Raw genomic sequence first — 72,089 nt, 5'->3', positions numbered from 1 at the left:
GGGCGGGGCCCACATGTCAGTGACCCAGGGGGTCAAATCCTTGGTCAACTGGGTCAAATCGCCGGCATTTAGCCGCCGGCGACGACCAGACGCGGCGGAGGGTGTGGGTTGCGCACTCCGGCGACCAAAAGGGCGGCGGAGGGCATCTACGCGTAGCTGGAGGCGAGCCGCATCGATTGGTGGTGGTGGTTGGTCTCGAGGTTGCCGGAAACGACGTCGGTGACGAGCTTGGCGGCTGCCGGAGTTCACGCGAGCTCGAACTCGATGCTACGGTGCACGTGGAGGCACGGGGCTAGCTCCTACGAGGCCTACGAGGTGCGCTGAGTGCGTTGGGCACGGTGGTGATGCCGTTGCGTGGCCGGAGCCACGTCGGTGGCAAGCTCAGGCGGCGGCGCGTGCGAGTGTGCTCCGTGCAGTCGCTACGGTGGACAGAAGCGAGAATGGAGAGGGGGAGGAGAGGCAGAAGCTCACAACGGTCACGGCGAGCTAGGCAGCGGCGGCGACGAGCGCGCTCGGGTGCGCTGCGGGGAGGGAGCAGAGGAGGGGAGAGGAGGAGTGGATAGGCCAGAGGGGTCAGGGTGGCACCAAGGAGAAGCAACGCGGTGTCGCGCTGGCAAGGGAGGCAGGCAGGCGAGCTGGTGGTGTGGCGCTCTGCCCGTGCGCGCGCGTCGGCCACACGCATGGCCGACTGGCGCCAGGAGGACGACGGCGGTGGTGGGCTGGGCCGTACAGTGGGCCGCCAGGTAAGCCAGGTGGGTGAGGCCAGGTGAGTTTCCTGTCTTTTCTAATTTTGTTTCTATTTTTCTATTCTTTTCTCTGTTTTGATTTAGTAATAAAAGACCAAACCATTTGTAAAATGCTGAAAATATTTGTTGGCACTTTTGAAATTATTTCCAACAGCCCTCAACTAGTTTCACCATTATTAGAACATTTAAACTATTTATAGAACTTAAATGCCCCAATTCAAATACAATATGGATTAATTCAAAAATCCAGAATGTCCTAGAAATATGTGCACCATTTTTGGAAGAGGTTGTTAGCCAATTCGAAAATGATGAACTTTTCTGCAGGCCATTTTGGGTTCATTGAAAATATTTTTATTTGAACCTTGTTGAATTCATTTGGAGCTAGGGTTTGAACATCCCCAATTCAAATTCTTTTGTATTTAAACATGATGCATGGATGCTCACAGATGCAACTAATTACAAGCAATTCTAGGGTTGTGACAACTCACCCCCACTAAACAAGAATCTCGTCCCGAGATTCAAGCGCAGGGTAAAAAGGAAGAGGGGACTCGAACTATCACAAACTTCATGATCCAACTGCCCTTCCCGAAGATGTTGATCCATTGCATCTTGTTGGTCTTGACATCCTTGCTTTCGAGATCTTCATCCAACTATGACGACAGAAAGAAACTCTACATAAATCGATCTTCTCAAAGATCGAGCAACTCATGATCAACTCACGGAATGAGACGTTGAAACATCTCTTGAGCTGAGACACAAAACATACACCAAGAGGGATGGAAAATAACAGATGACGAAGGTTCAGATTAGTAGGCAACAATCCATGCTTAGAAGATGGTGCATGGTTTCAAAGTAGCAAGGAATAATTGCCATGACTCCATAACGGCACACCTTGGGGGAAGGCGACTCATAGAATTATCCCTTAGGTGGAAAAAAGAATTACTTTGGATACATAGATCATTGGAACTCTTCATACCAGCCTAAGGCAATTCATAATTGATCGTTTGACGGAGTTCAAAGAAATGGCATACTCAGTTCGGAAAGGGAACTACGGTTATAGAACAACTCGGCATACGGGAGGCACATTCTAATAGATACTGACGATATAACCTAGTGTCTGAGTGTGCTTTCAAGAACTTGATCATTTCCATACTCATCAAGGTCTTACCAACATCCGTGCCGAGGATCCTGGCAACACATCATACTACCATGACGAATAGTGAAGGGCGATGCAGATGCAAAGGAAGACAACACTTTCTCAGATTTATCCTTAGCGATGCCAAGGATCAATACTTGAATGATCAACCGAGAGACATTTAGCACTCCGCTTCTAATGTTCTCCTTGATGTACTAGATACCACAATCATACTTAAAGTATTAATGATAACCCACAAGTATAGGGGACCGCAATAGTTTTCGACGGCAGAGTATTCAACCCAAATTTATTTATTCGACACAAGGGGAGCCAATGAATATTCTCAAGTATTAGCAGTTGAGTTGTCAATTCAACCACACCTAGATAACTTCGTATCTGTAGCAAAGTATTTAGTAGCAAAGTAGTATGGAAGTAACGGTAACGGTAGCAAAAGTAATATTTTTGGGTTTCGTAGTGATTGTAACAGTAGCAACGGAAAAGTAAATAAGCGAAGAACAATATGTGAAAATCTCGTAGGCACTGGATCGGTGATGGAGAATTATGCCGGATGCGGTTCATCATGTAATAGTCATAACATAGGGTGACACAGAACTAGCTCCAATTCATCAATGTAATGTAGGCATGTATTCTGAATATAGTCATACACGCTTATGGAAAATAACTTGCATGCCATCTTTTGTCCTACCATCCCGTGGCAGCGGGGTCCTAATTGAAACTAAGGGATATTTAGGCCTCCTTTTAATAGAGTACCGGACCAAAGCATTAACACATAGTGAATACATGAACTCCTCAAACTACGGTCATCACCGGGAGTGGTCCGGATTATTGTCACTTCGGGGTTGCCGGATCATAACACATAGTAGGTGACTATAGACTTGCAAGATAGGATCAAGAACTCACATATATTCATGAAAACATAATAGGTTCAGATCTGAAATCATGGCACTCGTGCCCTAGTGACAAGCATTAAGCATAGCAAAGTCATAGCAACATCAATCTCAGAACATAGTGGATACTAGGGATCAAACCCTAACAAAACTAACTCGATTACATGATAAATCTCATCCAACCCATCACCGTGCAGCAAGCCTACGATGGAATCACTCACGCACGGCGGTGAGCATCATGAAATTGGTGATGGAGGATGGTTGATGATGACGATGGCGACGGATTCCCCTCTCCGGAGCCCCGAACGGACTCCAGATCAGCCCTCCCGACAGGTTTTAGGGCTTGGCGATGGCTCCGTATCGTAAAACGCGATGAATCCTTCTCTCTCATTTTTTCTCCCCGAACACGAATATATGGAGTTGGAGTTGAGGTCGGTGGAGCGTCAGGGGGCCCACGAGGCAGGGTGCGCTCCCAGGAGGGGCAGGCGCGCACCCCACCCTCGTGGACACGTGGAGGCCCCCCTGAAGTGGATTCTTCTTCCAGTATTTTTATTATTTTCCAAAGGTAAGTTCTGTGGAGTTTCAGGTCATTCTGAGAGCTTTTGTTTCTGCACATAAATAACACCATGGCAATTCTGCTGAAAACAGCGTCAGTCCAGGTTAGTTCCATTCAAATCATGCAAGTTAGAGTCCAAAACAAGGGCCAAAGTGTTTGGAAAAGTAGATACAACGGAGACGTATCAACTCCCCCAAGCTTAAACCTTTGCTTGTCCTCAAGCAATTCAGTTGATAAACTGAAAGTGATAAAGAAAAACTTTTACAAACTCTCTTTGCTCTTGTTGTTGTAAATATGTAAAGCCAGCATTCAAGTTTTCAGCAAAGATTATGACTAACCACATTCACAATAACTCTTAGGTCTCATGTTTACTCATATCAATGGCATAATCAACTAGCAAGCAATAATAATAAATCTCGGATGACAACACTTTCTCAAAACAATCATGATATGATATAATAAGATGGTATCTCGCTTTTTGAGACCGCAAAACATAAATTAATAGTAATGGATTGGAATGACAGCAGTGCTCTCCAGCTAGTGCTTTTAATAAGAGGGTGATGACTCAAGATAAAAGTAAATAGATAGGCCCTTCGCAGAGGGAAGCAGGGATTTGTAGAGGTGCCAGAGCTCGATTTTAAAGCAGAGATAAATAATATTTTGAGGGCATACTTTCATTGTCAACATAAAACCCAAGAGATGGCTATATCCTCCATGCTACACACATTATAGGCGGTTCCCAAATAGAATGGTAAAGTTTATACTCCCCCTCCACCAACAAGCATCAATCCAGGGCTTCCTCAAAACAACGAGTGCCTCCAACTAACAACAGTCCCAGGGGAAGTTTTGTTTGCAATTATTTTGATTTGATTTGCATAAAGCATGGGACTGGGCATCCCGGTGATTAGCCATTTTCTCATGAGTGAGGAGCGGAGTCAACTCCTCTTGAGAATAACCTGCCTAGCATGGAAGATACGGACAGCCCTAGTTGATACATGAGCTATTCAAGCATACAAAACAGAATTTCATTTGAAGGTTTAGAGTATGGCACATACAAATTTACTTGGAACGACAGGTAGATACCGCATATAGGAAGGTATAGTGGACTCATATGGAATAAATTTGGGGCTTAAGGGATTGGATGCACAAGCAGTATTCCCGCTTAGTACAAGTGAAGGCTAGCAAAAGACTGGGAAGCGACCAACTAGAGAGCGACAACAGTCATGAACATGCATTAAAATTAATAAACATTGAGTGCAAGCATGAGTAGGATATAATCCACCATGCACATAAATATCGTGAGGGCTATGTTGATTTGTTTCAACTACATGTATGAACATGTGCCAGGTCGAGTCACTTAAATCATCCAAAGGAGGATACCACCCCACTATACCACATCACAACCATTTTAATAGCATGTTGGCACACAAGGTAAACCATTATAACTCATAGCTAATCAAGCATGGCACGAGCAACTATAATCTCTAATCGTCATTGCAAACATGTTTATTCATAATAGGCTGAATCAGGAACGATGAACTAATCATATTTACAAAAACAAGAGAGGTCGAGTTCATACCAGCTTCTCTCATCTCAATCAGTCCATCATATATCGTCATAATTGCCTTTCACTTGCACGACCGAACGATGTGAATAATAATAAGAGTGCATGTGCATTGGACTAAGCTAGAATCTGCGAGCATTCAATAAACAGGAGAAGACAAGGCAATATGGGCTCTTGGTTTAATCAACAATAATGCATATAAGAGCCACTTCAACAATTTAATTATGGTCTTCTCCTATCCACCCCCAAAGAAAAGAAAAGAAATAAAACTATTTACACGGGAAAGCTCCCAACAAGCAAAAGAAGAACAGGAAATCTTTTTGGGTTTTCCTTTTAATTATTACTACTACAGCAAGAAAAGTAAACTAAGTAAAAGCTACAACTAATTTTTTTGGTTTTCTTTCTTAAGGTTTATTAAACACACAAGAAGAAAGCAAGAAAAAGGAAAATAAACTAGCATGGATATTACAGAGAAAGAGTATGAGCACCGACATCTAGCAATGAGTGCGTGGACATGAATGTAATGTCGGTGAGAAATACGTACTCCCCCAAGCTTAGGCTTTTGGCCTAAGTTGGTTTATTGCCATGAATGGCCTGGCGGATATCCAAAGTTATAACCGGGGTCGTACTGAGATGAAGAAGACTCTGATTGCTGCTGGTTGGCAATCATCTTCGGATCCCACTGGTAATTAGACTGTCATGGAGGTTCAAATTGTGGTTCCAGCTCCGGCTCTGTGGCTGATGTAGGGTTCCGGTAGGCGTGAATGACCGCCAGCGGAATGACATATGGACCTGCAGATAAATCAAACAAGGAAGGAGCAGGCATGGTAATAGTCTCAGGGTGATGTTTATCGAAGAACAATTTATATTTAAGCGTCCCTTCCCTATTCTTAACAATAAAGTCATGTGCTAGCATACTCTTATAATGTAAATAAACAGTGGGCAACAATTTTTCTTCTTTCTCATAGTGCCTAATAGGTATGTTATAATATGCAGCAAGGCATGAAGCATAGACACCTCCAAATATGGGGCCCTTTGTACGGTTCAGACTTAAGCGTTTGGCAATAATACCGCCCATACTAACAGTATTATCACAGAATAAACCATGGAACAAAATAATAATATCAGGAACACTAAGGTATCAATAGTTTCCGCAACCAATTAAGCAACGACTAGCAAATATTGCAAAATAGCATAAACCAAGAAAATGTATGCTAGTGATTCTTGCATCGGAAACCTTCCTAGTTTCCCCTACAGTAATAGAGTCAATAAACCCATCCACATCTTTATGATGTGGTTCCTCTAAACTACCCTCGAAAGGTATTTTGCAAACCTTGCAAAATTCATCTAGTGATATCTTCTTAACCACATCATATAAATGAAACTCTACTGAAGGAGGTGATTCCTTAGGATAATAGTAGCAGTTTTGCACAAAAGTATTGGTGAGTAAGAGATATTGTTCGCGTTGGTCGCGGAGGAAATCGGTGAGGCCTGCATTCTCAGCCAATTCATAAAAATCATCATAAATCCCGGCTGCTCTCAAGAAATCATTGGAAGGCCATCACACGGCCGAACCTCCGTGGTGCGAGGCAGATTATATTTGGGCCTCTCTGCTTCTTCATTTTTCTTTTCCTTCGAGCTCTGGCTGGATGAGCACCTCAAAAATCTCTTCATTATTTTCTGAAAAATTCTGAAATTTTTAGTAACTTCAAAAGAAAGTGAACCAAGCTCAACAAAATTGATAGCAACTACTCCTACAAGTGCCTAGAGCCCGTATCATGCATTAGAACTACTTGGAACCATATAAATTTGACATGCAAGCTCAAGAACATTGTCACCTAGGCAACACAAATTTGCAATGAATAAAGCACTAGAACAAAAACTAATTGGACCAATGGAGGAGTCACATACCAAGGAACAATCTCCCCAAGCAGTTTTGTGAGAGGTGCTTGAGTTGGATGGTGATTTTTTTGGTAGGAAGAAGAAGTGTGTGGGTGCAGGAATAAGTGGAGGGGAGCCACCATGGGCCCACGAGGCAGGGGGCGCACCCTGTAGGGGTGGGCGCCCCCTGGACCCTCGTGGCCAGGTGCTTGCTCCCCCTGCTGTGTTCTCAGTGCCAGATATTCTCAAATATTCCAGAAAAAATCATATTCCATTTTCGGGGTATTTTTATATTGCACGGATAATTCAGAAAACAGACAGGAAAATGCTATTTTTACTTTATTTCAACTAAATAACAGAAAGTAAAAGGAGGGTGCAGAAGGTTGTGCTTTCTAGTTTCATCCATCTCATGCTCATCAAAAGGAATCCACTAACAAGGTGGATCAGGTCTTGTTAACAAACTCATTCCGAATCGCATGGAACCGGAGAAATTTTGAATAACACTATGTTACCTCAACGGGGATATGCACATCCCCAATAATAACAATATCATATTTCTTCTTGACAGTAGGAAGGGGAAATTCAAAACCTCCAAAAATAATCGATAGAATTTTTCCAATAGAATTGATACTGTGGACTTGAGGTTGTTTCCTCGGAAAGTGTACCGTATGCTCATTACCATTAACATGAAAAGTGACATTGCCTTTGTTGCAATCTATAACAGCCCCTGCAGTATTCAAAAAAGGTCTTCCAAGAATAATAGACATACTATCGTCCTCGGGAATATCAAGAATAACAAAGTCCGTTAAAATAGTAACGTTTGCAACCACAACAGGCACATCCTCACAAATACCAACAGGTATAGCAGTTGATTTATCAGCCATTTGCAAAGATATTTCAGTAGGTGTCAACTTATTCAAATCAAGTCTACGATATAAAGAGAGAGGCATAACACTAACACCGGCTCCAAGACCACATAAAGCAATTTTAACATAGTTTCTTTTAATGGAGCATGGTATAGTGGGTACCCCTAGATCTCCTAGTTTCTTTGGTATTCCACCCTTAAAAGTATAATTAGCAAGCATGGTGGAAATTTTAGCTTCCGGTATCTTCTCTTATTAGTGACAATTTCTTTCATATACTTAGCATAAGGATTCATTTTGAGCATATCAGTCAAACGCATACGCAAAAAGATAGGTCTAATCATTTCAGCAAAGTGCTCAAAATCCGCATCATCCTTTTTCTTGGATGGTTTGGGACCAAAAGGCATGGGTTTCTGAACCCAAGGTTCTCTTTCTTTACCATGTTTCCTAGCAACAATGTCTCTCTTATCATAACGTTGATTCTTTGATTGTGGGTTATCAAGATCAACAGTAGGTTCAATTTCTACATCATTATCATTGCTAGGTTGAGCATCATCATGAATATTATCATTAACATTTTCACTTGGTTCATGTTCATTACCAGATTGTGTTTCAGCATCGGAAATAGAAATATCATTTGGATTCTCAGGTGTTTCAGCAATAGGTTCACTAGAAGCATGCAAAGTCCTATCATTTTTCTTTTTCTTCCTTTTAGAAGGACTAGGTGCATCAATATTATTTCTCTGAGAATCTTGCTCAACTCTCTTAGGGTGGCCTTCAGGATACAAAGGTTCCTGCGTCATTTTACCAGTTCTAGTAGCCACTCTAACAGCATAATCATTATTCTTACTTTTTAATTCATTGAGCAAATCATTTTGAGCTTTAAGTACTTGTTCTACTTGAGTGGTAACCATAGAAGCATGTTTACTAATGAGTTTAAGTTCACCTTTAACTCTAGACATATAATCACCCAAGTGTTCAAGCGTATAAGCATTTTGTTTTCATTGTCTACCAAAATAAGCATTAAAATCTTCTTGCTTAACCATAAAGTTATCAAATTCATACAAACATTGGCTGGCAAACTTAGTAGGAGGGATTTCAGCTTTATCATATCTATAGAGAGAATTTACCTTTACTACCTGTGTCGGGTTATCAAGACCATGTGTTTATTAAATAGGTGATGAATTAAAACCGTGTATTTCTTCAACAGGCGGTAAATTAAGACCATGTATTTCTTCAATAGGAGGTAAATTCTTAACATCTTCAGCTTTAATACCCTTTTCTTTCATAGATTTCTTTGCCTCTTGAATATCTTCAGGACTGAGAAATAGAACACCTCTCTTCTTTGGAGTTGGTTTAGGAATAGGCTCAGGAGTTGGCTCAGGAAGTGCCCAATTATTATCATTGGTCAACATATTATTCAATAGAATTTCAGCTTCATCCGGTGTTCTTTCCCTGAAAACAGAACCAGCACAACTATCCAGGTAATCTGTGGAAGCATCGGTTAGTCCATTATAAAAGATATCAAGTATTTCATTTTTCTTAAGAGGATGATCAGGCAAAGGATTAAGTAATTGGAGAAGCCTCCCCCAAGCTTGTGGGAGACTCTCTTCTTCAATTTGCACAAAATTATATATTTCCCTTAAAGCAGCTTGTTTCTTATGAGCAGGGAAATATTTAGCAGAGAAGTAATAAATCATATCCTGGGGACTACGCACACAACCAGGATCAAGAGAATTAAACCATATCTTAGCGTCACCCTTTAATGAGAACGGAAATATTTTAAGGATATAAAGGTAGCGAGTTCTCTCATCATTAGTGAACAGGGTGGCTATATCATTTAATTTAGTAAGATGTGCCACAACAGTTTCAGCTTCATAGCCATAAAAAGGATCAGATTCAACCAAAGTAATTATATCAGGATCAATAGAGAATTATAATCCTTATCAGTAACACATATAGGTGAAGTAGCAAAAGCAGGGTCAGGTTTCATTCTAGCATTAAGAGATTGCTGCTTCCATTTAGCTAATAACTTCTTAAGATCACTTCTATCATTGCAAGCTAAAATAGCTCTAGCAGATTCTTCATCCAGAACATAACCCTCAGGCACAACAGGTAATTCATATCTATTAGGGGGAGAGTCTTCATCATCACTATCTTCAATATTATCAGTTTCAATAATTTCATTCTCTCTAACCCTAGCAAGTTGTTCATCAAGAAATTCACCAAGTGGCACAGTAGTATCAAGCATAGAAGTAGTTTCATCATAAGTATCATGCATAGCAGAAGTGGCATCATCAATAACATGCGACATATCAGAATTAATAGCAGAAGCAGGTTTAGGTGTCGCAAGCTTACTCAAAACAGAAGGTTAATCAAGTGCAGAGCTAGATGGCAGTTCCTTACCTCCCCTCGTAGTTGAGGGATAAATTTTTGTTTTCGCGTCTTTCAAGTTCTTCATAGTGACCAGTAGATATAAATCCCAAGTGACTCAAAGAATAGAGCTATGCTCCCCGGCAACGGCGCCAGAAAATAGTCTTGATAACCCACAAGTATAGGGGATCGCAACAGTTTTCGAGGGTAGAGTATTCAACCCAAATTTATTGATTCAGCACAAGGGGAGCCAAAGAATATTCTCAAGTATTAGCAGTTGAGTTGTCAATTCAACCACACCTGGATAACTTAGTATCTACAGCAAAGTATTTAGTAGCAAAGTAGTATGGATGTAACGGCAATGGTAGCAAAAGTAATATTTTTGGGTTTTGTAGTGATTGTAACAGTAGCAACGGAAAAGTAAATAAGCGAAGAACAATATGTGAAAAGCTCGTAGGCATTGGATCGGTGATGGAGAATTATGCCGGATGCGGTTCTTCATGTAACAGTCATAACATAGGGTGACACAGAACTAGCTCCAATTCATCAATGTAATGTACGCATGTATTCCGAATATAGTCATACGTGCTTATGGAAAAGAACTTGCATGACATCTTTTGTCCTATCCTCCCGTGGGAGCGGGGTCCTAATGGAAACTAAGGGATATTAAGGCCTCCTTTTAATACAGTACTGGACCAAAGCATTAAGACATAGTGAATACATGAACTCCTCAAACTACGGTCATCACCGGGAGTGGTCCCGATTATTTTCACTTCTGGGTTGTCGGATCATAACACATAGTAGGTGACTATAGACTTGCAAGATAGGATCAAGAACTCACATATATTCATGAAAACATAATAGGTTCAGATCTGAAATCATGGCACTCGGGCCCTAGTGCCAAGCATTAAGCATAGCAAAGTCATAGCAACATTAATCTCAGAACATAGTGGATACTAGGGATCAAACCTTAACAAAACTAACTCGATTACATGATAAATCTCATCCAACCCATCACCGTCCAGCAAGCCTATGATGGAATTACTCATGCACGGCGGTGAGCATCATGAAATTGGTGATGGAGGATGGTTGATGATGACGATGGCGACGGATTCCCCTCTCCGGAGCCGCGAACGGACTCCAGATTAGCCCTCCCGAGAGGTTTTAGGGCTTGGCGGCGGCTCCATATCGTAAAATGCGATGAATCCTTCTCTCTCATTTTTTTATCCCCAAACATGAATATATGGAGTTGGAGTTGAGGTCGGTGGAGCGTCAGGGGGCCCATGAGGCAGGGGGGCGCGCCCCCACCCCCGTGGACAGGTGGAGGCCCCCTGACGTGGATTCTTCTTCCAGTACTTCTATTATTTTCCAGAAATAAGTTCCGCGGAGTTTCAGGTCATTCCGAGAACTTTTGTTTCTGCACATAAATAACACCATGGCAATTCTGCTGAAAACAGCGTCAGTCCGGGTTAGTTCAGATCATGCAAGTTAGAGTCCAAAACAAGGGCAAAAGTGTTTGTAAAAGTAGATACGACAGAGACGTATCAATTAACATGGCCATCAAATGTAGGTCGGATTTCGGGAGCACAAAATTCCATAAGGAACAACTTGTGGAATAGGTCAAACCAAATCCTCATGGAGAAGATGGTCAAATTGCTTAATCAAGAAGCTACAATAATAGATCTTCCGGCTAGGTGTGTCGGCCAACATCAACCTTGTCGGAACTTACACCATAGATCTTGGAAAAGTTCCAACCATCATATCTGCCTGAGATTCAGATCTGGTTGGTAACGGAATATTTCACAGAGCATGTCTGGAAAAGAAAGTTTGCAACACAAATAGACGAGACGACGTTGCGAGATTCTCGGGAATGAACTACGATAGCAAGCTCCAAAACACGAGCTGGTTCTGGGACATACATGTTAGCATGTTGTCCAAGACAAGAATGACCACATGGTAGTCTTATAATAAAACACTATCGAGTTCAGGTTAGGATCCATCATTAAGGATTTCAAAGTCTTTACGCGTGCTAGACTTCTTTTCCTTGAACAAGTCAATCAGTGGCTTGGTGTGCTAGGGAATACATATGGAGTGGAGGTAATTAATCTACCAAAACATAGAAAACTTTCGCACATGCATAACTGACTTGGGATGGTACTAGAGGAAACAAAAACAATCTTTCTGGAACTCAGGGCGGCAACTTACACCTAATGCACATGAATTCGAGGAAGTCACTTCTTCCATCCAAACATAAGCTTCATGAACGGAACACGAAGGCATGGATTACAAAGTTTCCAATACTAGGTTGATGTTCAACATGAATCATGGAGGAGACAAAATGCAGTTGATGGGCTCAACAGCAACTCATTAGAATTTTCCATATCACTGGAATTCCACCATTATGTGAACAATGTGATAGTATTGGTCAGACCAAAAGATGTAATGGTGTATGCATAACGTTGGTTCTAACCTGATTTGACGATAGCCCACACTCAAATCAAGGTTTGGACAAGACGATAGATTCAACAACCGATCACGAGGAACAATCGATGAAGATATCATCTCTCTTCAACACACACACACACAAGGATATCCCATAGAACGAACTAAGTTAGGCAAGCGTTTATCTTCCAACTCTCCAAGTTGTTGTTTAGCATAACCAACTAGATCAGGGGTATCCAACACAGATTCTTGGAGAATTGCTGGTTTAGGGAAAAACCAACATGATCACGAACTCAACATAGCGGTCAGGGAACAACCTGGTAATACTTCCGAGAAGATATTCGGAACATCACGAACCACCGATATGTTATTAAGCTCGAGAACAATCTTGCTTTTCTGGGCAAGACGACATGATCAAAAGAGTGAGGGATTGACACAATCCTAACTCATTGATCCAAGAGTGCACCCGAAATAAGGACTAGGTAGCACGATCAATCTTAGGTTGATGATTCAATAACCAGCATGCTAAGAGTGAGAGTATTGTCCATTAATTACCAAGCAACGAGGTTGCTAGGAGTATTGATTTCACTAATCACAGTTCACTTGTCGGCACTCCAGTTACAACAACACGGGACCGAGGAATGAATAATGATGGCGAGAAGTATCACTGGGTCAAGAATTCATAAGAGGTGGTGCAATTCTCATGACATTCTTGACATAAAGATGGTAATACTCCAAGGTAGAATAGAGCAAAAGCTGGATTTGCATTTTGATCCACGGAATACAACTACTTTGACCCAATCCTCGAAGTGGACAAGGTACTGGATTTTGTTTCTCCTAGTCATTCCAGAATAGAATGGCTTGACAGGCCACAAGAATATGAGGTATCAATGAGCATGAATGCATGTGTAAGTGCATCTAGTGCCCCTTAGTGATTTTGGTGTATTGAAGACTTATAGGTTAAGGGACTAATGCATTTGTGAGTGTGCACAAGTCTATAAGTCTATGAGGAGTTTGATATTTACAGAGAAAGTCGACCCCTAAAAATTAAGTTCTTCGACTAAAGACTTCGGATTTCTGAAGACTTTCTGAAGACTTTGAAAGTGAAGAAATTGGTGTGACCTTGAAGACTTGGTATTCATTTGAGGAACATGAAGCATGAAGACTTTTGTTTTCATAGTTTCATTTTCTCTTTCTTGAGTCATAGGAAACACCGTACTGTTAAAGGGGGTCGAGGAAATACAAAGGAAAATTTCCATGTGATGCTCAACTCAAAATCTTACACCTATCAATCCCTTCGAGTGAAGCCATTGGAAATCTCATACAGTTCAGTCATATTCTTCAGTGACAGAGACGACGTTCTTCTGGTCTCTGAGGAATTTGTTCTGACTGAGGAGTTAGGAATTCGCCAGTGCGGATTGCCTACACAGCGAGGAACAGGATAGCCCTGAGGAATTTGAACCTCAAATTTCCGACCGTTGCTGTGCTATGCGCCAGTTGTCCCAAAATATCTACCCACCTAACGGTCATATGATTGAAGGGCATTTATGTCTTATCATGCCGGGCTGCTCCCTAGGCTATAAATAGCCGCCCCCTATAACCACTAGCTGGTTGGCTGCTCCGAGAGAAACTGACACTTGTCATTTGAGAGCATCCCATCCTCCGAGGACTTTGAGCGAAAATCATCAAGTGAGGAAAACCCCAAACCCAAACACCTACAAACCCAAAGTGATTGAGCATCACTGAAGAGATTGATCCTGCGTGGATCCGACGCTTGTTACCTTTGAGGACCGTGCTTCTTCCAGACGGTTAGGCGTCATGGTCTAGAGCATCCAAGAGGAAATTGTGGATCGCCGAGTGACCGAGTTTGTGAAGGTTCGGAAGTCACCTGAAGACTTACCACGAGTGATTGGACGAGGTCTATGTGACCTTAGTTCAAGGAGAATACGGTGAGGACTGTGTGTCCGGGACTGGGTGTCCTCAGGTTTAAATACCTAGCCGCTCCAACCAAACGTATAACTGAGACACCAGTTGGAACTGGTCTACCAAATCATTGTCTTCACCAAGCCAACTGGTTCTATTTCCTCAACTCTTTCATTTCCTCATTACTGTGTTGTGCACTTGTTCATATTTGTGTTTGAAGACTTTGACTGAAGACTTACTCAATTTCCTCAGTTCAATTTCTTCGGTCTGTTTGTCTTCATCCTGTGTTATCCTGTGTTTATGCTTCCTGTACTCTGTGCTTGTCTTCATTTCATCATGATGACTATGCTTGTGTTCTGCTATGCATACTTTTGAGTACTTATTCCGCTGCAAGTAGTACTTCGCTAAGGAATTTCCTCACCCACAAATTCCTCAGTGAAGAATTCATAAAAATCGCCTATTCACCCCCCTCTAGTCGATATAACGCACTTTCAATTGGTATCAGTGCGAGGTACTCCCTTTTTCTTTGTGATTTTGGTTTAACCGCCTGGAGTTTTAGTCGTGTCCTACCTTCGATGGGACGGACTACCCCAACTGGAAGAATAAGATGCGACTGCATCTTGAGGCAATTGATAACGATCTCTGGTATGTGGTGGAAAAGGTTGTTCCCTCTGTCTCACCCTCACTAAACGCTGTCGATGTGAAGAGATTCAAGAAACTCGATTCTCAAGCGAAGAATATCATATGTGGCCATCTGAGCAAAGGACAGTATGGAAGAGTGAGTGCTTTGGAAACTGCTAAGCTTATGTGGGATAGGCTGTCCAAAGTAAATGAAGGAGTCTCAACACAGCGTGACTCTCAAGTTGATGTTCTTCGCAATCTCTTCAACCGCTTCAAATAACTCGACAATGAAAATGTTCAACAAACCTTCGATCGCCTCACTGACATCTCAAATGAGCTTCAAGCACTTGGTGCCACTGACATCACCGACCACGAGGTGGTGAAGAAACTGCTGATATCGCTTGACTCCTCATTTGATACTCTGGCATTGATGATACAAGAGCGGGATGATTACAAGTCACTTGATCCCGCTGATATCCTCGAGAGGCTAAATACTCATGAGTTCCAGCTTGCTGAAAAGAGAGATCTCTATGGTTCGAGCTATGGCAGATCACGTGCACTGAAGGCCAAGGCAGTTTCTGAGTCTGAAGATGAAGACTCTGACAGCAGCCTTGGTGATCCTGAAGAACTGAGCCATGATCTAACACTGCTCGTGAAGAAATTCCTGAAGTTCTCAAGACGTGGTCGCTTTGGAAGACCCTCAAGGAGCAATGATTCCTCATCCAGTGGCTACAAGAAGAGGCATTGTCACAAATGCAAGAAACCAGGACACTACATCCAAGATTGTCCTCAGTGGGAAGAGGAATCAAAGAAGAAGAAATACAAGGATTACAGTTCTGATGATGCGAAGAAAAAGAAGAAATCCTCAAAATCTTCATCATCAAAATCCTCCCAGTCTTCATCTCACAAGAGGAGTAGCTCCAAGAAAGCTCGGGCATTCATTGGCAAGGAAATGGACTCTGAGGCTGAATCTGAAGAAAATGAGGAAGAGGAGGCATATGAGGATTCCGAATCCGGTATGGCGAGCCTAGCCCTCGCTACTGCATTTGTCAGAAAGTCTATCTTCAACACTGAAGAAAATGACCTCACCAACAAGGCTATTGAAGGCAATGATGACTACGCTCCCACCTATTGCTTCTTGGCAAAGGGTGCCAAGGTACTCAAATATTCCTCATCTGAATCAAGCGAAAATGAATCTGATGAAAACCTTAAGCCCAGCTATTCTAAACTTGCTAAGATTGCTGTGAAACAACAAAGGGCCCTTGAAAAGGTTCAAAACATGCTAGAAAAAAGTGATGATATGTTGGGTGAAGAAATGGATCGCACTAAAACCTTGACAGAAAATCTTCAGAGACTTCAGACTAGGTTTGACAACCTTCAAGGTAATCATAACACTCACTTATCTGATCATGAGAAGCTTTCTTATGAATTTCTTCAAAGAAAGCAAGATCTTGAGAAGCTAAGAGTAAGTTATGAAGATCTTCAGAAGGTGCGCGATTCATTACTTGCTCAACAACCTCCATGTTTGAAATGCATTGAACGTGAATCTGCTAATTCTTCACATGAATGTTCAAATGCTTCTAATGCTACAAAATCCTCAATTGTCTCTGCTCTCATTAATTCCTCATCTGAGGACATTGCTAGTATCACTAACGATGCAGGGCTGAAGGAATTGTACATGACAGGAATGTACAAAAGCCTCAAAGGGCATCAGACTCTTTGTGATGTGCTTAAAAAGCAGATCCTCAACAGGAACCCTAGGAAAGAGGGTATTGCCTTTGAGAGGAAACTCAATGCTGATGGTACATATTGGAAGCCTGAGCAGTACCCCAAATCCTCATGGGTTGCTGCAAAGGGACCTCCAGTTGATCCATCTAATTTATCTGGCTTTACATATGAATCTTCTCATTCTTCTAATGAGTCATTTGACTCCAACTACAAACTGTTTAAAACTCAGAATGGTGAAGTATTTGCTAGATATGTTTGCACTAACTGCAGGAATGGTTCCCCTATGAAGAAAATCTGGGTTCCCAAAAGGTGCCTTGAAAGACTTCAGGTGAATGTCCTCATGACACCACCTGTGAAGAATAGGAACCCCAGATCAAAATCTTCATATGGACCAAATTCTTCGTATGGATCCAAGTCCTCATACGGACCAAATTCCTCACATGGATCATATTCCTCAGGAGGATCAAAGTCCTCATATGAACATCATCGTGCTAACAACTCTGTTTCGCAGGGAAGAGCCAAGGGCTATGAATATGAGCATTATTCTTCTAATCATTATGTTCATATGTCCTCAAAGAATTTCTCTACTTATTCATATGCTTACCCTAACTTCGCTTATGTGAAACGAAACGGATTGGCTTCTATGCCACATTTCTCATATGGAGCTCATAGAGTGATGAACTCATTGCCACCCCTTCAGATGTGGGTGGTGAAGAAAAAGAACTAATCTCTTCTGCAGGGTTAGGTCTCCAGACGTACTTGAACGTCTGAAGAATTTGCTGGAGACCTGAAGAGTGCCTGAAAGGACGCAGGCTAATCATGAAGAAATGAACTTTCATTTATCACGTCCTCATACTGTTTTAACTATTGCATTGCTTGATGAAATTGATCTGATGAATTGATGTCATATTCTTCACTGATGAAGTATATGAAGTTCGTAAGCTGCACTAATTCGTCTGTAGGATGATCAACCCAAAGCCACTGAGTGGGTCCTCGATAGTGGATGTACAAATCACATGACTGGTGACAAGAATCTATTGATTGATGCTCCCTTATCACCATCGCATCTAAAGCATATCATCTTCGCTGACAAAGGCAAAAGTCAGGTATTGGGTCTAGGTAAGGTTGCGATCACAAAGGATCGACACATGGACAAAGTCGTGCTTGTCGAGTCCTTGGGATACAACCTCATGTCTGTCTCAATGCTTTGTGATCTTGATATGGTAGTTGTCTTTGGCAAGTATCGTTGTGTTGTGGTTATGGAAGCTGACAATTCCAAAGTCTTCGAAGGCTTTAGGAGAGGAGACTTGTATATTGTTGATTTCTCTACAGGACCGCAACCAGCCGTGTGCCTACTTGCAAAAGCTTCAGAAGGGTGGCTATGGAATCGACGACTTGGTCATGCAGGCATGAGGAATTTGCACACGCTTGCGAAGAAGAAGCATGTCATTGGCATTGATAATGTAAAATTCCTCAAGGATCACTTGTGTGGAGCTTGTGAAGCTAGAATGATGACCAAGGCTAAGCATCCAGCGAAGACTATCATGACTAGTACTCGACCATTCGAATTGCTTCACATGGACCTCTTTGGTCCTAACCATTACTCAGCCGTCACAAATGATGCATCTCTCTATGGGCTTGTTATTGTTGATGATTACTCTCGTTACACATGGGTACACATTGTTACTTACAAACATGAAGTGCAGGAAGTCTTCAAACGATTTTCCTCGAGGGCTTCAACCAACTTTGGTGTGAAGATCAAGCACATCAGAAGTGACAATGGAACTGAGTTCAAGAATTCTGGTCTTAATGACTATCTTGCTGAACTTGGTATTACTCATGAATTATCTGCTCCTTATACTCCTCAACAAAATGGCGTCGTGGAGCGCAAGAATAGAACTCATATTGAGATGGCTCGCACTATGCTTGATGAGTACAAGACGCCTCGTCACTTCTGGATTGAGGCAATTTATACTGCGTGCCACATCATCAACAGGGTATATCTTCACAAATTCTTCAAGAAGACTGCCTATGAACTCCTCACTGACAAGAAACCCAATGTGAGTTATTTCAAAGTCTTCGGTGCTAAATGTTGGATTAGAGATCCTCATCATAATGCTAAATTTGCACCGAAAGCACATGAAGGTTTTATGCTTGGTTACGGAAAGGGCTCGCACACCTACAGAGTCTTCAACACCGTTCTTCACAAGGTTGTTGAAACTGTAGATGTGCGGTTTGATAAAACTAATGGCTCGCAAAGAGAGCACCTACTCTCTGTGATAAATGAACCAGCACCTGAGGAAACTATCAAGTTCAAGGCTACTGAGGATGTCATTCCTACCGAAGAATCTGCTAAAGAATTCATTCCAGAACGTGAAGAACGTCGAGCTAATGCACCTGAAGAAATTGCTGAAGAAAATGGTGCTGAAGAAACTGTTGATCAAATTCCTCGACGACAAGCTACTCATCCTCGCGTTGCAAAAGAAGTGCAAGTTGAGAAGGTCATCGATGAAATTGAAGCACCAGGTCCTCTCACACGCTCAAAAGCTTCACATTTATCTAACTTTTGTGGGCACTATGCTTTTGTCTCTATCTCAGAGCCCACTAAGGTAGATGAAGCATTTCTGGAGCCTGAGTGGATTTAGGCCATGCAAGAAGAATTACATCAGTTCGAGCTCAACAACGTCTGGGAACTGCTCAATCGTCCAGATCCTCGCAAACACAATATCATTGGCACAAAGTGGATCTACCGCAACAAGCAAGATGAAAATGGCCTTGTGGTGAGGAATAAGGCACGACTAGTAGCTCAAGGCTACACACAGGTTGAAGGAATTGATTTCGATGAAACTTTTGTACTTGTTGCTAGACTTGAAGCTATTCGCATATTACTTGCTTATGGTAATCATCATGATATCACTTTATATCAAATGAATGTGAAAAGTGCATTCCTCAATGGTAAGCTTGAGGAAGAAGTATATGTTGCTCAACCCCTAGGTTTTGACGATCCTAAGCATCCTGACAAAGTCTTCAGACTAAATAAGGCCCTCTATGGCCTCAAGCAGGCCCCTCGGGCGTGGTATGATACTTTGAAGGAATTCCTCATGAAGAAAGGCTTCAAACCCGGTTCACTCGACCCTACTCTTTTCACTAAATCATATGATGATGAATTGTTTGTATGCCAAATATATGTTGATGATATCATCTTTGGCTGTACTGACCAACGTTATAGTGATGAATTTGCCTATATGATGAGTGAAGAATATCAAATGCTATGATGGGAGAGGTGAAATTCTTCTTAGGTCTTCAAATTCGTCAACAGCACAATGGCATATTCATATCTCAGGAGAAATACCTCAAGGATGTACTGAGGAAATTCGGCATGCAAGATTGCAAAGCCGTCAAAATTCCTATGCCCACAAATGGCCATCTGTGCACTGATGAAAATGGTATTGACTTCGATCAAAAGGTATACCGCTCCATGATTGGTTCCTTATTGTACTTATGTGCATCAAGGCCAGATATTATGCTTAGTGTTTGCATGTGTGCCCGATTTCAAGCTACACCGAAGGAATCACACCATAAGGCTGTGAAACATATTCTTCGATATCTAGCTCACACACCAACACTAGGATTATGGTACCCCAAGGGCTTGGCTTTTGATCTCGTTGGATATTCTGACTCTGACTATGCTGGTGATCGTGTGGATTGCAAGTCAACATCTGGTACATGTCATTTCCTCAGACGATCTTTGGTCTGTTGGTCCTCGAAGAAACAGAACTGCGTATCACTGTCTACTAGTGAAGCTGAGTACATTGCTGCTGGTTCTTACTGTGCTCAATTGCTGTGGATGAAGCAAACTCTCAAGGATTACGGCGTCAACGTGAAGAATGTGCCTCTCTTCTGTGACAATGAGAGTGCCATCAAGATTGCTCACAACCCAGTTCAGCACTCGAACACAAAGCACATTCAGATTCGTCATCATTTTCTTTGCGATCATGTGTTGAAGGGCGACATTTCTATTAAGCATGTGAAGACTGAAGAACAGCTAGCCGATATCTTCACAAAGCCCTTGGATGAGAGGAGATTTAGCAAGTTGCGGTGTGAGCTAAATATCTTAGAATCTTCGAATGTTCTTTGAAGAGGACACTCATCCTAACACTTATGCAAAATTGATGACTTAGATGTGCAACACATGAAGAAACGTTTTTCTTCAATCAATGAAGAATAACACTCTAAGTGTGAAGAAATTAATGAAGAATTTGATTCCTAGAACCCTACGACAATTGTACGCGGTGTCTGAAATCATCATTCTTATACGGTGGGTCACGCCATCACAAAAGTTGAAAATCATCAATTTGAGTTTTTCCTCAGTTTTTGAAATTCCTCAGTTGTTCATATTCTTCAGCTTTGCAAAATCTTCACTGTTTTCGTCGTTCTTCTTCGTTGGCTATATATATATATAAGTTTATGTCCTCTACAGCATTCACTTATGGCTAATTCTTCAAGTTGGTTTTTCTGCTAAGTGAATGTGATCGGACCCTTCCCCCTCTATGCTATACTCAACCCAATCTATTCACAAATTCTTCATGTGCGTTCTATTTGAAACTCGTTCAAAATCTTCACTGTGTCCTTGTCAGCTGAAGAATTTGCGAACGGAAATTTTAACTTATCTTGTCCAAATATTCGGCTTTGCCACTCAAACCGTTCCGCATCCCACGATAGACTTATCTATTCACCCACAATCTAACACGATCTCTACTTCTCAGTACATGGGTGACACATGTCAAGCGAATGAGAAGGGTCAGGGGCACGTTCGTCCAATTTCTTCGGGCGAACCGGTTTTCACCGTGGCTATAAATACCCCCTCTCCCCTTCCTCACTTCCTTTACTCCGCTCGACCTCTCTCCCGCTCGAGCTTCTCAAACCCTAGCGCCACCGCTACATCATCGTCGCCGGTGAGGAAGAGCTTCACTGCCTCGACCTCATCATCGCCGTACTCACGCCGGCCGCGGAAATCTTCACTCCGCCGCCGCCGTAGCCGTCTTCCTCCGCCGAGTTACGGCGTGGAAGATCTGCACAGACGAGCTTCACTTCTCCACATCCCAGTTCTTCGTGTTCTTCGTCCAGGGTAATTAAAAGTTACTTTTACTGCCCTCTTTGATTCAAATGTTTACTACAAAATCTTCAAAGGTGTTTTTTTAAATCCTCACACACTAAACACCTCACATGTCATCTGTTCTTGATTCGTTTCTCTAAGCAATAATTTTTCTTCAAGATTCCTCAATTGTGTGGATCTTCGATCTATACAACTCTGGAAAATAAGACAAAGAACGCTTAGTGAAATTCTTCAAGACTCATCAGGTCAAATTCCTCAAACTTGTTCTTCTTGAAAAACCTTCTGAGAACGCATATGACCTCTCCAAATTCCTCGCAACTATACTCTGTTGACAGGTACTCATGTCCGCTGCTGAATCACTAGGTTCTCATCAACTTAACTCATTTGCAGCGTTCCTTGAAGAAAAGTTGCATACTTCTTCAGAGAGTTCAATTGTTCAAATTCCTCAACTGAAGAAAATGGCTAATGAAAAGAAGCCACAGAAACGAGGAAAGAGGCCTGAGGTCAATACTGCCTTTGAAATCCTTGAGGACATTTCTGCTGGGTACTGCACACACCCTGAGGAAGATAAAAATCAGCGCAAAGTGCGCATTCAGAGGATAGAAAGGAGATGGGCAAAAGAGTGGAGGGAGTACAGGTATGTGACTCCAAAATACATGAAGAAATTCGCTGTTACTCCTCCATGCCCAAGACCACCATTGGCACCTGGCCAAGAAGCAGATCCCACTAGCATCAAGTGCGGTGAGGAATTTCCTGAAGAATGGGCCAAGCGCCAGGCCAAGTTGGCCAAACAGGCTAAAGATGCAGTGAAGAATTTCAACGAAGATTCCACTGCTGCTGCTGCTGAGGCCTCTGTAAGGCCGAAGAAATCCATGGCAAAGAAGCCTACACACAAGCCAAGTGCCTCTTCTTCAATGCCCTCACGGCCAATTTCCTCAGCTAAGCCCTCACGGCCAATTCCTCAAGCCGCTCCTGCTCCTCCCAAGTCCTCAGCTGCTCCGACAAAATCCTCAGCACTTGTGCATCTCGCCACGTGCCAAAGGACTACAGGCATCTCTACTGCCTCAGGAGCTTCAGCTAGTTCCTCAGCTGCACCAAACTCTTCAACAGGACCCTCACTACTGAAGACAAAGACCACTACTGGACGAGGCACTCGCCCAAGTCGTCAGAAGAAGCAGGTCGCCTTCCAAGTACCGTCTGAAGAAGATGAAGCCGATGATGAAGAACTTGTTGAAATCATCAGAGATAGGCAAGTCAGGGCCGCTAAAGCCAAGGGCACAAATGTGCCACTGCTTTTGGATCCAAAGTTGATCCTCGACTATATTGATCTCTGGCACAAGGACCCAAACACTCCTATGCCTGATTTCAAGTTGACACCTGGCCAAAGTCACATGCTGACCCATTTCATCAGTGAACAAAAATGGAAATATGAGAAGGCCAGGCAGCTCAAGAAAGCACAGTACAGGAAGGAGAAGTTCCTGAAGAACAACGTTGTCTCTATGACAACTGATGAACTTGTAAAGCTCTAGTCTGAAATCAAAGTCCTCAGCGATGATTTCAACGCTTACTATGCTGATTGGAAACAAGCCAAGGTCAGGTTCGTCAATCTAACAAAGACACTCACTTCAAGTGGCGCTGCCCCTGTGCATATTGAAGTCACTCCGGCTGAAGCATCTGCTCAGCAAATTGAAGAACATGCCAGCACCGCAGATGACAATCAAGCTGCTGAAGACAATGTGAGTTCCAAGGCCGATGACTGCATTCCAGCCACTGAAGAAATTCCCAGGGCACCCACTAGTGGTGCTCCTAAAGAAAATGAAGAAGTCAGGGCAACTGCATCAGTTGTGCCTGAAGAAAATCAACCTCATTCCTCTGCTCCTCCTGCGCCTACCCCAACTCCAATCCAGATGTGAAGAAGACCAAGGCTACAGAGCGTGCAGAAGTGAAGGAAAGGAAAGCATCAGCTTCTTCAGATTCTTCTGCTCCGAAGAAAATGAAGCCTATGACCAGCTCTTTTGCAAACCATATTGATGCTCGTCTGATCTCAACCATGCCATCAAAGGACCTTGTTCCTTTTGATGAAGAATATGTGATCCCTAGAGGATCTGATGAAGAAACTCCTTTTGCTACTAAGTCAGAGCAGATGGATGAAGAAATTGAAGTGGATGAAATCCCTTCAACCCCAGTTGTTTCCTCGCCTATGCCTCAGTTTACTGCCGAAGAGGTTGGCGTTGAAGAAATTGAAGATGAAGATGTGGACATTGGCTATAGCACACCTGTGATGAATGATGACTTTTGGGAAAGTCAGCACCCCAATTCTCCACTCTTCACTCCACTACAGCAAATTCCTCACTCCCCAGTCACTACAGTTCAAATGGGATCAGATGAAGCTCATGAAGACATTCCAGCCGCTAGTGCTGCAGAACATGAGAATGAAGAATTGAAGAACCAGGCTGCCCCTGATGAGGAACCAGAAATTCCTTAGCCTGAAGAACCTGAGATTGCGATTCCTGAGGTTGTGATGCAACTCACTGACACTCCTCTGCCCAAGCCAAAGGATCCATTCTCCAGGAAGAAAAAATTCAAGAATGATGCCTTCTTTGGCGAGCATATATTCTTCACTGATTACAACCCTTATGACTCTGCTCACATAAGGAAGAGGCATTTCTGGACTGCCAGCAAGGAAAATTTCTATTCCTCAGTGTTGTTCAACAAAGACAAAGTCTTCGATCATGAGCACATTCCTCACGTGGATATGGAATCTCTGACGTGCTTCGAGCCAGTCCTCAGTGTTCTTCACGATGCTGGATTGTTAAACTTCTGCACTGACATATGTGATTGGAACGAAGAACTAATTCTTCAATTTTATGCAACACTGCACATCACCGGAAATTCTGAAGATGTGAATTCATGGGTGCTGGACTGGATGTCTGAAAACACTCACTACAAGGCACCAGCTACTGAATTGCTTCGTGCCTTACCTCTCAGTCCGCCCCTTGACGGTGCTTGTTGCGTCTACAATGAACCTGAGCTTACCGATCACTACATGCAAGTGCTGATGAAGCCTTTGAAGCCAGGTCAGGCCCCAAGAACAAAATTCCTTGTGAAGGAATTGTTGTATGTGCCTCGGACTGTCTATCACATTTTGACGAAGACATTGAGTCCTATCAAGGGCCACGACTCAAATGATGAAGAAGTCGTTGGCACCATGAAGAATCTGCTTTTCAATATCATTCATGGCGTTCCCGTCAACCTCCATGATTTCTTCATGAGGACTCTGGCCAATGTCGCCATGTCACCATCTGAGTTGAAGCATTATGCACCATGGATTATGAGATTCATCAGAACAAGGTCTTCACTCAACTACAAGGCAGATACACTGAACCATTGCAGCTACTTGCCCCCGATCGAAGTCCTCAAACGGACATTTTCCTCAGCTGATGAAAAGGGCAAGGCTACTGATGCAATTGATGAAGGCATTCGTCCATTGGATGGACAATTTCGCAAGGTTGCATCCTACTCCACCAATGATGACTCTACCACCCATGAGTCTGCCACCAACTGTCACATCCCTAACCTTGCTATGCACTTGGACTAGCTTGGTTGGTGCATCATGTTTAAATTTTGCCTAAACTTGAAATGGGGATGTTCAAACCCTAGCACCAAATGAAATCCAACTAGGGTCACAATGAAATATTTTCAATGATCCCAAAATGCCTTCATAAAATGTTCATCATTTCTGGATTGGGCTAAAACCCTGGCAAAATGGTGCACACTTTTTCTAGGACATTCTGGATTTTTGAATTAAATCATAAGTATTTGAATGTGGACATTTAAATTCTATAAAATATTTTAACTGTCCAAATAATCTTGAAAGCATTTGAGGGCTGTTGGAAATAGTTTCAAAAGTGCCCACAATTATTTTCAGGATCTTACAAAATGAATTAGTATTTTTACTAATTCAAAACAGAGAAATAAATAGAAAACAGAAACAGAAAGCAGAGAGAGAGTTACCTTGGCCCATTACTGTAGCAGCCCAGCCCACTGGAGATGCCAGTCATCCCCTACCTCACGCCAGTAGGCAGGGGCGCGTGGCCTCCGCACGCCAGCACGCACGCGGCCACCTCCTGCTTGCCGCCGCTGCTGCTGGAGGGCGCCAAGAGCGCCACGACACCCCTGCATCTCCTCCCCCCCCTCTCTGGTTCCTCCCTCTCCCCCCCAGCGCTCGCGCCGCAGCCACCCGAGCGAGCCCGTCGCCGCCGATCGCCACCACCGCGGCCACCGCCTTCCCCTCGCCTCACCAACGCGCCCAGAAGCTCCGCCACGACGTCGTCGTCCTCTCCATCGAGTCACACGGCGCCAGAAGCTCTGCTGCATCTCCAACGCCGCCGATTTCGACCTCGGGTGCCGGTGATCCCCACCGTCGTTTCGCCGGACCCCGTGCCTCCCCTGCCCCGCCAGCAGCACCAGAAGAACCGCGGTGAGCCGTTGCACCGTTTCCCCCTTGCCTCGTTGCCTGATTTGCCCCCTAGCCGCATCAACCACCGGAGCCGAGTGCTCCCCGCCGCCGGCCATGTCGCCGCCGCGGTTGCAACACCCGCACGTCGCACCAGAGCACGTAGGCGTGCTCAGCGCTTCCTCAGGAAGCCGCAGACCCCACCAGTTCGCCTCGAAATGCACTGTAGCGCCTAAACCATCAGTGCCCGAACTCCGGCCGCCGCATTCGTGCTCGCTGCCGGCGAACCAGGCCACCCCGCGACCTTCTGACACCTCCTCTGGATGCGGAAGAGCGTGGGCTACCTCCTGGTGGGTTTCGCGCGTCCAGCCGCCGTCTGTAGCTCAAGTCCGGCGAGTTGCCGCTGCAGTTTTGGTTGTCGCCGGCGAAACTCCGGCGAGGACCGACGTGGCGCAGTCATTAGCGCTAATCCCTGCCAGCTCAGCCGCCCTTAGCCACTGACAATGGGCCCCGCAGCAGGTCAAAGTGCTAGTCAACGCGGGTTAGCACCAGGTGTCACTGACGTGTGGACCCCACACGTCAGGTTTGACCCTGGTCAGCGCTGCTGACCTGCTGACACAGGCATGACGCAGTGCTGACGCAGTTTATCTTTTTCTGGATTTAAAATAATTCAGGAATTCCAGAAAATCCTATAAACTTCTAAAAATCATAGAAAATAATCTATAACTCAGATGGAAAACATTTATATATGAAAAATGATCAGAAAAATCCAATCTATCCATCTGTACAATTTCCATGCATGTTAGAACAACTTATGACTACTGTTTAGGACAATTCAATTAAATGGCATTTAAGAAATCACATATGGAGTTTGAATTTGAATCTTTGATTCAAGCCAACTCCATTTAACTTGCTGCTAGTTGCATTAGCCCAAACCACAGCATATTGCCATGTCATGATCATGCATCATATTGTGCATTGCATTGATTGTATTTCTTCTCTGTTGCCGGTATTTGTCCCCTCTCGGTAGACGATGTTCCGGCGTTCCGATCGTTGACACTACTGAAGACTCAATGCTATCTTCAGAAGTGCCAGGCAAGCAAAACCCCTTGTTCATTCCGATACAATCCCACTCTCTCGCTCCTGCTCTCTTTTACTGCATTAGGACAACAACGATCTATCTGTTACTTGCTGCGGTAGCTAAACCCCTTTATCCTCTGCATGACCTGCATGAGTAGGAGTTGTTTGAGCCCTGATGTGCCTACTCATTCATGCTTGTTTGTCATGCCTGCTATTGCTTAGAGTTGTGTCAGGTCTAATTCATCGGGAATGAATTGGAATGTGGTGAACATGTCCTACTGTTGAGAGCTAAGTGTGTGAACACGATTTGGTAAAGGTAGCGGTGAGAGGCCATGTAGGAGTACATGGTGGGTTGTCTCATTGAAACCGTCCTCAGGAACTGAGTTCTGTGTTTGTGATCCATGAACAGTTACAACCACACATTGGAATGCTTAAGTGCCCCTCTCGACTTATTAATCAACTTGATCTCTGTCCAGGACTTGCAACTAGTTTCTGGTGTTTGTAGGTAGTGTTAGTAGTCTACCAAGTGGTACCCGGTACAGGTGGGCTTGGGACAGACTAGGCACCGTGGCACGGTGTACCAAGCATAGATCCATCCGTCGAGGTGGGCTTGGGAACCCTGTTCACATCGTTTGGGGCCGTGAGCGACACCCCGGCCGGATCTCCTTGCGGATGGAACCCGAATAGGCGATAAACCTGGACGAGAGACTTGTGTGGTTAGTCAGGTCATGGCCGACTCCCTCGCCAGGCTTCCGCTTGAAGGTTGCCGAGGTACACGAGGTGTACATGGTGGTAAGTGGCGAGAGCATGTGTGACGAAGTACACCCCTGCAGGGTTAATATGATCTATTCGAATAGCCGTGTCCACGGTAAAGGACTTCTGGGTCGCCTGTACAGTTCATAGACAAGTGAAAGTGGATACTCTAAAATGCGCAAGATAAGCGTGAGTGCTATGGATGGCGTTCTCGTAGGGAGACGGGAGCGGATCCATAGTGGTGTATTGATATGGTGAATATGTGGACTCGTGTGCGCCACCTCAAAAGAGTTACTTGCAGTCATAGTTCAGGATAGCCACCGAGTCAAAGCTGGCTTGCTGTAGTTAAACTCCACCACCCCCTTTGTTGATACCGATGCATATATAGATAGTCCTGATGTAAGTCTTGCTGGGTACATTTGTACTCACGTTTGCTTATTTTATGTTTTGCAGAGAGACGTCAGTCTCGCTAGTAGTTCCGTGTGGACTTCGACGTTTAGCTTGTTACCTCAGCTACAATCTTGTGCCCTCGGCAGGATCTGGTAGATAGTCAAGCTTCTCAGCCTTTTTCATTTATAGATGTCTGTACTCAGACATGTTAAGCTTCCGCATGTGCTTTGACTTGTATGCTCTGAATGTTGGGTCATGAGACCCATGTTTGTAATATCTGGCTCTTCGGAGCCTAATGAATAAATACTCTGAGTCGTAGAGTCTTGTTGTGATGCCATGTTGTATTTGCACATATCGAGCATATTGTGTGTATGATTGAAATGCTTGGTATGTGTGGGATCCGACAACCTAGTTGTTTATCCTTGGTAGCCTCTCTTATGGGGAAATGTAGTCTTGTGCTTCCATGAGCCATAGTAGTCCGCTACAGCCCGGTTCACCGGAGTCCTGCTAGCCCAGCACTACTGCTCCGGAACACTTGACTGGCCGGCATGTGATTCACTTCGTTCCTGTGTCTGTCCCTTCAGGGAAATGTCACGCGGTGACATCCGGAGTCCTGCCTAGCCTGCTACAGTCCGGGTTCCCGGAGTCCTGTTAGCCCAGTGCTACAGCCTGGATTCGCACGCTGCTGACCGACATGCTCGATGTTGATTCATGTATGCCTGTCCCCGTAAGTTAGTGCCACTTTGGGTTCACGACTAGTCATGTCGGCCCGGGTTCTCTGTCATATGGATGCTAGCGACACTATCATATGCGTGAGCTAAAAGACGCAAACGGTCCCGGGCCATGGTAAGGCGACACCCATGGGAATACCGTGCGTGAGGCCGCAAAGTGATATGAGGTGTTACCGGCTAGATCGATGTGACTTGGAATCGGGGTCCTGACAGCTTTGGTATCAGAGCCTGACTGCCTGTAGGATTACCAAGCCAAACTGGTCGAAGTTGAGTCTAGAAATGCTTTAGTTATATAAGGGAATGGATTGTGGAAGGGAACGTAAGGCTCTTTTTACTTCTTATACCTTATGCCCTTCTGATCTGAGTCACCCTCTTCTCTTCTACGGGGATTAAGAACTAGGCTTCTCATCTTTCTATCAGGATCACGTGTTACTAATCCGTAGACTCGTAGGATTGTTGGTCTGAAGCCTCAGTTCAGTTTCTACTACTTCCATGTGTTCTTAGTTGATCTCCGAACACTGATAATGTGATGTTAAGTGGTTATGCCACCAATTTGCACGATGTCTCAAATCTTTTGAGCATTCACAGCCGTTATGCTGTCCGAGTCACCCCAAGTTTCTAAATAGTCTGATGCATTTGCAAATCCTTTCCGTCCGTTCCCGATGTTCCTTTGGGCCAGATTAACCACACTAATCGTTGAGTTGAGGTACTCTGTTGCCTTGACATATATGTTGGAGTTATTATTATGACCCTAGGTGTCTTAGAGGACCACTTAGCAATCTAGCAATGCTTGCATCCCCAGTGTGATGATTCTGGCCATTACTCTCGAAAGCATCCCGTGATGCCACTTAGTTAGTAGGCATTCTATTCCCGGGTTTCTGAACTCGAGATTCACCCTACTTACTTCATGTTGATAGTGTTGCTAGTTCCTTTAGGATATTAGTAACCTTTGTGATAGTCTTCGAGGTCCGTGGTATCTCATTCTTCCAATACCATGAACCATTATGGCAGAAGTTCTTTTAACCAAAAGATCACAACCAGGGCGCTCTTGAGGAGTTCTCCATTCTGCATTGTGAATCTGCCAGTCCTACCTTTCTGCATGGATTATCTGGAAGAAATATGTTGAACTTGTTTGACATACTAAATTTATGCATCCACAACTCAGATAATCATATGATCTTTGGGGTTGTCCCTCTTTAGCTGTATTCTGACCTTCATCTATCAATTGATAGTCAAGGGTATGTGTGCGATCGTGTTCATCGATGCGTACTATCCTTGTGGCCCGTCAAGCCATTCTATTTTAGAATGACTAGGAGAAACAAACTCCAAAACCTCGTCCATATCTAGGATTGGGTCAAAGCAAGTGTATTCCGCAGGCCAAAATGTCAATCCAGCTTTTGCTCTGCTCTACCTTGGAGCGTCACCATCTTTATGTCAAGAGTGTCATGAGAATTGCACCACCTCTTATGAATTCTTGATTAAGTGATACTTCTCGCCATCATTATTCATTCCTCGGTTCCGTGTTGTCACAACCGGAATACCGACAAGTGAACCGTGATGTGTGAAATCAATACTCTGAGCAACTCATTGCTTGGTAGTTAATGACAATACTCTCATCCTTAGCGTGCCGGTTATTCAATCATCATCCTGAGATTGATCGTGTTACCTAGTCCATTTTTCCTGGTGCACTCTTTGGTCAACGAGTTAGGATTGTATCAATTCCTCGCTCTTTTTGTTCACATCGTTTTGCCCTGAAAAGCAAGTTTGTTCTCGAGCTTAGTAACATATCGGTGGTTCGTGATTTCTCGAATATCTTCTCGGAAGTGTTACCAGGTTGACACCTGACCGCTATGTTGAGCTCGTGATCAAATGGTTTTCCTATAAATCACTCTTTCTCCAAGAATCTGTGTTGGATACCTTGATCTAGTTGGTTAAGCTAAACAACAACTTGGAGAGTTGGAAGATAAAAGCTTGCCTGACTTAGTTCTTTCCAAAGGATATCTCTTGTGTGTGTTTGTTGTAGAAAGATGATTTCTTCAACGATTGGTCCTCGTGATCAATTAATGGACCTATCCTCTTAACCAAACTTGATTTGAGTATGGGCTATTACCAAATCAAACCAGAACCAACGATGTTCGTAATGTTGTCTTACTCGTGGTTGATTCCTCGAGCATACACCATTACATCTTTGGTCTGACCAATGCTATCACCGTGTTCACATGATGGTGGAAGTCCAGTGATATGGAAACTCTGATGAGTGGCTATTGAGCCCATCAACAACATCTTGTCCCCTCCTTAATTCATGTTGAACATCAACCTAGTGTTGAAAACTTTGTAACCATTGCCTTCATGTTGTTCATGAGGTATATGTTTGGTGCAAGAAGTGGCTTTCTCCAAGTTCGCGTGCATTAGGTGCAAGTTGCCATCGTGAATTCGAGAAAGTTAGTTTTGCTTCCTCTGGAATCATCCCAAGTCAGTCATGCACATGCGAAGTATACCATGGCTTGAGAGATTAGCTACCTCCATCCCATCGGTATTTCCTAGCACACCAAGCCACTGATTGATTTGTTCAATGAAAAGAAGTTCATGCGCTACTCCTGAAGGGCCCGGACGGACATGCACAAGACTTCGTTATCTTAATGATGGTTCCCAACCAGAGCATGGTAGTGTTTTCTTGTAAGACTACTATGTGGTCATGCTTGTCTGGGACAGCGTGTTCACATGTTGTAGCAGAACCAGCTCATGTTTTGGAGCTTGCTATCGTAGTTCATCCCCTGAGAATCTCGCAACGTCATCTCGTCAGTTGGTGTTGCAAACCTTCATTTTTCTTCCTAGACTCGATGAGTCTGGAATATCCTACCACCAACCAGATCTGAATCTCGGGCAGATGTGATGGTTGGAACGTTTCCCAAGAGCTATAATATTGGTCTCTCGGTAACCGGTAGAGTGGATGTCGTGGCCAACACACCCAACCGGAAGACCTATTATTATAGTATCTTGATTGAGGAAGTTGGCCACTTCTCCATAAGGATTTCATAAGATTCTACTTCCGTAGATATTCCTTATGGACTCTTGTGCTCCCGAAGTCCGACCTTTTACTTGATGTTCTACGTACCAAACCATTTTAACAAATGGGTTGCACTAGCACATCGAGGAGAACATTAGAAGCGGAGTGCTAAATGTCTCTCGGTCGATCATCCAGATTCTGTTTCCTTAGCCTCGCTAAGGGGAAGTCTGAGAAGGTGTTATCTTCCTTTGTATCCGCATTGTCCATCACTATTCATCATGGAAGTAAGGATGCCAGGATCCTCGGCACGGATATTGGTAAAACTTGATGAATATGGAAATGCTCAAGTTCTTGAGAGCACGCGCAAGCATTAGGTGTCATCGTCAGCACTAACTGGGATTGGCCCCAATCTCCTCGATTATGTTATAACCTTTCCAATAGTGGAATCACTCTCTACTGTTGGGTTTCTCCCCAGTTACTAGAATCATTCCCATCATTTGCATTTTGTTCCCAGCTTGCACCGCCATTGTGCCATCCTTCGTACTCCGCCAAACGATTGTTGCGTTTTGCCTTGGGCTGGTATAAAGAGTTTCAATGATCTCTGAATCAAAAGTAATTCTTTTTGCCACTTAAGGGAAGAATTCTACGAGTCACCTTTCCTAAGGTGCCCCGTTATGGAGTCATGGCAATTAACTCCTCGCTGCTTTGGAACCCATGCACCATCCTACCTAAGCGTAGGATTGTTGCCCACCAAGTCAAATCTCATCGTTTGTTCTTCCATCCCTCTCGATGTGTTTTGTGTCTCAACTCGAGATGTTTCGGCATCTCATTCCGCGAGTTGATCTTGTATAGCTCGATCTTCGAGAAGATCAATCCTGTAGAGTTTCCCTCTCTTCCGTCATCATAGTTGGATGAAGCTCCCGAAAGAAAAGATGTCAAGATCAAGATGATGCAATGAATTAACATCTTCGAGAAGAACAATTGGATCGTGAAGATTATGTTAGTTTGTGTTCCCCTTTGATCTTACCCTACGCTTGAATCTCGGGACGAGATTTTTGTTTAGTGGGGGTGAGTTGTCACATCCCTAACCTTGCTATGCACTTGGACTAGCTTGGTTGGTGCATCATGTTTAAATTTTGCCTAAACTTGAAATGGGGATGTTCAAACCCTAGCACCAAATGAAATCCAACTAGGGTCACAATGAAATATTTTCAATGATCCCAAAATGCCTTCATAAAATGTTCATCATTTCTGGATTGGGCTAAAACCCTGGCAAAATGGTGCACACTTTTTCTAGGACATTCTGGATTTTTGAATTAAATCATAAGTATTTGAATGTGGACATTTAAATTCTATAAAATATTTTAACTGTCCAAATAATCTTGAAAGCATTTGAGGGCTGTTGGAAATAGTTTCAAAAGTGCCCACAATTATTTTCAGGATCTTACAAAATGAATTAGTATTTTTACTAATTCAAAACAGACAAATAAATAGAAAACAGAAACAGAAAGCAGAGAGAGAGAGTGACCTTGGCCCGTTACTGTAGCAGCCCAGCCCACTGGAGATGCCAGTCATCCCCTACCTCACGCAAGTAGGCAGGGGCGCGTGGCCTCCGCATGCCAGCACGCGCGCGGCCACCTTCTGCTTGCCGCCGCTGCTGCTGGAGGGCGCCAAGAGCGCCACGACACCCCTGCATCTCCCCCCCATCTCTGGTTCCTCCCTCCCCCCCAGCGCTCGCGCCGCAGCCACCCGAGCGAGCCCGTCGCCGCCGATCGCCACCACCGCGGCCACCGCCTTCCCCTCGCCTCACCAACGCGCCCAGAAGCTCCGCCACGACGTTGTCGTCCTCTCCATCGAGTCACACGGCGCCAGAAGCTCTGCTGCATCTCCAACGCCGCCGATTTCGACCTCGGGTGCCGGTGATCCCCACCGTCGTTTCGCCGGACCCCGTGCCTCCCCTGCCCCGCCAGCAGCACCAGAAGAACCGCGGTGAGCCGTTGCACCGTTTCCCCCATGCCTCGTTGCCTGATTTGCCCCCTAGCCGCATCAACCACCGGAGCCAAGTGCTCCCCACCGCCGGCCATGTCGCCGCCGCGGTTGCAACACCCGCACGTCGCACCAGAGCACGTAGGCGTGCTCATCGCTTCCTCAGGAAGCCGCAGACCCCACCAGTTCGCCTCGAAACACGCTGTAGCGCCTAAACCATCAGTGCCCGAACTCCGGCCGCCGCATTCGTGCTCGCTACCGGCGAACTAGGCCACCCCGCGACCTTCTGACACCTCCTCTGGATGCGGAAGAGCGTGGGCTACCTCCTGGTGGGTTTCGCGCGTCCAGCCACCGTCTGTAGCTCAAGTCCGGCGAGTTGCCGCTGCAGTTTTGGTTGTCGCCGGCGAAAGTCCGGCGAGGACCGACGTGGCGCAGTCATTAGCGCTAATCCCTGCCAGCTCAGCCGCCCTTAGCCACTGACAATGGGCCCCGCAGCAGGTCAAAGTGCTAGTCAACGCGGGTTAGCACCAGGTGTCACTGACATGTGGACCCCACACGTCAGGTTTGACCCTGGTCAGCGCTGCTGACCTGCTGTCACAGGCATGACGCAGTGCTGACGCAGTTAATCTTTTTCTGGATTTAAAATAATTCAGGAATTCCAGAAAATCCTATAAACTTCTAAAAATCATAGAAAATAATCTATAACTCAGATGGAAAACATTTATATATGAAAAATGATCAGAAAAATCCAATCTATCCATCTGCACCATTTCCATGCATGTTAGAACAACTTATGACTACTGTTTAGGACAATTCAATTAAATGGCATTTAAGAAATCACATATGGAGTTTGAATTTGAATCTTTGATTCAAGCCAACTCCATTTAACTTGCTGCTAGTTGCATTAGCCCAAACCACAGCATATTGCCATGTCATGATCATGCATCATATTGTGCATTGCATTGATTGTATTTATTCTCTGTTGCCGGTATTTGTCCCCTCTCGGTAGACGATGTTCCGGCGTTGTGATCGTTGACACTACTGAAGACTCAATGCTATCTTCAGAAGTGCCAGGCAAGCAAAACCCCCTTGTTCATTCCGATACAATCCCACTCTCTCGCTCCTGCTCTCTTTTACTGCATTAGGACAACAACGATCTATCTGTTACTTGCTGCGGTAGCTGAACCCCTTTATCCTCTGCATGACCTGTCATTGCCACAGTAAATAGATGAAACCCACTAGCATGAGTAGGAGTTGTTTGAGCCCTGATGTGCCTACTCATTCATGCTTGTTTGTCATGCCTGCTATTTCTTAGAGTTGTGTCAGGTCTGATTCATCGGGAATGAATTGGAATGTGGTGAACATGTCCTACTGTTGAGAGCTAAGTGTGTGAACACGATTTGGTAAAGGTAGCGGTGAGAGGCCATGTAGGAGTACATGGTGGGTTGTCTCATTGAAACCGTCCTCAGGAACTGAGTTCTGTGTTTGTGATCCATGAACAGTTACAACCACACATTGGAATGCTTAAGTGCCCCTCTCGACTTATTAATCAACTTGATCTCTGTCCAGGACTTGCAACTAGTTTCTGGTGTTTGTAGGTAGTGTTAGTAGTCTACCAAGTGGTACCCGGTACAGGTGGGCTTGGGACAGACTAGGCACCGTGGCACGGTGTACCAAGCATAGATCCATCCATCGAGGTGGGCTTGGGAACCCTGTTCACATCGTTTGGGGCCGTGAGCGACACCCCGGCCGGATCTCCTTGCGGATGGAACCCGAATAGGCGATAAACCTGGACGAGAGACTTGTGTGGTTAGTCAGGTCGTGGCCGACTCCCTCGCCAGGCTTCCGCTTGAAGGTTGCCGAGGTACACGAGGTGTACATGGTGGTAAGTGGCGAGAGCGTGTGTGACGAAGTACACCCCTGCTGGGTTAATATGATCTATTCGAATAGCCGTGTCCACGGTAAAGGACTTCTGGGTCGCCTGTACAGTTCATAGACAAGTGAAAGTGGATACTCTAAAATGCGCAAGATAAGCGTGAGTGCTATGGATGGCGTTCTCGTAGGGAGACGGGAGCGGATCCATAGTGGTGTAGTGATATGGTGAATATGTGGACTCGTGTGCGCCACCTCAAAAGAGTTACTTGCAGTCATAGTTCAGGATAGCCACCGAGTCAAAGCTGGCTTGCTGCAGTTAAACTCCACCAGCCCCTTTGTTGATACCGATGCATATATAGATAGTCCTGATGTAAGTCTTGCTGGGTACATTTGTACTCACGTTTGCTTATTTTATGTTTTGCAGAGAGACGTCAGTCTCGCTAGTAGTTCCGTGTGGACTTCGACGTTTAGCTTGTTACCTCAGCTACGATCTTGTGCCCTTGGCAGGATCTGGTAGATAGTCAGGCTTCTCAGCCTTTTTCATTTATAGATGTCTGTACTCAGACATGTTAAGCTTCCGCATGTGCTTTGACTTGTATGCTCTGAATGTTGGGTCATGAGACCCATGTTTGTAATGTCTGGCTCTTCGGAGCCTAATGAATAAATACTCTGAGTCGTAGAGTCTTGTTGTGATGCCATGTTGTATTTGCACATATCGAGCATATTGTGTGTATGATTGAAATGCTTGGTATGTGTGGGATCCGACAACCTAGTTGTTTATCCTTGGTAGCCTCTCTTATGGGGAAATGTAGTCTTGTGCTTCCATGAGCCATAGTAGTCCGCTACAGCCCGGTTCACCGGAGTTCTGCTAGCCCAGCACTACTGCTCCGGAACACTTGACTGGCCGGCATGTGATTCACTTCGTTCCTGTGTCTGTCCCTTCGGGGAAATGTCACATGGTGACATCCGGAGTCCTGCCTAGCCTGCTACAGTCCGGGTTCCCGGAGTCCTGTTAGCCCAGTGCTACAGCCCGGATTCGCACGCTGCTGACCGACATGCTCGATGTTGATTCATGTATGCCTGTCCCCGTAAGTTAGTGCCACTTTGGGTTCACGACTAGTCATGTCGGCCCGGGTTCTCTGTCATATGGATGCTAGCGACACTATCATATACGTGAGCTAAAAGACGCAAACGGTCCCGGGCCATGGTAAGGCGACACCCGTGGGAATACCGTGCGTGAGGCCGCAAAGTGATATGAGGTGTTACCGGCTAGATCGATGTGACTTGGAATCGGGATCCTGACACCAACGCACCCAAGCAAAATCCTCAAGGCACAGCACCCAGGGTGATGACTGACCGTGAGCTTCTCCTCAGTCTTCACCAGAAGGTTGATCGCAATCATAAATGGGTGAAGCGTCAGTTTGGTTCAATTCTTCACAACATGACTGCTACCCACAATGCAGTGAAGAAAAACCACTACTACCTTCATGAAACCCTCAACCGCACCTGGGCTGTTCTATCTCAAGTCTATAGTGAAGAAGATTTGAAGAAAATGGGTCTCAAGGAAGATCTTGACTGGGCTGCACCTCCTCCGAAGAAGTACAAGAAGGTCAAGGTTCCTTCCTTGGTGGCCAGCTCCTATTCTTCATCACGTGACACTGATGAACATGAAGATTTGGATGACACTGCGGCAGGCCCTACTCCAACAGACGACCCCAACAACGTTGACGCTCCTTCATCACCTTGATATTCTTCAGGGGCGTTAGTCCTCATTTTCGACCCTTTTGGTCATTCGATGACAAAGGGGGAGAAATTTGAGTTAGTCTTCAAGCGGGTCTATCTTATATGGGCGTCTTTTTCCAAGTTGCAACTCTCGTTCATTTGAAGAATTTGCTGGATCGAGTTGTAAACTTAAACTGTATGGTGGCCTGATACTTTTTGTTGTTTCTTCTGCATGCTTATTCCTCGTTAATATTATTGCACGCATGCTGAATTACATCAGTCACCATATTTCATCATGCATTTCAAATTCTTCATATATTATGTCAAATGCGTGTATGAATTACAAGATATAGGGGGAGATCTCCATGATTCAACTCTTCAAGTGTGCATTGCTTCAAAAGCAAATTCCTCACTATGCACATCTTCAGGGGGAGTTCTTCTATATCTTGCAATCAAATTCCTCAATATCAGTATTTACACTTCATATGTTTATCCCCGTTGAAAACTTAACCTATATTGTCATCAATCACCAAAAAGGGGGAGATTGTAAGTGCATCTAGTGCCCCTTAGTGATTTTGGTGTATTGAAGACTTATAGGTTAAGGGACTAATGCGTTTGTGAGTGTACACAGGTCTATAAGTCTATGAGGAGTTTGATATTTCCAGAGAAAGTCGACCCCTAAAAATGAAGTTCTTCGACTGAAGACTTTAGATTTCTGAAGACTTTCTGAAGAGTTTGAAACTGAAGAAATTGGCGTGACCTTGAAGACTTGGTATTCATTTGAGGAACATGAAGCGTAAAGACTTTTGTTTTCGTAGTTTCATTTTCTCTTTCTTGAGTCATAGGAAACACCGTACTATTAAAGGGGGTCGAGGAAATACTAAGGAAAATTTCCATGTCATGCTCAACTCAAAATCCTACACCTACCAATCCCTTGGAGTGAAGCCATCGGAAATCGCATACACTTCAGTCATATTCTTCAGTGACAGAGACGAATTTCTTCTGGTCTCTGAGGTATTTGTTCTGACTGAGGAGTTAGGAATTCGCCAGTGCGGATTGCCTACGCAGTGAGGAACATGATAGCCCTGAGAAATTTGAACCTCAAATTTCCGACCGTTGCTGTGTTATGCGCCAGCTGTCCCAAAATATCTACCCACCTAACGGTCATATCATTGAAGGGCATTTATGTCTTATCATGCCGGGCTGCTCCCTAGGCTATAAATAGCCGCCCCCTACAACCACTAGCTGGTTGGCTGCTCCGAGAGAAACTAACACTTGTCATTTGAGAGCATCCCATCCTCCGAGGACTTTGAGCGAAAGTCATCAAGTGAGGAAAACCCCAAACCCAAACACCTACAAACCCAAAGTGATTGAGCATCACTGAAGAGATTGATCCTGCGTGGATCCGACGTTTGTTACCTTTGAAGACTGTGCTTCTTCCAGACGGTTAGGCGTCATGGTCTAGAGCATCCAAGAGGAAATTGTGGATCGTCGAGTGACCGAGTGTGTGAACGTTTGGAAGTCACCTGAAGACTTACCATGAGTGATTGGACGAGGTCTGTGTGACCTTAGTTCAAGGAGAATACGGTGAGTACTGTGTGTCCGGGACTAGGTGTCCTCAGGTTTAAATACCTAGCTGCTCCAACCAGATGTACAACTGAGACAGCAGTTGGAACTGGTCTACCAAATCATTGTCTTCACCAAGCCAACTGGTTCTATTTCCTCAACTCTTTCATTTCCTCATTACTGTTTTGTGCACTTGTTCATATCTGTGTTTGAAGACTTTGACTGAAGACTTACTAAATTTCCTCAGTTCAGTTTCTTCAGTCTGTTTGTCTTCATCCTGTGTTATCCTGTGTTTACGCTTTCTATACTCTGTGCTTGTCTTCATTTCATCATGATGACTATGCTTGTGTTCTGCTATTCATACTTTTGATTACTTATTCCGCTGCAAGTAGTTCTTCACTAAGGAATTTCCTCACCCACAAATTCCTCAGTGAAGAATTCATAAAAATCGCCTATTCACCCCCCTCTAGTCGATATAACGCACTTTCAGCATGACATGCTCTTGACTATCAAATGGTAGACGGAGATCAGCATACAACTAAAGAGAGGGATAACTCAAAGGAACATATAACTTTCTGAGTTGTGGATGCATAGATTAGTATGTCGAACCAAGTTCAGCAGGTTTCTTCCAGATAATCCATGCAGAGAGGTAGGACTGGCAGTGTCACAAACATGACGGAGAACTCATCAAGAGCACTCTGATTTTGAACTTTGATTCAAAAGAACTTCTGCCATAATTGTTCATGGTATTGTAAGAACAATATACCCCGGACCTCAAAGACTATCACAAAGGTTACTAATATCCTAAAGGAACTAGCAAACACTATCAACATGAACTAAGTAGAGGGAATCTCGGGTTCAAGAACCCAGGAATAGAATGCCTACTAACTAAGTGGCATCACGGGATGCTTTCGAGAATGGTGGCCAGAGTCATCACATTGGGAACACTAATCATGGCTAGATTACTAGGTGGTTCTCTAAGATACCTAGGGTCATAATAATATCTCCAACATATATGTCGAGGTAATAGAGTACCTCAACGCACTAGTTAGTGTGGTTATTCTGGCCCAAAGGAACATCGGGAACGGAAAGAAGGAATTTGCAAATGCTTCAGACTATTTAGAAACCTGGGATGACTCGGACAGCATAACGACGGTAAATGTTCGAAGAGATTTGAGACATCCTGCAAAATGGTGGCATAACCACTCAACATCATAATATCAAGGTTCCAAGACCAACTTTCATCACAAGGAAGTAGTAGGAACTGAACTAAGGCTTAAAACCATCAATCCTATAAGACTACGGATTAGTAACACGTGATCCTGATAGAAAGAAGAGAAAGCCTAGTTTCTTAACCCCGTAGAAAAGAAGAGGGTGACTCAGATTAGAAGGACATGACGTATAAGGAGTAAAAAGGTCCTTACGTTCCCTTCCATAATCAATTCCCTTATATAACTAAAGAATTTCTAGACTTGACTTCGACCAGTTTGGCTTGATAATCCTGCAGGAAGTCAGGCTCTGATACCAAAGCTGTCAAGACCCGGATCCTAAGTCACACCGGTCTAGCATGTAACACATCATATCACTTTGCGGCCTCACGCACGGTATTCCCACGGGTGCCACCTTACCTGGCCCGGGGCCGTTTGCGCCTTTTGGCTCACGTATATGATAGTGTCACTAGCATCCATATGACAGAGAACACGGGCCGACATGACTAGTCGTAAACCCAAAGTGGCACCAACTTACAGGGACATGCATACATGACCCAGCAACGAACGTGTCGGTCATCAGCGAGTGAATCCGGGCTATAGCAGCTGGGCTAACAGGACTGCGGAGAATCCGGGCTGTAGCAGGCTAACAGGACTCCGGTAGACACCGCATGACATTTCCCCGAAGGGACAGACACAGGAACGAAGAAGGACACATGCCGGCCAGCCTAAGTGTTCCAGAGCAGTAGCTAGCTACCATGGCTCAGTGGAAGCACTAGGAGACATTTCCCGGTAAGAGAGGCTACCAAGGATAAACAACTAGGTTGTCGGATCCCACACATACCAAGCATTTCAAATCATACACACAATATGCTCGATATGTGCAAATACAACATGGCATCACAACAAAACTCTACAAATCAAAGTATTTATTCATTAGGCTCCGAAGAGCCAGATATTATAAACATGGGTCTGATGACCCAGCATTCAAGTCATACAAGCAACAAGCACAAGCGTAAGCTTAACTTGTCTGAGTACAGACAACTACAAATGAAAAGGCTGAGAAGCCTGACTATCTACAAGACCCTGCCGAGGCCACAAGATCATAGTTGAGGTAACAAGCTAAACATCGAAGTCCACGCGGAAATACTAGTGAGACTAAAGTCTCTCTGCAAAAACATAAACTAATCAAACATGAGTCCAGATGTACCTAGCAAGACTTACATCAGAACTAACTACATATGCATCGGTATCAACAAAGGGGTGGTGGAGTTAAACTGCAGCAAGCCAGCTTTGACTCGGTGGCTATCCTAAACTACGACTGCAAGTAACTCTTTTGAGGTGGCGCACACGAGTCCACATATTCACCATATCAATACTCCACTATGGATCCGCTCCCGTCTCCCCACGAGAAGGCCATCCATAGCACTCACACTTATCTTGTTTATTTTAGAGTATCCACTTTCACTTGTCTATGAACTATACAGGCAACCCAGAAGTCCTTTACCGCGGACGGTCTATTCAAATAGATCATTTATAACCTTGCAGGGGTGCACTTCTTCACACACGCTCTCGCCACTTACCGCCATGTACACGTCATGTATCTTAGCAACCTTCAAGCGGAAGCCTGGCGAGGGTGCTGGCCACGACCTGACTAACCACACAAGTCCCTAGTCCAGGTTTATCGCCTATTCAGGTTCCATCCGCAGGGAGTCCGATCGAGGTTTCCACATACGGCCCCGAACGATGTGTGCAGGGTTCCCGAGACACCAAACGGGCGCCCGGTACACCGTGCCACGTGCCTACCGCATCACAGCCCGCCCCTCGGGTCAGCGCTGTGCATGGCCCCCAGCATACTACAAACACCAGAAACTACTTGCAACTCCTGGACAGAGGACAGGCGCGGTTATAAGTCGAGAGTGTCAATTAAGGATCCCAGTGTGTGGTAGTAGCTATTCATGGATCACAAACACAGAACTCAGTTCCTGAGGACGGTTTCAATGAGACAACCGACCATGTACTCCTACATGGCCTCTCACCTCTACCTTTACCAAATCATGTTCACACACTTAGCTCTCAATAGTAAGACATGTTCACCACATTCCAATTCATCCCCGATGAATCAGACTTGACTCAACTCTAAGCAGTAGTAGGCATGACAACAAGCATGAATGAGTAGGCTCATCAGGGCACAAACAACTCCTACTCATGCTAGTAGGTTTCATCTATTTACAGTGGCAATGACAGGTCATGCAAAGGAAAGGGGTTCAACTACCGCATCATGTAACAGTTGAATCGCTATTGTCCTAATGCAGTAAAAGAGAGCAGAAGCGAGAGAGTGGGATTGTTTCGGAATGAACAAGGGGGTTTCGCCTGCCTGGCACTTCAGAAGATAGTAGCTCTTCATCGGTGTCATCGAACTCATCGTCGAAACTACGTCCACTAAGAGGGGACAAATACAGGCAAACAGAGAAAGAACACAATCAATGCGATGCAACAATATGATGCATGATCATGACATGGCAATATGCTATTGTTTGAGCTAATGCAACTAGCAACAATTTAAATGAAGTTGGTTTGAATCCAATATTCAAATTTAACCTCCATATTTGATTATTCATATGCCATTTAATTCGTTTGGCCTGATCAGAATGTATAAGTTGTTCAAACATGCATGAAAATGCCATAAACAGATTCTTTGGATTTTTCTGATAATTTTTCTTATATAAATCTTTGCATTTGGAGTTACAGATTAATTTCTATGATTTTTAGATGTTAGCACTATTTTCTAGAATTTCCTGAATATGAATAAATCCATAATCGGCCATTACTGTGTCAGCATTGCGTCAGCAGGTCAACTGTGCGGTCCAGGTCAAACCTGACCAGTGGGACCCACTGGTGACTAACACAGTTAGTTAACTAACTAATTAGGGTTAGTTTAGTGCTAAGCTAGCTTTGACCAAGGGGCGGGGCCCACATGTCAGTGACCCAGGGGGGTCAAATCGCTGGTCAACTGGGTCAAATCGCCGGCGTTTAGCCTCCGGCGACAACCAGACGCGGCGGAGGGTGCGGGTTTTGCACTCCGGTGACAAAAAGGGCGGCGGAGGGCATCTACGCGTAGCTGGAGGCGAGCCGCATCGAGTGATAGTGGTGGTTGGGCTCGGGGTCGCCGGAAACATCGTGGGCGACGAGCTTGGCGGCTGCTGGACTTCGGGCGAGCTCTAACTCGATGCTACGGTGCACGTGGAGGCGCGGGGCTAGCTCCTACGAGGCCTATGAGGTGCGGTGAGTGCGTTGGGCACGGTGGTGAGGCCGTTGCGTGGCCGGAGCCACGTCGGCGGCGAGCTCAGGCGGTGGCCCGTGCGGGTGTGCTCTGTGCAGTCTCTACAGTGGACGGAAGCGAAAGCGGAGAGGGGGAGGAGAGGCAGAAGCACACAACGGTCATGGCAAGCTAGGCAGCGGGGGTCGGGGATGAGCTGGAGCGAGCGGGGCGGCGAAGTGGATCTCCGGCGATGGCGGTCTGGGAGGAGCTCGGTGAAGGCAGTGCAGAGCGTGCGAGCGCTCGGGGCTGGGTCTTCTCGATGAAGCAGATGACGGCGGAGCTCTGGGACATGATGGTGAGGTGAGGCGGTGACGGTGGCTGTGGCAGCAGCGAGCGGCGGCGACGAGCGCGCTCGGGTGCGCTGCGGGGAGGAAGCAGAAGAGGGGAGAGGAGGAGTGGATGGGCCAGAGGGGTCAGGGTGGCGCCGAGGAGAAGCAACGCAGCGTCGCGCTGGCAAGGGAGGCATGCAGTCTAGCTGGTGGCGTGGCGCTCTGCTCGTGCGCGCGCGTCGACCATACGCCTGGCCGACTGGCGCTAGGAGCAGGACGGCGGTGATGGGCTGGGCCGGCCAGTGAGCCGCCGGGTAAGCCAGGTGGGTGAGGAGAGGTGAGTTTCCTCTCTTTTCTAATTTTGTTTATGTTTTTAGATTCTTTTTTCTGTTTTGATTTAGTAATAAAATACCAAACCATTTGTAAAATGCTGAAAATATTTGTTGGCACTTTTGAAATTATTTCCAAGAGCCCTCAACTAGTTTCACCATTATTAGAACATTTAAACTATTTACAGAATTTAAATGCCCCAATTCAAATACAATATGGATTAATTCAAAATCCAGAATGTCCTAGAAATATGTGCACCATTTTTGGAAGAGGTTTTTAGCCAATTCAAAAATGATGAACTTTTCTGCAGGGCATTTTGGGTTCATTGAAAATATTTTTATTTGAACCTAGTTGAATTCATTTGGTGTTAGGGTTTGAACATCCCCAATTCAAATTCTTTTGAATTTAAACATGATGCATGGATGCTCACAGATGCAACTAATTACAAGCAATTCTAGGGTTGTGACAGCACCCCTGACCCTGCGGAGTTTTTGCAGCTCTACAACTGAGCATCGAGGCGGCCAACGGCGACGAGAAAGTCATGGCGAACTGGTTCCCCATGGCTCTCAAGGATGGTGCTCGCTCGTGGCTCCGGAACTTTCCCTCGGGGTCGATCTCTTCCTGGGGTGAGATGCGCGGCCACTTCATCGCCAACTTCCAGGGCACTCGTGACCGCCCTCCGACCGTAGGTGACCGGCGCCGCATCAAGCAGCAACCAGGAGAGACCTTGCAGAAGTACATCCAGCGCTTCAACGACGTTCGCCTCAAGATCCCCAAGGTGACGGATGAGGCCATCATTTCAACATTTTCTAATGGCATCCGCGACATCAATATGAAGGAGGAGCTCGCCATCCACGAGGAGCTATGCACGGCACTGGAGATGTTCAACATGGCGACCAAGTGCGCAAGAGCTGAGGAAGGGCGCCTTTCCCTCCTCGAGCTCCCTGCTGCCGACCTAGAGGAGAAGAAAGCAAGGCCAAGGACGTGAAGCGCAAGGGGGTAGACGTGCTCGCAGCGGAGCTAGACACGAAGCGCGGTCGGGACCACCCCGAGTCGTCCAAGAGCAACCGTCCGTTCTGCGCCTTCCACAACATACACAACCACAACACCAACGATTGTCAGGAGCTCAGGGCCATCCGAGATGGACGCTTCGGTCGGTGCCACGAGCGCAACGTCCGGGGCTATGGCCGAGGAGGAGGACGAGGTGGGGGACGTTGGGACGACCACGGCCCCCGCCAGGAGTGGCGCGACCGGCCTCGTGAGGACCGCTGGCAGGACTAGCCTCGGGAGGGCGCCTGGAGGGACCAGCCGAACGAGGACCGCCCTCAGGGCAATGCTGTTCTCCCTCCACTGCCGCCACCACCAAGAAGAAACGACGACCACCATCAGGACGAGGGGGCTGGGGGCTTCGAGGAGCCGCGCGCTATCGCTTGCATCTTGGGCGGAGCTCAGGCCCTAGCATCCCAGCGCATCTTCAACCAGTTTGCTCATGAGGTGAACGCGGTCCTCCCCAGGCTCGAGGCCACGCGCCCGCTCAGGTCGTCCAAATGCACCATCACCTTCAGCTCGTCGGACCAGCTCAAGTGCGCGGCGACTGCCGGCGCTCTCCCGATGCTTTGCTCGCCCGTCATCAGCAATGTCCAAGTCACCAAGACCCTCATCGACGGCGGCGCAGGGCTCAATGTCCTATCCGTCGAGACATTGGATAGCCTCCAAGTACCATACGATCAGCTGCAACCTACCAAACCCTTCTCAGGAGTGACCAACAGCTCTACCACCCCGATAGGGTAGGTCCGTCTCCCTGTCACCTTGGTCCAGCCCAACAACTACCGCACCGAGCTCATCGACTTCGACGTTGCCCACATCCGTGTGCTGTACAACACCATCCTTGGGTACCCAGCATTAGCCAAGTTCATGGAAGTAACCCACCACGGCTACAACGTCCTCAAGATGCCAGGAAGCGGCTTAATCATCACAGTCCCCTATGAAGAAAAAGATGCGGTCTGCTCCCTGGAGCGCGCCTTCCAAGCCGCAGCAATCGAAGACCCCAACAGTGAGGGCACCCTGTACCCTCCTGAGGCAATCCCCAAGAAGAAGAAGCAACTACTTCGCACAGGGCCTCAGGGGAGCGATGTGTCCAGCGGCGCCGCCTTAGGATCAGCGCCCGCACCTGGGGCGCCTCCCTCCCTCGCATAGGAAGGCGTGCCAGGTGCCCTCCTCGGGCGAGGCTCAGATGTTCTCTTCTGGAGGGCCTCAGACCTAGCCAGCACCGTGAGGGAGGCGCTCGGGCACCACGTGGAGGCATGCTTTGTGGCATGTTTCCCTCAAGAGGGCATTGGGCGAGGAGCGCCCGGTGCTCAGGAGTTCATCATCAAGGCCACCAAGGAGCTTCAAGAAGCAAAGACCATGCGCGGAGAACGCCGCCCACCTGGCACAACTCCCCATCCCGGCGAGGACGGAGGGCTCCGCCTCTACATCCACATTCCAGGGCTCAACACGGCCGCGTCTCAGGAGCGCTTCTAGCCTTCGCGTGTGGGGCGCAGCGAGGGTCCACCCCACAGCTACGTCTGCATGCCATTTGGATTGCTGAACATGGAGGCCGCCTTCCAGTGCCACCTGCGGAGTGTCCTGTCTGCTCAGGAAGCCAGGCACCACGCAGTCCGGGCGGAGATGGCGACGCTCCTCGAGGACCCGCCCAGGCCCCCAGACCCTCCGAAGGCTCAGGGTCCTGGCAGCTCATGAGGAGCGACTCCTTCATCGCGCGCCTTCGGCTACCTCAACCGTCCTTCGACAACGGTACCAGGTGACATTTTCCAAGTTTACTCAGCTGGGAGCGCCCCTCGGGCTGCACGATTCCCATGTCGCATGGGCCTGTCCCTCCGGCATGTATCCTTTTGCATCCTTAGCTTACTCTGTCGGGGGCGTCCCTCGGGCTGCATCATCCCCAGGCCACTCGGGTCCGTCCCGGTGGCATGTATCGTTCTTGCATCTATTTGAGCTAGTTCGTTCCCTCGCATGAGTTATCTATGATTACCGCCTTCTTGCCCGGCGCTACGATGCCATGAATGTCGCACGCCCTAGCAAGCCCACCCACGATCGCCACATGATGAAGGACTGGCACGACGTCTATGCTCGGGTCCGTCCATGCAGTGTCGCCAAACCCAAGAGGCTGAGCTCTGGCTCGCGAGCCCGCTCCCGTGTACGTCACCTCCCGCGGCCCTTGGTGGCTTGTTCTCGCATGAGCTAATCATGGATGGGCGCGCTAGGGCGCACGACCCGGCGCCTCGCCACCGTGGAAGCCGCGCGTCGGTCGCCTTTCTTCAGGATTCTTTGCATGAGAAGACTAGGCACGACGTCTGTGCTCGGGTCCGTCCCTGCAGCATCGATAAACCCAACGACTGAGCTCTGTCTGGCGGGCCGGTCCCGCTCACGTTACCTCCTAGGGTTGTTGGTGTCTGGCCTTCTTATGTGATTGCCTCAGGAGATTCTCCCGGTGCAGGTTGCCTAACCATCTCGCAGGACCGCTACGGCCATCAAGAATCAAGACCAGGCGCAACCCGCCTTGAGGTAGGGCCTCGTGAGTCCCGCGTTGGCTCATGAGTGCCCAGACAAACCTCGTCTAGCCCTGCCATGCAAGCCACGTGTCAGGGCGGGGTTGTACACGCCCCGGGGGCTCCACTCAGGGGGAGCCCTCACCCACGCACCAGTGGAAGCACCATGCTCCGTGCTGGCAGTCGACACGGTCGAGGAGCGGCTATGCCCGTGCAAGTGCGGAAGCGCTATGCTCCGCGCTGGTGATAAACAACTAAGGGCGGCCCCATGGCCATACCAACCTCAGGGAGCCACCCGGCTCAGTGTCCAGCCTCACCGCAACGCTTTCCCCTCGGGAGAGCCGCGCGAGGGGGCTGGGCATGGGGGCTGCGCTCGGGTCGTGCCCAAGTGTACGCCGCCCTGCCAGGTCCCTCGGACCTGGCCGTCACGTACCCTCCCGAGCGGAGCCAAGGTATGAAGGTCGTTTGGGCGTCAAGGGGGATCCTGAGCATCGCGACTCAGGAGCCTAACTGGCCACGTAGCCCCTCACCCCTTGGTCTCGTCCTGGTGATCCGGACAATCCAACGACGGCTGAGTTATGTGCCGGGTCGGGCCCCGCCAATGTAGAACACTAGGCCTACTCCCGCATCTCCTTTCTGTAAGCTGTTTGCGCGTCAAGGGGGACTCCTGAGCATCGCGACTCAGGAGCCTAACTGACCACGTAGCCCCTCACCCCTTGGTCTCGTCCTGGCAATGTGGACGATCCAACGGCGGCTGAGGTATGCGCGGGGTCGGGCCCTGCCGAAGCAGAACACCAAGCAAATGGGAAGGAAATCGCGGAATCTCAAACAAATATTACAAGACATACTATTCTTCAAATACCAAACAAAAGTTTAATTGCCTCCACGAGGCACGGTGCATGTTATAGAAGCAAAGTAGGAAAGGAGTCGCCAGCAAGCCATCTCGTCATGCCTGGATGCCGCCATCACTTGCAAGGGGTGCCCATTCAATGGCGACGTTGCCCTCGCCTGTGCCGCCCGCCGGAGTTGCAGGTCAGTGGCACCACCGGTTGAGGGCGCATGGTCGAAGGCGCGGAACTTCTTCAACAAGGCCTCCACCTGGCTCTTCACAGCTTCGGCAGCAGCTGTGTAGTGCTCGTCGTCCACGGGCTCGAGCAGCTCGTCAAGGTCGGCGTTAGGATCGCGAAGGCTGAGGTGGCTGAAGACGCGTGTCAGTACAGCCGAGGAGAGCGTGCGGGCTTCCCCCTCCACCAAGGGGCCGATCCCAACCACGACGTCCTCAAGCGCCGCGACCAGATGAGGGAGCAGCTGGGTGGGGCCCTCGTTGTCTGTCGCCAGCAGCCCCTCCAAGCCCTTCTCGTAGAGTGCCTGCAGCGCCACGCGGGACTTCTCCTCAAGGGACTTGAAGCCCAGGCGGTCCTCAGCCAGGACCTTCGTTTTGGCTTCTAGCTCGGCCTTGTCTGCCTTCATCTCCTGCTCCAGCTTCTCTAGCCGGTTGCGCTCCGTGGCCTGCGCCTTCGCCAACTGCTCCAGCTCGGCGTCGCGACCCCTGACGGCGTCGTCTCGGGCCTTCATCTTCTCCTCCTCCGCCTGGTAGCCTCGAGCCTCGGCCGCACGATCGCTGCGCATGGTCTCCAGCTCGGCCTCGAGCGACCGACAACGATCCTGGGCAACCCCGGCGTCCTTCAGCGCCACCTCGCAGGCAGCTGTGGCTTGGGCAGCGGCCTGCTTGTCCTTCTCAGAAGCCGCCACGGCCTGGCTCAGCGCCTCCTAGATGGATGCATCAGAGTGCAACCAGCCAGACATCAGCTCCAGGAGCCCGGCCACTAGGCAAAGGTTGATGCCTTGAAGATCACCCCGCAGCCAGGCCAGCGTAGAAAGGGCGTGCTCCAGGGCGTCAGCCGAGGTGGAAGGATCGCGAACTGACGGTGAGGTGGAAGAAGGAGACAGCATCATCATCAAGACCTGCAGGTTGATGGCGGTGGAAGAAGAGGCCAGGAGCTTTGGAGCCTACGGGGCCTCGGCCGGCGGGCTAGGGACGAGCGCCTGAGGAGCTGACGAGGCCTTGGCGGTCGCACTCTCCTGGTAACTCTCCTCCGGGCCTCGCGAGGAAGCCCGGGCAGGAGAGGGGCGGGCGCCATCGCCGCCCTTCAGTGCCGGAGGAGGCGCGGCCGTGCCAGGTTGCTGGGGCCCCAAGGGTGTGGCCGCCCCTTCCTTCTTCTTCTTCGATGACGACGTCGGCCTAGAAGATTAATGAGGAAGCATCAGGAAGTTGCGACAGAAGCAGGAACAAGGGCAAGGTAAGGGGCAGGAAACTCACTGGTCCACGGCGGTGTAGTCCCGGCGTCAATCAAGGCCGCAGGCGGTTGGGGCCCGTGGTGCTCCGCACTTGCCCCTTGTCTTCGCCTCGAAGCCAAGTCCGAGCGTGCCTTGGGCCCGGGGGCTACTGTCGGCGTTCTGGGAACGGGTGTCCCTAGACTTGCCTACCTGCGGCCCACGGCGCGGGTCCTCCAGTGGCTTGGTATGACCCATCTTCACCAGCAAACACTCAGACCCTCGCGAGGGGCCGAGCCTCGCGAGTTGGACGACACAAGAGCTCCTCAGGGGCAGCCTCACTAGGCTGGCTCGCGAGGAGCAGAGAGATCAAGGCGAGGGGCACCTCGCGAGGTTCCCATGACGTGAGCCGTGACGACCAAGGCCAGGCAGGCGCCAGCGGGCGCAGAGTACCCGTTGCCTCTTTGGTGCTAAAGGGCAAGCGCAGGCGAGGAGTCCCGAGGCATCAGGCAAAGGTTTCCATATCGGTGCAACGAGACCAAGACCAGCAGGACGGCAGGATGGAGGTCATCACGGAGCCCTCGACGGCGTCACCACGAGAGCCTTTGGCAGGCGAAGACCAGCTTTTGTCAGGATAGCTTGTATTAGCTGTCCCCCTTCAAATTGGCCGTTGTGGGATCCCTTCCCGCCTAACATTAGGGAGAGGACCTGGGCCTCTATAAATAGGACTAGCCACCACCTTAGCAAGAGGACGGATCATTCAGATCACCCTCGACTACACAAGCTCACCGAGCTCAGGAACACCTCTCCTCAGGAGGCTGTTCTTCCCTTGTACTTGTTCGTCCTCAGCCTACAAGGCAATCCACCACACCACACTGGAGTAGGGTATTACACCACATCGGTGGCCCGAACTAGTATAAACTCTTGTGTCCCTTGTTCTTCGAGTTTGACGCGCGGAGCTTTGAGATCGTGGTGAGTGGGCGAGCTAGGGGAAGGAAGAGATCTTTCTGCGGACCCCAGAGTTCGAACCTTAAGGGTTTTGCCAGAACCTGCAATCCGACAAATGCATAAGTGACCAAGAGATTTGGAGAACCAACGTACATATCAGAGAGACCAAGATCAAGCCAGAGAAGCAAGACAACATCAGAGGAAAGGTCTCCTTTGCCGGGCAGGCGAGCCCCCCAAAGGGTGAGGCCACGCCCAGAAGCAGACAACCAAGGCGTCCCGCCAAGGCCTGTCGGGACTCACGGAGACAAGACCACCTCACCAACCACTCCACCACGACCCACGTCGTCGATCAGTGCGGTGTCAAGCTGCAGAGTGAGTAAGTGGCAGCCATTCGCCACATGGCAGCCTCTCCCTACACGAAAAACCCACAGATGACACCCATCCTATGACGTGTCAAGCGAGCACGCGTGGAGCTGGCATGGCCCGACAAGCCTTGCCGGGAAACCAACGATGTGACGTTGAGCGGTGCATTTAATGCGCCCTATGAGCCCACAAAGTTAGGTATGATAGCACTGTTTGCTATCTTATCAGTGCGTAATGACTACTTTGCCACTGTGGTAACCGCTTGACCTATAAAAGGAGGCCCATGGCAACCCCAGTAAGGGTTAGAAGGTTGGATAACTCACACCCCCATACACATGTAGTCGCCACGGACCTGAGGCAACCCTTGCTGGGCAAGTGTACTACGCTCCACCACCACCTTTCCACCATCAATCCACCAAAGCAGGAGCAGAGTTTTACGCCTCACGGCGGCCCAGACATGGGTAAATTTGCATGCGTGATCTCCGTCGTGCTGCCCCACACCCGTCTGCTCCTTGTGCAATGCGACGTTCCCCGCCCGAACCAGCAAGTGGCCTCCTGGTCCCATAGGTGGTCGTGGTTTCCCGCAACACCATGTATATGTATATATATAGAGAACGCAGTCAACCCTAAAAAAATCAATAACCCTAGCTCTCCTCAGATCATCCTCACCTTAGCTGCCGCCATGACGAAGAAGTCAACACGTCCTAGATCGGCAGCAATAGGAGAAGCACAACGCCGTAGCTCAAGGTTCATAGGTAGCGCTAACACATGAGTTTCCCCAAGCCCGTTGTCTTCATCACCCATGACCCAGGCACCAGCAGCCAGACGACCATCACTGCCGGTATCAAAACCAGCTGATCTCGGGTAGGGGGTCCCGAACTGTGCGTCTGAGGATCGAAGGTAACAGGAGACAAAGGGGACACGATGTTTACCTAGGTTCGGGCCCTCTTGATGGAGGTAAAACCCTACTTCCTGCTTGATTGTCTTTGATCAGTATATGGGTTACAAGAGTTGATCTACCTCGAGATCGTAATGGCTAAACCCTAGCCGATTAGCCAATATGAATTCCGATAGCCTCTGCGGACTAAACCCTCCAGTTTATATACACATCGGAGGGGCCAAGGGTTGTACAGAGTCGGTTTGTAGAGGAAGGAAATGTCACAGCCCCAGATCAGCCTTTGTTTGACTTTGCTTGTTCCTCATGTCATCATGTTTAATTTACAAAGAAACTTGAAATGGGGATGTTGAAACACTAGCACCAAATGCGTTCAACTAGGTTCAAATAAAAATATTTTCAATGAACCCAAAATGCCCTTAAAAATGTTCATTATTTATGGAAAAAGGTTAAAACCTTTACCAGAGGTGCTGCACATTTTTCCATGACATATTTGGGCTCTGAATTAAATCATATAGTATTTGCATTTGGGCATTTAAATGCTATTAAATATTTTAAATGCTCAAATAATCATAAAATAAAATGTTTACTGTTGGATATATTCTAAACAGTAGCCATGATTAGTTTCATGATTTTTGGAAATGCCCTGGCATTTTTAATAAAGCCCAGAACACAATTACAGAATTAGAAAACAGAAATAAAAGAAAAGGACAGAAACCTACCCGCACCTACCTGGCCTGCTCCTGTAGCAGCCCAACTGGGCGAAGCCGGCCCAGCCCACTGGCCTCCCCCCTGTCGTCTTCCTCGCAATACAAGGACGTCGGGCATGTGGCCACCGTGCGCCGGCACGCGCCCGTGCCACCTCCACCTTGCCTGCGTGCCCCCTCGGCGGCCTGGATGACCCTGGAGTCGCCACGCAGCCCCCGACCGCCCTCTCACTCTCCCCGTGCCCCTCCCCTCCTCTGTTCTCTCTCTCGCACGGTTCGAGCGCCACCGTCGCCGCCGACAAGCACCACCGCGGCCACTGCCTCCTCCTTGCCCCCTGGACATGCCCAGGAGCTCCACCTCCATTCTCCGCGCCCCTCCGTCAACTCGCGCGATGCCGAACCCTCTGCCTCACCCTCTGCACCGCCATCTTCGCTGCCTCTGCCGCGAGATCGCCGGTGAGCTCCCGTCGTCGTCAGCCCCTCCGAGCTCCCCGAGGCCACCGTCGCAACCGCCGTGGGCTCCTCTCTCTTTAACCCTAGACACGCTGTCCAAGTCGCTCTCTAACCCCGCCTGCCACCACGGCCGAGAGCTCGGCTCCGCCGGCCAAATCGCCGCCATGGCCACGTCCACCCGAGCTCAAAACGGAGCTCATCATCTCGCTCAGTGCATCACCAGCTGCCCGTAGCACCCATCCATGCCTCTTTCATGCAGCACAACGCCGACTCGAGCACACCCGCACGCCGGCCGCCGCCGCGAGCTTGATTTCGGCGAGCCAGGTCGACCGCAGCCCCTCCCGCTTGCTTAGCTGGATGCGGCTGAGCGCCAGCTACGCGTAGTTGATCGCCGCCGCTGTTTTGGTCGCCGGAGGGCGTTTCCCAAGCCCCTCCGCCGCGTCTGTCGCCGCCGGCGTCAAGCCGCCGGCGCGTTTGACCTTTTGACCAGGGGTTTGACTTCCCCTAGGTCACTGACAAGTGGGCCAGGCCCTATTTAACCCTAGGTTAGTTTCTTTAATTAGTGACTTATTAAAAGTGTTAATTAGTTATGACACTGACGTGGGGGACCCACTGGCCAGGTTTGACTTGGAGGGGTCAGTTGACCTACTGACGTCACACTAACGTCAGGCTGACGCAGTAAAGCATTTTCTGGATTTAAGTTTATTCAGATAATTCCAAAAAATCCTATAAACTTCTAAAAATCATAGAAAATAATTTATAGCTCAGAATGAAACAAATTATATATGAAAAATTATTAGAAAAATGCAATCTATCCATCTGTATCATTTTCATGCATGTCAAACTAAGTTATACCTGCTGTTTAGGTGAAAACATGATAATGACATTAGAAATGCTAAATGTGGAGTTTGCATATGAACCCTTAGTTCATATGGACTTCATTTAAATTGTTGCCAGATACATTAGTGAAAATCATGACATTCTTGACATATCATGACCATGCATCATATTGTCTCATTGCATTGATTGTGTCCTTCTCTGTTTGCCGGTAACCTTCCCCTCTCAGTAGCCGATGCTCCGATGACGTGATCGATGACACCGATGAAGAACTATAATATCTTCAGAAGTGCCAGGCAAGCAAAACCCCCTTGTTCATTCCGATACAATCCCATTCTCTCGCTCCTGCTCTCTTCTACTACATTAGGACAACATCGATTCAACTGTTACATGCTGCGGTAGTTGAACCCCTTTCCTCTGCATGACCTGTCATTGCCACAGTAAATAGATGAAACCCACTAGTATGAGTAGGAGTTGTTTGAGCCCTGATGTGCCTACTTATTCATGCTTGTTTGTCATGCCTGCCACTGCTTAGAGTTGAGTCGGGTCTGATTCGTCGGGGATGAATTGGAATGGTGATGAACATGTCCTACTGTGTGTGAGATAAGTGTGTGAACACGATTTGGTAAAGGTAGCGGTGAGAGGCCATGTAGGAGTACATGGTGGGTTGTCTCATTGAAGCCGTCCTCAGGAACTGAGTTCTGTGTTTGTGATCCATGATACAGTTACTACCACGCATTGGGCCCGAGACCAATGGACCCTCTCGGCTTCTTAATCACCCTTGTCCTCTGTCCAGGAGTTGCAAGTAGTTTCTGGTGTTTGTAGTATGCTGGATGCCGTGGTCAGCGCTGACCGGAGGGGTGGGCTGTGATACGGTAGGCACGTGGCACGGTGTACCGGGCGCCCGTTTGGTGTCTCGGGAACCCTGCACACATCGTTCGGGGCCGTATGTGGAAACCTCGGCCGGACTCCCTGCGGATGGAACCTGAATAGGCGATAAACCTGGACTAGAGACTTGAGTGTTTAGGTAGGCTGTGGCCGACACCCTCGCTGGGCTTCCGCTTGAAGGTTGCCGAGTACATGTCGTGTAAATGGCGGTAAGTGGTGAGAGCGTGTGTGTCGAAGTACACCCCTGCAGGGTCAACATCATCTATTCGAATAGCCGTGTCCGCGGTAAAGGACTTCTGGGTTGCCTATAACAGTTCATAGACAAGTGAAAGTGGATACTCTAAAATGCGCGAGATAAACGTGAGTGCTATGGATGGCCTTCTCGTAGGGAGACGGGAGCGGATCCATAGTGGTGTATTGATATGATGAATATGTGGACTCGTGTGCGCCACCTCAAAAGAGTTGCTTGCAGTCGTAGTTCAGGATAGCCACTGAGTCAAAGCTGGCTTGCTGCAGTTAAACTCCACTACCCCCTTTGTTGATACCGATGCATATGTAGTTAGTTCTGATGTAAGTCTTGCTGGGTACATTTGTACTCACGTTTGCCTATTTTATGTTTTGCAGAGAGACGTCAGTCTCGCTAGTAGTTCCGTGTGGACTTCGACGTTTAGCTTGATACCTCAGCTACGAACTTGTGCCCTCGGCAGGATCTGGTAGCTAGTCAGGCTTCGCAGCCTTTTTCTTTTGTAGATGTCTGTACTCAGACATGTTAAGCTTCCGCATGTGTTTGACTTGTATGCTCTGAATGTTGGGTCATGATACCCATGTTTGTAATATCTGGCTCTTCGGAGCCTAATGAATAGATACTCTGAGTCGTAGAGTCTTGTTGTGATTCCATGTTGTATTTGCACATATCGAGCATATTGTGTGTATGATTGAAATGCTTGGTATGTGTGGGATCGGACAACCTAGTTGTTTATCCTTGGTAGCCTCTCTTATGGGGAAATGTAGTCTTGTGCTTCCATGAGCCATAGTAGTCCGCTACAGCCCGGTTCACCGGAGTCCTGCTAGCCCAGTACTACTGCTCCGGAACACTTGACTGGCCGGCATGTGTTTCACTTCGTTCCTGTGTCTGTCCCTTTGGGGAAATGTCACGCGGTGACATCTGGAGTCCTGCCTAGCCTGCTACAGCCCAGGTTCCCGGAGTCCTGTTAGCCCAGTGCTACAGCCCGGATTCGCACGCTGCTGACCAACATGCTCGATGTTGATTCATGTATGCCTGTCCCCGTAAGTTATTGCCACTTTGGGTTCACGACTAGTCATGCCGGCCCGGGTTCTCTGTCATATGGATGCTAGCGACATTATCATATAGTGAGCCAAAAGGCGCAAACGGTCCCGGGCCATGGTAAGGCGACACCCGTGGGAATACCGTGCGTGAGGACGCAAAGTGATATGAGGTGTTACAGGCTAGATCGGTGTGACTTAGAATCGGGGTCCTGACAGCGTTGGTATCAGAGCCTGACTGCCTGTAGGATTACCAAGCCAAACTGGTCAAAGTTGAGTCTAGAAATGCTTTAGTTATATAAGGGAATTGATTGTGGAAGGGAATGTAAGGCTCTTTTACTCCTTTACCTTATAGCCTTCTGATCTGAGTCATCCTATTCTCTTCTACAGGGATTAAGAACTAGGCTTCTCATCTTTCTATCAGGATCACGTGTTACTAATCCGTAGACTCGTAGGATTGTTGGTCTCAAGCCCCAGTTCAGTTTCTACCACTACAGTGTGTTGTTAGTTGGACTTGGAACCTTGATATGATGTTCTTGAGTGGTTATGCCACCATTTTTGCAGGATGTCTCAATTCTTTTGAGCATTTACAGCTGTTATGCTGTTTGAGTCATCCCAGGTTCCTAAATGGTCTGATGCATTTGCAAATCCTTTCCGTCCGTTCTCGATGTTCCTTTGGGCCAGATTAACCACACTAATCGTCGAGTTGAGGTACTCCGTTACCTCGTCGTGTATGTTGGAGTTATTATTATGACCCTAGGTGTCTTAGAGGACCACTTAGTAATCTAGCAATGCTTGCATCCCCAGTGTGATGATTCTGGCCACTATTTTCGAAAGCATCCCGTGATGCCATTTAGTTAGTAGGCATTCTATTCCTGGGTTTGAACCCGAGATTCACTCCACTCACCTCCTGTTGATAGTGTTGCTCGTACCTTTAGGATATTAGTAACCTTTGCGATAGTCCTCGAGGTCCGAGGTATCTCCTTCTTCCAATGGCATGAACCATTATGGAAGAAGTTCTTTTAACCAAAAGATCACAACCAGGGCGCTCTTGAGGAGTACTCCATTCATATTGTGACTCTGCCAGTCCTTCCTCCTCTGCATGGGTTATCTGAAAGAAACCTGTTGAACTTTGTTCGACATACTAATTCACGCATCCACAACTCAAAAAAACATATGTTCCTTTGGGTTGTCCCTCTTTAGTTATTTTCTGGCCCTCGTCTATCAATTGATAGTCAGGAGCAATTGTGCATTTGTGTTATCGATGCCTATTATTCTTGTGGTCTGTCAAGCCATTCCAATCCGGAATGACTAGGAGAAACAAACTCCAGTACCTCGTCCATCTCTGGGATTGGGTCAAAGTAGTTGTATTCCGCAGATCAAATGCCTAACCAGCTTTTGTTCTGTTCTACCTTCGAGTATTACCCCCTTTATGTAGAGAATATCGTAGGAATTGCATCACCTTTTGTGAATTCTTGACGCAGTGATACTCCTCGCCATCATCATTCATTTCTCGGTCCCATGTTATTGTAACTGGAACACCGACAAGTGAATCGCGATGCATGAAATCAATACTCCTAGCAACTCCGTTGCTTGGTAGTTGAAGGACAATAATTTCATCCTTAGCGTGTTGGTTACTGAATCACATCCTAAGGTTGATCGTGCTACCTAGTCCTTATTTCCGGTGCACTTTTCGATCAATGAGTTAGGATAGTGTCAGTCCTTGCTTATTCGGTCATATCATCTTGCCCTGAAAAGCAAGATTGTTCTTGATCTTAATAACATGTCGGTGGATCGTGATTTTCCAAATATCTTCTTGGAAGTACCACCAGGTTGTCCCTGACCGATATGTTGAGTTCGTGAACAAGTTGGTTTTCCAATAAACCACCCCCTCTCCAAGAATCTGTGTTGGATACCCCTGAGCTAGTTGGTTAAGCTAAACAACAACTTGGAGAGTTGGAAGATAAAAGCTTGCCAGCTTAGTTCATTTCAAGGGATATATTTGCGTGTGTTGAAGATAGATGATATCTTCATCGATTGGTCCCTGTGATCAGTTGTTGGACCTATTGTCGTATCAAGACTTTGATTTGAGTATGGGCTATCATCAAATCAAATCCGAACGAACGATGTTCATAATGTTGTCTTACTCGTGGTTGATCCCTCGAGCATACACCATTATATCTTTTGGGTCTGACCAATGCTATTCCCGTGTTTACCTAATTTTGGAATTCCATCTATATGGAAGCCTGGATGGATTGTTGCTGAGCCCATTGACAACAATTTCATCTTGTCCATGATTTTGTTGAGCATTAAGCTAGTGTTGGAAACTTTTATAAGCATTATCTTCATGTCCCGTCCATGAAGCATGTGTTCGGATGAAAGAACTGACTCTCTCTAATTCACATGCACTTGGTGTAAGTTGCCGCCGTGAATTCCAGAAAGTCAATGTTGTTTCCTCTGGAATCATCCCAAGTCAATCATGCACGTGCAAAGTATCCTGTGGTATGATAGACTGATCATCTTCATTCCATATGCATCCCTAGCACACCAAGCCACTGATTGATTTGTTCAAGATAAAGGAGTCTGTTCTAAGGTGAATTCTTTGGACTTCCACGCGTGGAGACTTCGATGTCATTAATGATGGTTCCCCACCTGAATTCGGTAGCGTTTTGTTGTAAGACTACTATGTGGTCATGCTTGTCTTGGACAGTGTGTTCACAGGTTTGTAGCAGAACCAGCTCGTGTTTTGGAGCTTGCTATCGTAGTTCATCCCCTGAGAATCTCACAACGTCATCTCGTCGATTTGTGTTGCAAACCTTCATTTTTCTTCCTAGACTCGATGGGTCTGGAATATCCTGCCACCAACCAGATCTGAATCTCGGGCAGATGTGATGGTTGGAACGTTTCCCAAGAGCTATAATATTGGTCTCTCGATAACCGGTAAAGTGGATGTCGTGGCCAACACACCCAGCTGGAAGACCTATTATGGTAGTATCTTGACTGAGTAAGTTGGCCACCTCCCCATAAGGATTTCGTAGGATTTACTCCAGAAGTTGTTCTTTATGGATCCTTTGTATTCCATGTCCGACCACTACTTGATGGCTATCTTGATGCTTTAAGCATGACCGTAGTAACCAGTACATCAAGGAGAACATTAGAAGCAGAGTGCTAAATGTCTCTCGGTCGATCATCCAGATTTCGTTCCCTTGGCCTCGCTAAGGTGAAGTCTGAGAAAGGGTTGTCTTTCTATGCATCTACATTGTCCATCACTATTCGTCAAGGTAGTAAGAGGTGTTGCCAGGATCCTCGATATGGATGTTGGTAGAACCTTGATGAATATGGAAATGCTCAAGTTCTTGAGAGCACTCACAAGCGCTAGGTGTTTTCACCGGCACTAACTGGGATTGCCCCAATTTCCTTCGGTTATGCTAAACCTTTCAAACAGTAGATTCACTCTCTACTGTTGAGCTCCTCCCCAGTTACTAGAATCATTCCTAGCATTTGCATTTTTGTTCCCAGCTTGCACCGTCATTGTGCCATCCTACCTTGGATTACCCTTCCCAGTAATTACTGATAAGGACCATCTTCAAAAGTGGTCCCACCAGGGGTTCCGACCATTTCCGATGATAAGCAAATCACCCCTTGTGTTGTCTTCAACAAGGTAGTCCACATCATCCATTGTGGTCCGAGTTTGCCATTCTTTAGAATCCGTTCACACGATCGTTTGTGATTGCCTTAGGCTAGTATAAAGAGTTTCAATGATCTTAGGATCGAAAGTAATTCTTTTGCCACTTAAGGAATAGTTCTATGAGTCACCTTCCCCAAGGTGCCCCGTTATGGAATCGTGGCAATTATCTCCTCGCTACTTTGAAACCATGCACCGTCTTATTCAACGTGGAATTGTGTTTATCAACTTGAATCTTCGTTCTCTGTTTCACTTCATCCCTCTCTTGATGTATGTGTTGAGTCTCAGCTCAAGAGATACTCAACGTCGCATTCCGTGAGTTGATCGTGAGTTGCTCGATCTTTAAGGAGATCGATTTCTATAGAGTTTCCCTTGTCGTCATCGTGTAGGATGAAGATCTCGAAAGCAAAGACGTCAACGTTAATTGAAGCAACGGATCGACATCTTCGCGACGAGCAATTGGATCATGAAGATCGTGTTAGATTTGTGTACCCTCTGTCTTCTTACCTCACGTCTTGAATCTCGGGACGAGATTCTTGTTTAGTGGGGGTGAGCTGTCACAGCCCCAGATCAGCCCTTGTTTGACTTTGCTTGTTCCTCATGTCATCATGTTTAATTTTCAAAGAAACTTGAAATGGGGATGTTGAAACCCTAGCACCAAATGCATTCAACTAGGTTCAAATAAAAATATTTTCAATGAACCCAAAATGCCCTTCAAAATGTTCATTATTTATGGAAAAAGGTTAAAACCTTTACCAGAGGTGCTGCACATTTTTCCATGACATATTTGGGCTCTGAATTAAATCATATAGTATTTGCATTTGGGCATTTAAATGCTATTAAATATTTTAAATACTCAAATAATCATAAAATAAAATGTTTACTGTTGGATATATTCTAAACAGTAGCCATGATTAGTTTCATGATTTTTGGAAATGCCCTGGCATTTTTAATAAAGCCGAGAACACAATTACAGAATTAGAAAACAGAAAGAAAAGAAAAGGACAGAAACCTACCCGCACCTACCTGGCCTGCTCCTGTAGCAGCCCAACTGGGCGAAGCCGGCCCAGCCCACTGGCCTCCCCCTGTCGTCTTCCTCGCGACAGAAGGACGCCGGGCGTGTGGCCACCGTGCGCCGGCACGTGCCCGTGCCACCTCCACCTTGCCTGCGTGCCCCCTCGGCGGCCTGGACGACCCTGGAGTCGCCACGCAGCCCCCGACCGCCCTCTCACTCTCCCCGTGCCCCTCCCCTCCTCTGTTCTCTCTCTCGCACGGTTCGAGCGCCACCGTCGCCGCCGACAAGCACCACCGCGGCCACTGCCTCCCCCTCGCCCCCTGGACATGCCCAGGAGCTCCACCTCCATTCTCCACACCTCTCCGTCAACTCGCGCGACGCCGAACCCTCTGCATCACCCTCTGCACCGCCATCTTCGCCGCCTCTGCCCCGAGATCGCCGGTGACCTCCCGTCGTCGCCAGCCCCTCCCCGAGCTCCCCGAGGCCACCGTCGCAACCGCCGTGAGCTCCTCTCTCTTTAACCCCTAGACACGCTGTCCAAGTCGCTCTCTAACCCCGCCTGCCACCACGGCCGAGAGCTCGGCTCCGCCGGCCAAATCGCCGCCATGGCCACGTCCACCCGAGCTCCAAACGGAGCTCATCATCTCGCTCAGTGCATCACCAGCTGCCCGTAGCACCCATCCATGCCTCTTTCATGCAGCATAATGGCGACTCGAGCACACCCGCACGCCGGTAGCCGCCGCGAGCTTGATTCCAGCGAGCCCGGTCGACCGCAGCCCCTCCCGCTTGCTTAGCTGGATGCGGCTGAGCGCCAGCTACGCATAGTTGATCGCCGCCGCTGTTTTGGTCGCCGGAGGGCGTTTCCCGAGCCCCTCCGCCGCGTCTGTCGCCGCCGGCGTCAAGCCGCCGACGCGTTTGACCTTTTGACCAGGGGTTTGACTTCCCCTAGGTCACTGACAAGTGGGCCAGGCCCTATTTAACACTAGGTTAGTTTCTTTAATTAGTGACTAATTAAAAGTGTTAATTAGTTATGACACTGACGTGGGGGACCCACAGGCCAGGTTTGACCTGGAGGGGTCAGTTGACCTGCTGATGTCACACTAACGTCAGGCTGACGCAGTAAAGCATTTTCTGGATTTAAGTTTATTCAGAAAATTCCAGAAAATCCTATAAACTTCTAAAAATCATAGAAAATAATATATTGCTCAAAATGAAACAAATTATATATGAAAAATTATCAGAAAAATGCAATCTATCCATCTGTATCATTTTCATGCATGTCAAACTAAGTTATACCTACTGTTTAGGTGAAAACATGATAATGACATTATAAATGCTAAATGTGGAGTTTGCATATGAACCCTTAGTTCATATGGACTTCATTTAAATTTTTGCTAGATACATTAGTGAAAATCATGACATTCTTGACATACCATGACCATGCATCATATTGTCGCATTGCATTGATTGTGTCCTTCTCTGTTTGCCGGTAACCGTCCCCTCTCAGTAGCCGATGCTCCGATGACGTGATCGATGACACCGATGAAGAACTATAATATCTTCAGAAGTGCCAGGCAAGCAAAACCCCCTTGTTCATTCCGATACAATCCCATTCTCTCGCTCCTGCTCTCTTCTACTGCATTAGGACAACATCGATTCAACTGTTACATGCTGCGGTAGTTGAACCCCTTTCCTCTGCATGACCTGTCATTGCCACAGTAAATAGATGAAACCCACTAGCATGAGTAGGAGTTGTTTGAGCCCTGATGTGCCTACTCATTCATGCTTGTTTGTCATGCCTGCCACTGCTTAGAGTTGAGTCGGGTCTGATTCGTCGGGGATGAATTGGAATGGTGATGAACATGTCCTACTGTGTGTGAGCTAAGTGTGTGAACACGATTTGGTAAAGGTAGCGGTGAGAGGCCATGTAGGAGTACATGGTGGGTTGTCTCATTGAAGCCGTCCTCAGGAACTGAGTTCTGTGTTTGTGATCCATGATACAGTTACTACCACGCATTGGGCCCGAAACCAATGGACCCTCTCGGCTTCTTAATCACCCTTGTCCTCTATCCAGGAGTTGCAAGTAGTTTCTGGTGTTTGTAGTATGCTGGAGGCCATGGGCAGCGCTGACCGGAGGGGTGGGCTGTGATGCGGTAGGCACGTGGCACGGTGTACCGGGCGCCCGTTTGGTGTCTCGGGAACCCTGCACACATCGTTCGGGGCCGTATGTGGAAACCTCGGCCGGACTCCCTGCGTATGGAACCTGAATAGGCGATAAACCTGGACTAGAGACTTGAGTGTTTAGGTAGGCTGTGGCCGACACCCTCGCTGGGCTTCCGCTTGAAGGTTGCCGAGTACATGTCGTGTAAACGGCGGTAAGTGGTGAGAGCGTGTGTGTCGAAGTACACCCCTGCAGGGTTAACATCATCTATTCGAATAGCCGTGTCCGCGGTAAAGGACTTCTGGGTTGCCTATAACAGTTCATAGACAAGTGAAAGTGGATACTCTAAAATGCGCAAGATAAACGTGAGTGCTATGGATGGCCTTCTCGTAGGGAGACGGGAGCGGATCCATAGTGGTGTATTGATATGGTGAATATGTGGACTCGTGTGCGCCACCTCAAAAGAGTTGCTTTCAGTCGTAGTTCAGGATAGCCACTGAGTCAAAGCTGGCTTGCTGCAGTTAAACTCCACTACCCCCTTTGTTGATACCGATGCATATGTAGTTAGTTCTGATGTAAGTCTTGCTGGGTACATTCGTACTCACGTTTGCCTATTTTATGTTTTGCAGAGAGACATCAGTCTCGCTAGTAGTTCCGTGTGGACTTCGACGTTTAGCTTGATACCTCAGCTACGATCTTGTGCCCTCGGCAGGATCTGGTAGATAGTCAGGCTTCGCAGCCTTTTTCTTTTGTAGATGTCTGTACTCAGACATGTTAAGCTTCCGCATGTGTTTGACTTGTATGCTCTGAATGTTGGGTCATGAGACCCATGTTTGTAATATCTGGCTCTTCGGAGCCTAATGAATAGATACTCTGAGTCATAGAGTCTTGTTGTGATTCCATGTTGTATTTGCACATATCGAGCATATTGTGTGTATGATTGAAATGCTTGGTATGTGTGGGATCGGACAACCTAGTTGTTTATCCTTGGTAGCCTCTCTTATGGGGAAATGTAGTCTTGTGCTTCCATGAGACATAGTAGTCCGCTACAGCCCGGTTCACCGGAGTCCTGCTAGCCCAGCACTACTGCTCCGGAACACTTGACTGGCTGGCATGTGTTTCACCTCGTTCCTGTGTCTGTCCCTTCGGGGAAATGTCACGCGGTGACATCCGGAGTCCTGCCCAGCCTGCTACAGCCCGGGTTCCCGGAGTCCTGTTAGCCCAGTGCTATAGCCCGGATTCGCACGCTGCTGACCGACATGCTCGATGTTGATTCATGTATGCCTGTCCTCGTAAGTTAGTGCCACTTTGGGTTCACGACTAGTCATGCCGGCCCGAGTTCTCTGTCATATGGATGCTAGCGACATTATCATATACGTGAGCCAAAAGGCGCAAACGGTCCCGGGTCATGGTAAGGCGACACTCATGGGAATACCGTGCGTGAGGCCGCAAAGTGATATGAGGTGTTACAGGCTAGATCGGTGTGACTTAGAATCGGGGTCCTGACAAGAAATTACATATCCAACACCAATCTTGCCTTCCACGCATTAGAGAGTCCCATCCGGACATGGGGGAAGGTCTTCTGCCTTGTATTTTCATGGCCCATCAGTCCGGCCCATATCACACAGCCTGGACACCCGAGGAGCCCCTAATCCAGGACTCCCTCAGTAGCCCCTGAACTGGTCGCCGGTGTGGGCATCTTGGAGGTCGCTGTGCCGCCCGGAGGTGGCACGACGACACCCCTGGAGGGCCCCGCGTCGTCTGCGGGGGCCCAGCTCCGTCTTTGGATCTGGCGACGTGCGGCCGGTCGTCTAGCGCGCGAACGACACCGCTCGCCAGGCTCTGACTACCAGGGTGATGCTGGTAATCGCGGACCGCGGCCCGGGTCTTGTCCGCGACCCGTCCACAGCTCGTCCGCACCGGCACGGTCTATTCGGCTCCCAACGAGCCAATCGCCGTGGCCGTCTCCTTCTTGGGAGCCATGGCGACGAAGAGCTACTAGGCTAACTACTAGACCAGATTCTCACAATTGTGCCCCCTACCTGGCGCGCCAAAGATGTCGGTGTGGAGCGACACCTATGGGATCACAAGAATCCCTACTACGGTTGCCGGGGCGCAGGGTTGCAAGAAGAGCAGGATCAGTAGTCAGCACAAGGATCGTTTATCCAGGTTCAGGCCGCGAGGATGCGTAAAACCCTAGTCCTGCTTTGGTGGATGTATTTCTGAGAGTTCTTGAGTTCTCGCACTAGCTGTGGTGAGCGTGCGGTTCGAAAGAGCCGAATCCTTCTCCAGTATGCCATGGGCCACCTTTTATAGGCGAAAGGGGCTGCCACAGTGGAATACAGGAGGTGGAAAGGCATATAGTATTGCGAGCTTATCACTCGTATTATAGGACAAGACGCATTTATTGCACCGTTGAGGTGTCCCCTAGCTTTATCGGGGACAGGGGCGAGGCCCGTCCCGTCCGTCGCCGCTCCTCCTCGCTTCGACACGCGCCCTGGCCAGCGATGCGTGAGGCACCATGTAGGCAGGCAGCTGAGGTGGCACGGTGGTCGGGTCTTCACAAAAGATCTGCATGCCGCCACGCGGGCACCTGCTGAGTTGGCCTGGAAGCTGCATGTTGCCACGCAGGTGCCTGCCCAGCTGGTTTGGGCTGGCAGCTGCATGCGAACGGCGGTGGAGACTTGGCTGTTGCGGGCCTGACAGTGGCCATGTTGGCATCTTCGACGAGAGCCTTGCCGGGGGGCCGACAAGGGTCTTGCCGTGGTACGCTGTCGTCCTCGGCAAGGATGTTGCCGGGTGTCTTGTGGTTCCCCCCGGCAAGGATCTTGCCGAGGATTGCTGTCTCCTAATCCTCATCTGATCTTGAATATTCCTTGTCTTCACAAAGATCTGCATGCCACCACAGAGGAGCCCTGGCCCCATGTGGATGATTGTGTTGGGGACCGTGGGCTCAAGGGTGGCTCGCTCTGTTGGTGTGGGGCGAGCTGCCCCGGCAAGGGACTTGCCGGGGCCGCTGTGGCCGGCCCCCGGCAAGGGTCTTGCTAGGGGAAACTGCTCCGCCCCTCTTCTTCTTTGCGTCCTTGGTCTTGGCATTGTTGTGGTTGTCTTGGGCTTCGGTTTTACCTTGGTTCACCTCCCCTGTTCTGCTTGGTGTGACCGTGGGCGTGGCTCCGACTGCCCGTGCACAGGTAAAGGGGTACAAAGGTGCGCCCCTTCTTTTGTAAACTGACACAAATCTTGGTCTTGAAAGGTCAGTACCTACTTTCCTCAGAATTAACTACTGAATCTTAGTTCAAAACTGCAACACTTGTTAGGGATCGGCGGGAGTACCATTTCTGTTAGGGATCGGCCGGAGTACATGTTTAAGAAATGTATTCTTTAGAGAATGTCTCTGTTATTATATATCAGTTATAGTGTTTTACAAATGGTACTATCCTTCTTTGTAGTTGTTCCTACATGTTTAACTAAGGTATTGTTAAGATAATGTCTCTGTTAAAATGAATCAGTCGCATTGTTTTAGATAACTACATGTTCCTACATGTTCCCACCGCGCGCTACTCCTCCAGCTATTGGTCAACCAGCCCTCTCCACGGGCTCCTGTTCAACCACCCCTCCACGGGCTACTGTTTATCCAGCCCTCCACCGTCTACTGTTCATCCAGCCCTCCACGGGGTGGTCCTGTTCATCCAGCCCTCCACGGGGTCCTGTTAATCCAGCCCCAACCGGCTCGATCGATCGGGGTCCTGTTCATCCAGAGGCAACATCACGGGGTCCTGTTCATCCACCCCCACCGGGAACTGTTCATCCAAACCCCCCAGCAACGCTCACTGTTTATCCAGAGGTAGCATTGATCGGCTTCAGTTAGCAGCAGTAGCGAAGGAATCGCTCGATCGGGTTCAGTTAACAGCCATCGATCGATCACTCGGGTTCAGTAACGCGTAGCCTGCAGTGCAATCGCTCGGGTTCAGTTAGAGCCCAATGCCTCGCTCGGGTTCAGTTAGAACCCAACGCCTCGCACCCCACATGCGTGCGTGTACGAGATAAACGCTCATCGCTCGGCCCCGACCACCCAGCCTAACCGGGAACACCTCGATATTTTCCTCGCCCTCGCTTCTACCATGGTTTTTTCCGTCATGGACGGCCCAAAGAATGTCATGTAGCTGCGTCTCTGGCCCGCCCAGGACAAAAAGCCGATTTTCTGTCATGATTTTTTGTCATAGAAGTAGGAGCCCACCACATCTATGATGATACTCGGTTTTGTCACAATTATCGTCATAGAAGTGTCATAAGTATGACAGAAAAAAAATTCGTTCGGCCCAAAATGTCACGGATGTGTCTTTTTTTTTTAGTGCAAGCTGCGGCATGGTGCCCGCCAAGACCGGCATGAATCTCAGCCAGGAGCTGTCACCCCTCCTCCTCGGAGATACATCTTTGAAGGACTCCGGTAGTGCTTTTCTTATAGAGTTCTCCATCGTGAACCTTATAGGCCTTCGAACGCTGGACAATGCGGCGGGCCTCATTCTGATCCTCGGGAAGTTCCTTCCTATTGAGGTAGGCCAAGAATGATTCGGTCCATGGGGCAATGACTGCCATAATGAGATGGGCCGACGGTGTCATTTCAATGGCTGAGCCGTCGATGATATCTGTGTGTTCGGAATCTGGAGTTTTCCTTGGATCCGGACTAGTGTCGACGCTGTCCCCCTGCCACACCACGGATGGCTTGGAAAGTCTTTCCAGAAAGATATTAGGTGGTACGGGGTCACGCTTGACGCCAATACGAGCGAGAACGTCCGCCGCTTGATTGCTCTCTTAGCCCACATGATGGAACTCGAGCCCCTCGAACCGAGCCGACATTTTTAGGATGACATTATGATAAGCTGCCATCTTTGGATCCTTGGCATCGAAATCTCCATTTATTTGAGATATTGCCAGGTTTGAGTCCCCGCGCACCTCCAGGCATTGTATGCCCATGGAGATAGCCATCCGGAGACCATGCAATAAGGCCTCGTATTCGGCTGCGTTGTTGGAATCTGTGTATAGTATATGGAGTACGTACTGAACGACGTCTCCAGTAGGGGACGTTAAAACAACGCCCGCTCCTTGCCCTGCCAGCATTTTGGAGCCATCGAAGTACATAACCCAATTGGAATATGTGTCGTACTCCTTAGGGAGTTCGGCCTCTGTCCATTTGGCGGCGAAGTCAGCTAGTACTTGGGATTTATAGCTCAGCGTGGTTTGCATGTAATATCAAATTGAAGGAGCTTGATGGCCCATTTGGCAATCCGGCCCATGGCATTGCGGTTGTTTATAATGTCGTTGAGTGGTACTTAGGAAGCCACTGTGATCGAACACTCCTGGAAGTAGTGCCGGAGCTTTCGGGATGCCATGAAGACCGCGTATGCTATCTTTTGATAATGGGGGTACCGGGATTTGCATGGTGTAAGGACAGTGGATACGTAGTATACTAGTTTCTGAAGCGGGAATTTGTGTCCTTACTGTTCTCTTTCAACGACGAGCACGGCGCTCACCAGCTGATGTGTTGCCGATATGTATAATAACATGGGTTCGCCGATGTTTGGTGCGGCCAGGATTGGGTTGCTTGCTAGAAGGGTATTTATTTCCTCCAGTCCGGCTGTTGCCGCGTCCGTCCACTCGAAGTGATCGGTTCGACGCAGAAGCGATAGAATGGCACTGCCTTTTCTCCTAATCTGGAGATGAAGCGGCTTAGAACTGCCACGCAACCTGCGAGTTTTTGGACTTGTTTGAGGTCTGTTGGCGTGGCCAGTTGAGACAGAGCTTGAATTTTGGCTGGATTTGCTTCAATTCCTCTATTGGAAACGATGAAGCCCAGCAGTTTTCCAGCAGGGACGCCGAGAACACACTTTTCCGGATTGAGCTTAATGTCATACGCGCGGAGATTGTCGAATGTAAGACGTAAATCGTCTATTAGTGTTTCGACGTGCCTAGTTTTGATGACGACGTCGTCCACATAAGCTTCAACTGTCTTGCCGATCTATTTTTCCACGCATGTTTGAATCATGCCTTGGTATGTGTCGCCGGCGTTCTTGAGCCCGAAGGGCATGGTTTTGAAGCAGAATGGCCCATATGGGGTAATAAATGCCGTTGCAGCTTGATCGGGCTCCTTCATTTTGATTTGATGGTATCCGGAATATGCATCCAGGAAACACAGTGAGTCATGTCCTGCGGTAGCATCGATGATTTGATCAATGCGGGGGAGGGGGAAGGGATCCTTAGGGCAAGCCTTGTTGAGGTCTTTAAAATCGGCGCACAGGCGCCAGGATTTGTCCTTCTTTGGTACCATCACTAGGTTTGCCAGCCAATCCGGATGTTTTATTTCTCCGATGAATCCGGCCTCGATTATCTTGGCCAGCTCCTCCCCCATAGCTTGGCGTTAGGGTTCGGAAAACTGCCGTGTGCTTGTTTGACTGGTTTGTATGCCTTTAATATATTGAGGCTATGTTCGGCCAGCTCGCGTGGGATTCCAGGCATGTTAGAAGCGTGCCAGGCGAATATATCCTAGTTTTCACGAAGGAAATCCTGTAGTGCGGCGTCGACCGTTTGGTCTAGTTCTGCTCCAATGGATGCTATCTTCTTGGGGTCCGTTGGGTGGACCTGGAATTTGACTATTTCTTCTGTCGGTTGAAGGAGGTGGATTTGGGTCGTTTGTCTAAGATCACGTCGTCCCTATCCACCGTAGAGCACACTGCGGTTAATTCTTCGGTCGCGAGGGCTTTAGATAATGCCTCAAGGGCCAAGGATGCGGTTTTGTTTTCGGAGTGCTATGTCCGGGTCACTAACAAGAGTGATTATGTCGTTTGGTCCGGGCATTTTGAGCTTCATGTACCTGTAATGAGGTATAGCTTGGAATCGTGTAAAAGCATCTCGCCCCAACAGGGCGTGGTATCCACTGCTGAAAGGAGCCACTTGGAAGGTGATTTCTTCGGACCGGTAATTCTCCGGCGTGCCGAATACCACGTCAAGTGTGATTTTTCCCGCACACCGCGCCTCCCGGCTTGGAATGATTCCTCGGAAGGTCGTGCTGCTTTTCTCAATGCGGCTTATGTTTATTTCCATCTTGTGGAGTGTATCCTCATATATGAGGTTTAGTCCGCTGCCGCTGTCCATGAGGACCTTGGTGAGTCAAAAGCCGTCCACGATGGGACTAAGGACTAATGCGGCTGGTGCTCGGACTGTCCTGGATTTTGGTTCGTCACCGGCATTAAAGGTTATAGCCGTGTCGTTCTAAGGGTTTATCGCGGCGATTTGATAGACTTCGGCGAGGTCGCGGAGTGCCCTTTTGCGCTTATTGTCTGAAGCGAATGTCTCGAAGACCGTCAATACTCTGGGGTCGTCTTCTTCTGGAGGGTGTTGCTCTGGAATGTTTTTGGTGAGGATGTCCTCGCCGCTCTTGGCTACCTGCCGGAGTATCCAACATGTTTCTAAGGCTGTGGGTTGGTATGGTGTCCAGTGTTGTGTGTATTTTGCATGGGCCATCGATCCATCCCTCCAGAACGGTTCCGTGCCGCGTAATGGGTTTATATTTCTTGGCTATTGGACTGGGCGTGTCACGGGGATGCGCCCTTTTCACCTGGACCAGCGGTTGAGTTGGGACCGATGGCTCCCAATAAGCTGCCTGATCTTTCTAGGCGCTTTCCATTGCACTGTAATTCTATACAATAGTTGCCAAGTCAGCGAAGTGTAGTATGCGGCGGCGATTAATGGCGTTGAGGATTCCTTCGTTCGTGCAATTGTTGCAGAACGCGGATATCGCATCCTCGTCACGGCAATCTTTAACCTTGTCCTTGATAAGGAGGAATCTGGCCCAGAAGTGGTGGACCATTTCCTGAGACTGCTGTTGTATGCTCACGAGAGCGCTTATGTCTGGGTGGGTGGGTGGAATTGGATCCGGACCTTGACCCGATCGATGATCCGGAGATTGAAGGTCTTCCAGACTTAATAGTCCGAGCCCCGGAGTATCTTGTGGTTGCTTATGCCCGCCGTCCGATCCTATATTCTCAAGTCCTGTCACTTCCTTTTGCTAATGGGTATCCGGCTCTGCAGGGTCGGCTATTCGGACATAATCCGTCTTCAGTATAGGAGGTCGCCGTCTTGCTCCTTGACTACCGCTATCTGGTGGGTGACCGGTGGAGATTTGATTTCTCTTTGGTCGGGTTTAAGCCCGATCCGATCGTAATTTGTGCCGATTCCCAGGGCGGCGATGCGATCAAGGAGCTCGTTTTAAGACGAAAACTCCGTCGGATCCATCCGCTTGGAGTGTTTGGGGTCGATGCGAAGAGGATTTTCGATGGCCCAAGAGGTAATCGTCGGCTTAACGGCCGAACGGGCGGTCATAGTAAAACCGCCCAGCCGGAGGGTTTGGCTTGGTTCCAGTTCTCCTCCGGCCGTGATATTGTCTTTAAGGACGAGGCAATTCATCGACCCTGTCGTCGACG

This window comes from Aegilops tauschii, chromosome 5, assembly GCF_002575655.3.
Source record: "Aegilops tauschii subsp. strangulata cultivar AL8/78 chromosome 5, Aet v6.0, whole genome shotgun sequence".
Taxonomy (NCBI): domain Eukaryota; kingdom Viridiplantae; phylum Streptophyta; class Magnoliopsida; order Poales; family Poaceae; genus Aegilops; species Aegilops tauschii.
This window is presented reverse-complemented; position numbering follows the sequence as displayed.